This window comes from Natator depressus, chromosome 2, assembly GCF_965152275.1.
Source record: "Natator depressus isolate rNatDep1 chromosome 2, rNatDep2.hap1, whole genome shotgun sequence".
Lineage (NCBI taxonomy): Eukaryota > Metazoa > Chordata > Testudines > Cheloniidae > Natator > Natator depressus.
In genome coordinates, this window is record NC_134235.1 from 113,157,070 (window position 1) to 113,229,158 (window position 72,089).

The 72,089-nt window shown below is 40.0% G+C and overlaps 1 protein-coding gene across 3 annotated transcripts; it reads left to right on the plus strand.

Annotated features, from left to right (window-relative positions):
- The first annotated feature begins 9,224 nt into the window (after positions 1-9,224).
- Positions 9,225-49,797, plus strand: SLC35B3 (solute carrier family 35 member B3). 3 transcript variants are annotated; one of them, XM_074944900.1, is made up of 10 exons: positions 9,225-9,383; positions 20,714-20,995; positions 22,976-23,097; positions 25,483-25,637; positions 27,432-27,539; positions 33,220-33,317; positions 37,415-37,507; positions 37,911-38,022; positions 42,855-42,924; positions 43,639-49,669. In XM_074944900.1, the coding sequence occupies exons 2-10, from the start codon at positions 20,795-20,797 to the stop codon at positions 43,787-43,789; spliced, it is 1,110 nt and encodes a 369-aa protein (XP_074801001.1). In that variant the 5' UTR covers positions 9,225-9,383; positions 20,714-20,794; the 3' UTR covers positions 43,790-49,669. The 3 variants fall into 3 exon arrangements, with proteins under 3 accessions (XP_074801001.1, XP_074800999.1, XP_074801000.1); XM_074944898.1 differs by having other exon boundaries at positions 9,268-9,476; XM_074944899.1 differs by lacking the exon at positions 42,855-42,924 and having other exon boundaries at positions 9,268-9,476; positions 37,911-37,967; positions 49,559-49,797.
- The last annotated feature ends 22,292 nt before the right edge of the window (positions 49,798-72,089 follow it).

Here is a 72,089-nt window from a genome sequence, read left to right on the forward strand (position 1 = left end):
AGGGCACCACACCATTGCAAACGGTATAACTATAGCCATGTGAGATTTTTTTTTAAGGAGAAACCAGTCTACCTAACTATCGGCTTTTATACTGCTCTCGTCCCCAAGGCATCAGAGTACCTCAAGGTCCATGCTAAACAACCAGTTTCCATTAGTTACTCTGGATTTTCACTGGGGTAACAGAGGCAAATCTAGGCCATAGTCCCTGCCCAGAAGAGCTTACAAATAAACACAGCTGATTTAAAGAAAGGTCAAATTTGGAAATGAAACTGATCGATAATGTCTCTTTACACACTAGGCCATATTTTCAAAGTGATCTCAATTTGGCCTCTCTTTATACAAAGCAATTTTACTTATGCAAATTATTGTGAGTTCAAATTTTCCCACTTAGTTATTGCACGCAAATGACAAAATGTGCATGTGTAATCCCAATCTGTGAAAAAACTATGCTGTTTGTGCACAAAGATAGGTCTTTATATTTGTATGGCCTATCATTTGTGTGCACAAGTGACAGTATACAGACAATGCAGGTGTCATTTTGGAGATCCATCAAAATTTACTAACTTATCCGGGTAGGTGCTTCTCTGCATGTTTATAAATCAGTTTAAAATCAGTGTTACTGTACTTTGTAAAGTCTGAGTGCCAGAACTTTAATTTAACTTTACAGTTCTAAATGTATTAGCCTTTCCTTGAATTCAAAATGCTTTAGGATACATTTTAACCAAGATACTACATAGTCATGTAACTACCTGTACTATTGAAACTGTAATTTAGTTTCTAATACAGCCAAAGTCAGTATTATAAGGAACATATTTAAAATGTTAAAAAATAGGCTGAGAAAAATGGTTCAAGGACAGAGTAAAAAACTGTTAGAAACAGAGTAAGCATATATTATACACCACAGAAGCCTAAGAAATAGGGGGTTTGCAGCCTATTTTTATCTGAATACTACTGTGATATCTCATTAGCATGAGTTCCTAATTTAATAGACATTACTAGCAAAAATTCAGTCACCAAACATGTTTTTATATGTGCTTTACCTATTTTGTTTTCAGTTCTGCAGTACCCACTTCTAATGCGAACATTAGTGCATATAAATTTGTAGGAAAAACAGAGTGTGAATGGTACTGCATTAAACAATCTTCTATAACATCATGATCTTATTTCATAGATATTAAAAGTCGGTCCTGTGTTCCCCTGCTATGTTTTGTGGCAAACTTCTTTCTTGTGCTGTCTAACCAGTTTCTGGGCTCAATCCATCTGACACCGAATCCAACAGAAGCTGGATCAAACCAAAATTAGCATTTTTATCAACCTATATATTAACAATTGCATAAAAGCCAGTCTATTTGCATTCAGTCTAAAACTACAGTACAAATGATAAAAAGATTGCACACTTAGTATGTTGTATCCCATAAATTTCTTCTAGAGAGAACAATGTGGTAAATTAAATTGTGTTTACACTTATTAAGCCTCCCAGTCTACGTCCTTATTTATGCACATCAATTCTTAACCAACACTGTAGATTTTGAAATAACAAATATTAAGAGTTAACAAACACAATATTGAGTTTAAGGATCAGCCTAATTAGAGTGATGTTACTTTGTGCTTTATACTGAAAGACAAGAAAAAATAACAAATATTTTTCCCCGATTGGCATTACAGATATTATTGATGAACCAGTTGGAAAACTTTGTTGCTACTTTTAGCAGACCCACTTTTTTATTAGACAAGAAAAAAACCTGGATTAAATGGATAACTTTTGCAGCCACAAAGTAGATATTTATCTCCTTTAATGTTTAACAGAGACATTATTCTGTATTCTGAGCATGTCATGTTACTTATAGTCTACCAAACAATGGTATTCATTTGCCCTTTTTGAATATTTCAGATATGCCTATGGTTGACAAAACCAACAAACTAGGGCTGTCGATTAATCGCAGTTTTAATTGCACTGTTAAACAACAGAATACCAATTGAAATGTATTAAATATTTTGGATGTTTTTCTACATTTTTATATATATTCTGTGTTGTAACTGAAATCAAAGTGTATATTATTTTTATTACAAACATTTGCACTGTAAAAATGATAAACAAAAGAAATAGTGAGGAGTCCAGTGGCACCTTAAAGACTAACAGATTTATTTGGGCATAAGCTTTTGTGGGTAAAAAACCCACTTCTTCAGATGCATGGAGTGCCAGATATGCTAAACATTCGTAAACCCCATCATGCTTCAGTCACCATGCCAGAGGCCATGCTTCCATGCTGATGTCACTTGTTTAAAAAAATAATGTGTTAATTAAATTTGTGACTGAACTCCTGGGTGGGAGGGAATTGCATGTCCCCTGGTCTGTTTTACCCACATTCTGCCATATATTTCATGTTATAGCAGTCTCAGCACATGTTGTTCATTTTAAGAACATTTTCACTGTAGATTTCACAAAACGCAAAGAAGGTACCAAGTGAGATTTCTAAATATAGCTACAGCACTCGGCCCAAGGTTTAAGAATCTGAAAGTGCCTTCCAAAAATCTGAGGGACAAGGTGTGGAGCATGCTTTCAGAAGTCTTAAAAGAGCAACGCTCCGATGTAGAAACTACAGAACCTGAACCACCAAAAAAGAAAATCAACCTTCTGCTGGTGGCATCTGACTGAGATAATGAAAATGAACATGTGTTGGTCCGCACTGCTTCAGATTGTTATCGAGCAGAACCCGTCATCAGCATGGACACATGTCCCCTGGAATGTTGGTTGAAGCATGAAGGGACATACGAATCTTTAGCTCATCTGGCAGGTAAATATCTTGCAATGCTGGCTACAACAGTGCCATAAGAATGCCTGTTCTCACTTTCAGGTGACATTGCAAACAAGAAATGGGCAGCATTATCTCCTGCAAAGGTAAACAAACTTGTTTGTCTGAGCAATTGTCTTAACAAGAAGTAGGACTGAGTGGACTGTTTTATTTTTGAATGCAGTTTTTTTTAACATAATTGTACATTTGTAAATTCAACTTTCATGATAAAGACATTGCACTACAGTACTTGTATTAGGTGAATTGAAAAATACTAATTTTTTTTTAAAACAGTGCATATGTAACGCCGACAGACCCCAGTTGTCCACAGGCAGGATCGAACTGGGGACCTCTAGAGCTTAGTGCATGAGCCTCTACCACATAAACTAAAAGACAACTCCCTGTTAGTTAAGGGTGTAGAGCAGACTCACTTTATTTCTCTCTCTCAGTGGTCTCAATACCACTAGATGGGATAGAACACCACACCCCGGTGGTGTGTGGGTTACACACACACACCCTCTTGTAATCAAAAATAAATATAAAGTGAGCACTGTACACTTTGTATTCTGTGTTGTAATTGAACTCAATATATTTGAAAATGTAGAAAACATCCAAAAATATGTAAATAAATTGTATTCTATTATTTTTTTAACAGTGCAACTAATCGCAATTAATTTTTTTAATCGCTTGACAGCCCTACAACAAACCAATAATAGCTTTGCTTTGCCTTATTTGCTACCTGTTGAATAGGGTGTGTGCAGTTGATGAGTTTATACCGTTTTATAACCGAGGAATTAGAAACACACAAGCAATGAGAAATATGAGTGAATGGTTTTGAATCTCAGTACTCTGTCATTTAATCCCTTGTAAATTACATTTTAGGTATCAATTTCTCTCCTTAAATGCAAGTAATTTAGAAACATATTTCATTCAGAAACATTCACTCACACTTTTCATTGCTTGTCTGTTTCTAATCCCTCAGTTATAACATGGTATGAACCCATCAACTGCATACACCGTATTCAATGGGTAGCAAACTAACTAAAGCAAAGCAATTATTGGTTTTCTCAACCATAGGCATATACGGAATGTTCATATCAAGCCAATGATATGCACAAGTGAAGATCTGGCCCAGGCCATGTGAATTTGGCATTCTCTATCCTAACCTAATGGACAAAAATTCATATCACTAATGCCACCTTCTCCGTTGGCACCCCTGCTAGCAATTTCAGCAGGGAGACCAAGAAATGAACGTGCACAGAGACTGAGCTAACCACTTATCTCTTGAGTTGGCATTTCCAAGCCAAGAATGAGGCACACTGGTTGACAGTGTGGGAACTTGCAGAGCTTTAATACTTCCACTGCCGTTGCTGGTGCTGTACAATATCCATTTTACAGATAAAAAGAGAACTTTGCTCTCCAGAGGTGTGAATACAGTGACTTTCATAAACCCTAACTTCGTTTTAAAAAACTATAAGAGAAAATGTAATTTGCTTTCTGGCTTTATCAGTACTCTATATCTGTGTTCATATTGCAGACAGCAAAAGCATCTGTGAGATCAATAACAAACATCCTACTTGTGGTTCACACTTGGACTCCATTTAAAGAAAACATCCTCCAGCATATGCCTATTTTACCTTACAATTTCCAGTTTGGGTGAAATGTTCAGAGTAAAAAACAGCATGTTCCTAAAAGATAGACAGGGCACCAAAGGTTTGTTCTTATATGACAATGAACAATCAGCCTAATTTGTACATTTTGTCTAAAGTCTACGTTAAAAGAATGTTAAGATGGCAAAGTCAAACACTCAAAAGTTAGGAAATACCAGAATTTAGCTTGCCTGTGCATCCCTCCTCATCCCAGTCTCCCTCTTCTGCACCAGGCTCCTACTTCCAATCCGAGCCTCCTGGCCTAGCCAGTCCCAGTCTCTAGCCCCCTCAAGGCTTCTCATCCCAGTCCAGCCACTCCCAGTTTTCCCCCACAACCTGCTCCACCAGCTCCCAGTCTGCCCCCACAGGTTTCTTCTCCCAATCTGTCACCCATCCTAGGTCTGGCTCTTGTCCCCTCTCCAACTGAGTGAGAGTTTCCTCTCCCATGCTGCATGAGTGGCAAAAGCGGGAGAATTGAGAGCATAGGCTAGTCTCCCTGCTCAGCACCTGCACCTGCACACTCTGGATAAAGCATGATCAATAAAGATTAAATCTTTGGAGTCATAGTACAAAGTGTCAGACAACCTTAACTATAGGGGTCGGGAGGAGTCACTACCAGTTCCACATAAAATACACATTGATTTATTAGACTTGTTTGATTCAAAGAAAAAGCGCCTTTAAAACAACATTTTAAATATAAAAAATTAGAAAAATATTTTCCAAGCAGTACAGCAGCTAGCTACATAATTTCTAAAAACAAATTAATTTCGTACATTTTCAAATGTACACCTAATCTCTTTCTCAAATCAGTTTGCTATTGTAGATTGACAGCTCAGAGACATATTCTATGCAACACTGCAGCAACTACTAAACTAGCAAACAAAAGCCTCTATACTACTATTATAGTACTTTAATAACAGTTTAGGTTGAGTCCGGCCACACAACATCCACCCAATATCTGAAAAGCATAGAAGTAAGTAAAGGGGAAAGACATGTGCACTCTCTTCTACTTTCATGACACCTACAATGCTCTTAATAATGTACTTCAGCCCTCCATAAGACTATGTGATCCTCTGTAAAACAATTACTAATAAACACTGTTTAAACACAAATTCAGTAATAACTTTATATGGATATTTCCTATTCATGTATTTTGTAATTCCTTGCTCTCTACCATGTTACCAGCTCTCTTAAGGTTATCACAAGTCTTGTGATTTTGGGAGTTTGCTGGAATTAGCTTAACTGGGAAGCTCACCTTTCATTAAAATAAATAAATCCTCGTGCTTGCAGAGAAAAGCTTGAAAAAGTAAACCCTAAATGCTCCAACACAAGCAAACAAATAAAAAAATCCAGAATTTATTATTTTTAAATCTCATGATTTTTCAAGTCAATTTTAGTATGTTTTTTGAATGCTTAGGGTTACCAATACTGTCTTCATGAAACTTTTAGGACTCCCTCCTGTGGAGCATTAATAACCTTGGGGACAGCATTAATTAAAATGTATTTAACATGAGCAACACCCAAACTACCTTGTATTCTCCTTAACTCCCTGGTTCCTATTAATCTATGCCCAAAACAGGCTTGCTTGATGATAAGAACATTTTCCCCCCTGCATGCATCTGGAGCTAATCCTTTAAATTTGGCATAGCTCAACAACTTCAGCCTAAACTAGCTCTTGTGTAACTAGCAACATCTTTCTTTCAGCCAGTAAAAACCAAACTTGTTTGGTTTTAAGATAAAATAGCACATTGTCACAGACCTCCTGCAGAATGCCATCTTGATATGGATTATTAATATTTACTTTGTGTATTAATTTTAAAGTAATTCTATCTAATTCATATTTCCCCATGACAGTGTTTCTAGATATCGTTTTGCTTTTTTGTGACTAAGGTAATTCTTCTAAGCAGGTATTTATCAGTTGGTTTTTTTGTTTTTGTATCCTCAAATGTATGTGCTCATTTGTTTGCCTTTTGGTACCTTCATTAAGCTGCTTTTCAAAGTTTGTGCTGCTTTACTGTTTTTTGTTTCATGTAATAGCAGAGAAGTCTGATGTTCTCTGAACAGCTAGTTACATCCTGTGACTTTTGTAAAAACAACCTCATGTTGGTGATCTATTATCTGTAATAGAATCCTCTGCCCCTCTTCAATGTATTCAAATCTCAAGGGGGAAAAAAAAATCTAGTTAATCATAACAAAAGACTGCTTTAACTTTACTGAAAAGCACCTCAGCCTGTGGCAGATAGGTCATAAGTAACTTAACATTTTCCCTCATCCTACCTTCAAAACTCTGTAGGAGTCTCAGAGCTATTATTTATTTCTGGTGGCATCCACAGCATATTTACACACAGTAAGGGAAGACCCATTCTCACCATCAGGAGCTCACAATTTAAAGCCAGACAAATAGAGGAAAAGTGACACAAGATGAGTTCACTATGTTGACTAGCTGTTTTAGTGATACGTTATGTTAATGTAACATTTCAATCAGGAGATATAATCTATTCCCCATTAGCTTTAAAAAGCCACATCTGAGGCTTCTTTCCTCCTCCAGCAACACCTCTGAACTAATGAGCGTGGCTGTCTTGACTTTTTTTGCAGTGTTGTAGCCATGTTGGTCTCAGGATATGAGAGAGAAAAGGTGGATGAGGTAATATCTTTTATTGAATTAACTTCTGTTGGTGACCTGAAGAGTTCCAGGGAGCTTGAAAGCTTGTCTTTGACCAGCAGAAGATGGTCCAATAAAAGAAAACACCTCACCCACCTTTTCTTTCTAGGAAAAGTAGCTAAAATTAGGCAGGTTTTAGCTAAAGTGCTCACGAAATCTGAGCTTAAACTAGACCTTTTTTCTACCATAGGTGCAGGGTTAACAGCTGCTTATCTTGTATGCTAGAATTGAGCTGAAGATGTTACTCTGCACCTATGCTAGGGGTATATCTTTGCCAGAAAAGGGAGGTTTTACAATAGCTATAGTAAAATCCTAGTCTAGAGAAGGAAACATGGATGTAATGGTAGTTTTACAGCAGACCCTCTATTTCAGGGGTTTTCAAACTGGGAGTCTGGACCACCCGGGGGTCACGAGGTTATTGCATGAGGGTTTGCAAGCTATCAGTCTCCACCCCAAACCCCACTTTGCCTCCAGCGTTTATAATGGTGTTAAATATATAAACAAGTGTTTTTAATTTATAAGGGGGGGTCGCACTCAGAGGTTTGCTATGTGAAAGGGGTCACCAATACAAAACTTTGAGAACGACTACTTTATTTTATGAACTAATTGGGGATCACAAAATTCATAAAATGAAAATTACAGTAGGTACAGTGCAGAACTTGCAGTACAGTACCCAGCATTGCAAAATTCTCATCCTGCACAACACTGCGAAGCAATTTCTGATGCACTGAAGGAATCAGGAGGTAAAGGGCTGTCAACATGTTCCTCATCAACATCGCTTTTGTTATGGGCATAGGCTTGACCCCGCCCCATCTTGCCCTGCCCTGCCCCCATTCCAACCCCTTCCCCAAAGTCTCCACCCCAACTCCGCCCCCTCCCTGCCCCTATTTGACTCCTTCCCCAAATCCCTGCCCCGGGCCTGCCTCTTCCCCATCTCCTCCCAAGTGCGCCACGTTCCTGCTCCTCCTCCCTCACGGAGCTTGTTATGCCGCAAGACAGCTGTTTTGCAGCAGCAAGAGCTGGGAGGTAGGCGGAGGAGCGTGGACCTGGCACGCTCAGGGGAGGAGGCGGAGGTGAGGTGGGGTGGGGCGAGGAGGGGAGCTTGGCTGCTGGTGGGTGAAGAGTACCCACTAATTTTTCCCCATGGGTGCTCCAGCCTCAGAGCACCCATGGAGTCGGCGCCTATGGTTATGGGATATTCCCCCTCCTCACCTGCAGTTTGGAAGAATGGTTCATATAGTTAGTGGTTTGTAAGACTGGTGTTTTTAAACTCAATACCTAACTGGGTGCGGTAAACCCTAGACCTCCCCACCATATATATTCACCTCGACTCACTACACTAAACTGAACCTACAGGATTATACAAGGAGGTGGATCTCAGTTGAAAAACAAAACAAGTGAACCACCCCTTGCCTCCCTAGTCCAGACAAAGGGGGGGGGGGGGGCTTGCCTGCGTGTGGAGGCACAGCCAGAGCAAAGGTCTGAGGGTCCTGCACAGGTAGGGTGACCAGACGTCCCAATTTTATAGGGACAGTCCCAATATTTGGAACTTTATCTTATATAGGCGCCTATTACCCCCCACCCTTTGTCCCGATTTTTCACACTTGCTGTCTGGTCACTGTGCGGAGCAGCCAGACACGAGGCTGTGTGTCCAGGTACAGTGCTAGGGCACTCCCCCGCCATATGTGCGTGTGTGTGTGTGGGAGGGGGTCTCCTTACCTGGTGGGTGTTCCTATATGGGGTTCCCCCATTTGTGAGGTCACCTCTCTTGAGGGTTCCTATCTGGGGTTCCCCCCAGGTGTAAGGGTCTACTCTTCTAGGGGGTGTTCCCATAGAGGTCCTCTCTCTTGGATGGGGTGTCCCTAGATGGGCTAAGGGGTCTCCTGTTCTGGAGGGGTTCCTATATGGGGCCCCCTGTATGTGTGCGGTGGTCTCCTGTCGTGGGGGGTTTCCTGCACGGGGATCTCCTCTCCCGGAGGGGGGCTTCCTCTATGGGGGCTCCCCTGTGCGCGGGACTCCTCTGCGGGAGGGTTTCCCGTAAGGGGAGAGTCCCCCTGTGTGCGGGGGGAGGCTCTTCCCTGCGCCGGCCGGGGCGGGGACAATGACACGGGGCCCAGTCCCGGCAGGAGAGCGCCGAGCAGACGGATCTCATTGGCTCGATGCGCTCGGCGCGCGCACACACACCCCATCCCCCGCCATTTTCGGCGCCGAGGGGAGAGCGGCGGCAGGCAGAGGAAGACGAGAGCAGCCGCCGCGCCCCCTCCCCCGGGGCGCGAGCAGGTACTGCTCCCCCCTCCACCGGGGCGTGGGCGGGGCCAGGCTGCTTCCCGGGAGGTGGCGTAGGCCGGAGCCGCTCGCTGGGGGCCATGAGCGGTGAGCCGCGGCTGGGGAAGGGGCGCGGCCCCGCCTGGGCTGAGGGGGTCCGCTGGGCAGTTGCCCCCCCGTCCCCTCGGAGCGCCGGGCGGGACGAGCCCGTGCGCAGTGAGACGCGGCCGGCTCCGGGGCCCCAAGTGGGCGGGCGCGTCTCCCTGGGCGGGGCCCTTGGGCCTCCCCGCGGCGGGTCCCCGCAGCAGCAGCGTCCCCAGGTGACACCTCCCACCAAATTACTGAGCTTACTGCCGGGGGGGGCTGGGCTGGCCCGGGGGGGGGTCTCTCGGTCCAGGCGTTGCACCGCCTCTGTAAAGGCTTCATCTACTCGTGTGCCACAAGTACCGCCCCCCCGTCCGAGAACTAAAAGAAATTGGAGGCAATAAGTGTTTTGGGTTTCCTCGGGTCCTTTCTGGATTTGACTCCACTTTGCATATGAGTTTCAGTGTTTCCCCTGTAAAGTCGGGCCGTTTCTTCTGCGCTGTGAACATCTTTCACATAGCAACCAGGGAGGGAAAAAACACTTTGAAGAATGAGGAACCTGTGACTTAAAACATACACAGACAGGAGGGGAGTGAGGGGCAGGTATATTACTTGAAACTGCTTTTGAGGTTTTTTTCTATATTGGACTACAGCTATGTCTACACTAGAGACCTTACAGCTGTACCTATGCAGCTTGAGCACTGTAAGATCTCTCCTGTGTAGCTGCTTTATGCCAATGGAGGAGAGAGAGCTCCCCCCTTGACATACTTAATCCGCCCCCAGCGAGCAGCAGTAGCTATGTCCGTGGGGGTGGCTCACCTGCTGACAAAGCGCTGTGCACACTAGCATTTATGCTCGTGTAATTTATGTTGCTCAAGGGGGTGGTATATTCGCACACCTGAGCGTCATAAGTGGTAGTGTCGACATAGCCTAAGTATCAAGTTGACAGTGTCCTTTTAATGAGGTGGTGTTGTAGTCATGTTGGTCCCAGGATCTTTGAGAGACAAGGTGGGTGAGGTATGTCTTGTGTTGGACAAAATTCTGTTGGTGAGAAAGAGAAGCTTTTGAGCCACACGGAGCTCTTCTTGAACCTGGACGTGAAGAAGAGCTCTGAGTGGCTTAAAAGCTTTTCTTTCTCACTAACAGAATCATAAGGTCAGAAGGGACCAAAAGAGTAAACAGAAGATGGTCCAATAAGAGAGATTACTTCACCCACCTTGTGTCTCTACTGTCTCTCTAAGGCAGACACTTTCAAAAATGGTATGCTGCCCCTCCCTCTGATCCACCAAGATACAGAGAAGATGATAAATGTCTTCTGGCCCCCCTGCCTGCATAGATATAGGAAAACATCGTTTCTATATTGATTTTTATTTTCAATAGGTGCTCCAGACATGTGGTTCTCTCTAACTACAGTTGCTAATGTTAATTATGCGCTGGAGCTTAGTTTAAGGTCTCTTATTTTTAGAAGGTTTAGCTCAGCTTTGCTTCTGGCAAAAACTTTCCTGAGGATATTTTATTTTAGCAAACCATTTGTGCAAGAGGAAGCATTTCAGTCATTTTAAATAAAATTAATTTGTTTGAGCATAAGCTTTTGTGAGCTACTGCTCACTTCATCGGATGCATACTGTGGAAAATACAGAAGATGTTTTTATACACACAAACCATGAAAAAATGGGTGTTTATCACTACAAACGGTTTTCTCTCCCCCCACCCCGCTCTCCTGCTGGTAATAGCTTATCTAAAGTGATCACTCTCCTTACAATGTGTATGATAATCAAGGTGAGCTGTAGCTCACGAAAGCTTATGCTCAAATAAATTGGTTAGTCTCTAAAGTGCCACAAGTACTCCTTTTCTTTTTGCGAATACAGACTAACACGGCTGTTACTCTGAAACCTGTTAAATAAAATTAAGAGTCAAAAAATGAAATGTTAAACATGTAGTTTGGGAAAGCTTTTACTCCGGAGAGAATTCTGTGCCAAAAAAATAAAAATTCTGCAGACATTATTTTATTTTACAATAAATGTGGAGGCTCCAGCATGGCAATAGGGAACACAGGCCTCCACGGAGGTAGGAGATCACCCTCCACTCCCAGGACACGGACTTAATGGTGAGGCTGCACCAGACCCTGACACAGCCCAAGGGTTGGTCCTGCCCCTCTGTGCCGGGTGCACCAAGATAGTGAAAGAGAGGGACACAGTCTCGCATGCGTGTCTAGCCCTGATCCAGGTGTGGGGCAAGCAGGCTCAGCCTGGCAGGATCTAAGTGTGGAGGGGATGGGGGGAAAATACAGGTGTGGGAAGGGAGGGTTCTGTGTGGGACAATCTGGGTGTGAGGGGTGGGGATAGATCTATGGGGGGGGGATCTGGATGCTCAGGGGCTTGTTGCGGGTTCCAGGTGCAGCAGGAATGGGATTCTGTGAGGGGGTCCAGGTGAAGGTGGTTTGGGCTCAGTAAGGAGGCTCAGGGTGTGAGGGTCTGGGTGCAGCTGGTTGAGGCTCAGTGGGGTGGGGGTATCTGGGTGCAGGAGGCTTAGTGGTCTGGGTGCTGGCATCGGGGTCAGGATGCAGGGAGAGGGGCTTGGCAGGGGGTGAGACTTGATGGGGTGGGAGTCCGGATGCACAGGGAGTGGGCAGGGGGGAGCAGCTCCCTGTACAGTGACCCTTCCCTCCGCAGCTGAGGAGCAATGGGGGCAGAAAGTAGGGGTGGGGAACAGAGCTTTCTTCAGCAGGGAGAGGTTTCTCCTGGCCCCGACCAATCCTTGCAGGGGAAGAGGAAGTCCCATCCTTCCCAGCGCAGTTGGGAGTAGCAGCTGAGCCTAGCACAGGGTAAAAGCCAGCAGCTATGACATCCCCATCTGGGGGCTTCCCCTCGCCCTCCCCCTGCAGTGATTTACTTCTCCATCACCTGTGCTAGGCGTCCAAAACAACACGCCTGTGCTGCTGAGGAGGGGTGCATGATCGTTCTTGGGGCTTTCCTTTGCTTCCCCGTCAGAAGTCATTTTTCTGTAGAGAAGCAAAGAATTCTGCTGGGGACATGAATTCTGCATGCACGCAGTGGTGCAGATTTCCCCCAGAAGTAAGCACCTCTTAAGCTTGTAAGTGGCATTTGTAAAATTGCAGTTCTGTTGCTCATTAGTACATAAGGTGGATCAGTTACTCTGAGTATTTTGAAAAAAGAAAAGGAGTACTTGTGGCGCCTTAGAGACTAACCAATTTATTTGAGCATAAGCTTTCGTGAGCTACAGCTCACTTCATCAGATGCATACTGTGGAAAGTTTAGAAGATCTTATTATATACACACAAAGCATGAAAAAATACCTCCTCCCACCCCACTCTCCTGCTGGTAATAGCTTATCTAAAGTGATCACTCTCCTTACAATGTGTATGATAATCAAGGTGGGCCATTTCCAGCACAAATCCAGGGTTTAACAAGAACGTCGGGGGGGGGGGGGGGGGGAGTAGGAAAATACAAGGGGAAATAGGCTACCTTGCATAATGACTAAGCCACTCCCAGTCTCTATTCAAGCCTAAGTTAATTGTATCCAATCTGCAAATGAATTCCAATTCAGCAGTTTCTCGCTGGAGTCTGGATTGGAAGGTTTTTTGTTGTAAAATAGCGACTTTCATGTCTGTAATGTCTGATAATGTCACGGCTAACCTGGTGGCTGAACTTTGTGACTTTGTCCTTACCCATAACTATTTTACATTTGGGGACAATGTATACCTTCAGATCAGCGGCACTGCTATGGGTACCCGCATGGCCCCACAGTATGCCAACATTTTTATGGCTGATTTAGAACAACGCTTCCTCAGCTCTCGTCCCCTAACGCCCCAACTCTACTTGTGCTATATTGATGACATCTTCATCATCTGGACCCATGGAAAAGAAGCCCTTGAGGAATTTCACCATGATTTCAACAATTTCCATCCCACCATCAACCTCAGCCTGGTCCAGTCCACACAAGAGATCCACTTCCTGGACACTACAGTGCTAATAAACGATGGTCACATAAACACCACCCTATACCGGAAACCTACTGACCGCTATTCCTACCTACATACCTCCAGCTTTCACCCTGACCACACCACACGATCCATCGTCTACAGCCAAGCTCTGCGATACAACCGCATTAGCTCCAACCCCTCAGACAGAGACAGACACCTACAAGATCTCTATCAAGCATTCTTACAACTACAATACCCAACTGTGGAAGTGAAGAAACAGATTGATAGAGCCAGAAGAGTTCCCAGAAGTCACCTACTACAGGACAGGCCTAACAAAGAAAATAACAGAACGCCACTAGCCGTCACCTTCAGCCCCCAACTAAAACCCCTCCAACGCATTATTAAGGATCTACAACCTATCCTGAAGGATGACCCAACACTCTCACAAATCTTGGGAGACAGGCCAGTCCTTGCCTACAGACAGCCCCCCAACCTGAAGCAAATACTCACCAGCAACCACACACCACACAACAGAACCACTAACCCAGGAACCTATCCTTGCAACAAAGCCCGTTGCCAACTGTGCCCACATATCTATTCAGGGGACACCATCACAGGGCCTAATAACATCAGCCACACTATCAGAGGCTCGTTCACCTGCACATCCACCAATGTGATATATGCCATCATGTGCCAGCAATGCCCCTCTGCCATGTACATTGGTCAAACTGGACAGTCTCTACGTAAAAGAGTAAATGGACACAAATCAGATGTCAAGAATTATAACATTCATAAACCAGTCGGAGAACGCTTCAATCTCTCTGGTCATGCGATTACAGACATGAAAGTCGCTATTTTACAACAAAAAAAACTTCAAATCCAGACTCCAGCGAGAAACTGCTGAATTGGAATTCATTTGCAAATTGGATACAATTAACTTAGGCTTGAATAGAGACTGGGGTGGCTTAGTCATTACACAAGGTAGCCTGTTTCCCCTTGTTTTTTCCTACCCTCCCCCCCCCCCCCCCAGATGTTCTTGTTAAACCCTGGATTTGTGCTGGAAATGGCCCACCTTGATTATCATACACAATGGAAGGAGAGTGATCACTTTAGATAAGCTATTACCAGCAGGAGAGTGGGGTGGGAGGAGGTATTTTTTCATGCTTTGTGTGTATATAATAAGATCTTCTAAACTTTCCACAGTATGCATCTGATGAAGTGAGCTACAGCTCACGAAAGCTTATGCTCAAATAAATTGGTTAGTCTCTAAGGTGCCACAAGTACTCCTTTTCTTTTTGCGAATACAGACTAACACGGCTGTTACTCTGAAACCTTTGAGTATTTTGAGTAGATGATGAAGAATGACACCTCTGATATTTTGCTTAGAAAAACAGTTGCTGTGCATGTTTTTAGAGAAATATGTTTCAGAAGAGTCCTGTTGTCTATAATAATAGTATTTGGTGGAGAATTTGTTTCAAATATTTACTGTTTCTCATCTTAGTGTTAGGCACTGTAGAATATTCCTTTATGATAACATGTTCTCAAGCAAATAATTTAACACAGAAAAGGGAATTTTACACAATCTTCTTTTAAATACTGTATGTGAGTGGAACAAACGCTTTTTCACTGTAACTCTGGTATCCTTCATGAAAGTTTGTTCTTTTAAAGTAGTATTTAATCTTTAAATCCAAAACTCAGTAACAGAATACATATTGCCTTAAATTATTAGAAAATAAAATATTTTAAAAACAGCTCCTCTTCTATTTCCTTTTTGTGACCTAATTTCAGGGTTCTGTTTCTCTGCTAGTGCAATTGCTGTTAATATCTAAAGCAGTTGTAAGGGATGTAGTTTCTGTATTGTTAGAAACATCATAGCTAGCATGAGATTTGCAGAAAGTAGTCTTTCTTATGGTCCCCTGCACCTCTGAAATTCTTCTAAGGCAAAATCATGCTTGTTCTGGTACTCTTTAACATCGTGCAGCACATGCCTGAATAGCAGCAGTAAGTGTGATATAGTCATAACTCTGTTTGGATTGGGCCAGACAGGAAGCTTTCTGTACAAAAGTAGACATTTATGCAGTCCACTACTGTTTGCTGAGAGACTTAAGGAAAAGAGACAAATTGAAAATTGGACTCCTTGAACTAGTCTAGTATCCTGGCTCTGTCTGGACATATCACATCCTCTGTGGTCCAGTTTGGGCAGGGAAATGAAACTAGGTGGGATTAGTTTGGCAGCTGCTGCTCTTGCTGGGAAAGAGCAATGTACACGTATGGAATCTATAGAAATGTAGGACTGGAAGAGATCTCAATAGGTCATCTAGTCCAGTTCATACACTGAGGTAGGACTAATTATTATCTAAACCATCCCTAACAGGTGTTTGTCTAACCTGTTCATAAAGACCTCAAGTGACAGAGGTTCCACAACCTCTAGGTCAGCAGTTGTCAAACGTCATTGCACTGCGACTCCCTTCTGACAACAAAAATTACTATACAACCCCAGGAGGCGAGACCGATGCCTCAGCCCTCCTGAGCACTGCCACCCTGGGTGGAGGGGGCTAAAGCTCAAGCCTCACCACCCTATGCAGGGGCTGGGGGGATAAAGCCGAAGCTCAGGTCTTCAGCCCAAGCAGGGGGCCTGTAACCTGAGCCCCACCGCCCAGGGCTGAAGCCCTTGGCTTGGCTTCAGCCCCAGGTGGTAGGGCTCGGGCTTTGGCCCCAGGCCCCAGCAAATCTAACGCCAGCCCTGGCGACCCCATTAAAACAGGGTCGTGACCCGCTTTGGGGTCCCAACCCACAGTTTGAGAACCCCTGCTCTATGTAATTTGTTCCAATGCTTCACTACCCTTACAGTTAAGAAGTTTTTCCTAATGTCTAACCTAAATCTCCCTTTTTTCAATTTAAGCCCATTACTTCTTTTCCTGTCCTCCATGGATAAGAATAATTGTTACCCTCCTGTTTATAATAACCTTGTACATACTTGAAGACTGTTACCTCCCACCTCAGTATTCTTGTTCCCAAACCAAAACCCAATTTTTCAATATTTTCTTGTAGGTCACGTTTTCTTGACTTTGAATCATTCTTATTGCTCCCCTCTGGACTTCCTCCAATTCATCCACATCTTTCCTGAAGAGTGGTGCCCAGAACTGGACCCAATACTCCAGTTGAGGCCTTATCAATGCTGAGTAGAGTGGAAGAATTACTGCTTATGTCTTCCTTACAGAATTCCTGCTAATGCATCCCAGAATGTTGTTTACCTTTTTTTTTTTTTTTTTAAGCGCAATGGTATTACATTGGTGACTCATTCAGTTTGTGATCCACTTTAATCCCCAAGATCCTTTTCTGCAGTGCTCCTTCCTAGGCAATCATTTCCCATTTTGTAAATGAGTATTCCTTCTTAAGTGTAGTATTTTGCATTTGTCCTTATTGAATTTCATCCGATATATTTCAGACCATTTCTCCAGTTTGTCAAGATCATTTTGAATTCTAATCCTGTCCTCTGAAGTGCTTGCATCCCCTCCCCACTTGGTATCATCTGCAGATTTTATACATGTACTCTCTGCCATAATCCAAATCACTTGTGAAGATATTGCATAGAACCAGACAGAGGACTGATCCCTGCAGGACCCCACTCAATATGCCCTTCCAGCTTGACTGAACCATTAATAACTACTCTGAATAGTTTTCCGAGCATTTGTGTACCCACCTGATAGTAGATTAATCTAGGCTATATTTCCCTAGTTTGTTTATAAGGTCATATGAGACAGTATCATAAGCCATACTAAAGTTGAGATATCTCACATTGTTACCCGCACAATCTAGGGCACCCACTCCTACCCTTCCGTGGGCTCAGGGCATAACCCTCTTCAGGTTGGCCGGACCTTTTCCCAGCTAAAAGAGCCTTTACACAGTAAATGCTTACGTTGACTTTATTAGCAGTTGATCAACAGAACACACACACACCAAGCATACAATGGTCACCACTCCTGATAAAGCAGGCGATCTCTTCCTGCTGGTCAGTCGGAATCGGATAGTCTGTGGCTCCAACTTTTGCACAGAATGGTTGTGCAGGGTATTGAGTTTTGGCAGCTTTGATCTTGGGCTGTGTCCTGGAATTAGGTTCCAAAGAATTTCTTCTTGGAGCCCAGTTTATATAGTCAAACTTTGGTTAAGGTATAGATAAACAGGACCTATCATTTAAACTAAAATATTACGAAATAATGTTCTTCGCTAGTCTTAATACACTACCTTTTACATACTAGAGTCAATTTAAATTTTGCTAAATCAGTTATGCAACAAACAAAGGACAGAACCAATTAAAGGTCAAACAAAAGGGAAGTATAGATTTCCCAACTGAAACTGCTGATAAGAGGTTCTGCCAGACAGTGTTATCTTGCAAAGTTTTCCTTTAAACATTGTAATGTCTTTCTGTTTATCTGGTCACTGTTTCTGCTATACTTCCCTAGGGCTAGAACTCTTTCTTAACAACCTGATATTACATTGTTTTGGTGTCATTTAGAGGGAACATGACTCCTTACTTTTAGCTAATGGCCGCTGCTCCTTACTGCAGAAAGGCCTTAGACTACAACATCTACCACTTCCCCCTTATCCACAAGGCTTGTTATACTGTACTGGTGTCATGGGGGAGGGAGTGGGAAGCAAGAGAGATTGACAAAAAGAGGCCAACAAAGACAGTGGCAGTGAATATTAGTTTATAAATGCCTTCACACTAAATTGCTGTCTGGGCATGAAGTTTAGACTGAGTACTACTATATGGCACACTATTCCTCTTCTGGTGAAGGTAGTACCTCTCATAACTCTTTAATTATTGGTCTGTGGAGTTAAATGAGCAGCATTGACTGACTCCTGGAGGGAGTCTCATTCAGTTTCCTTTAGCAGGATAAATGATTGCCATAAAGGAGCACTGGGAAGATGGGTTTTGGTGGATACTCTGGTGAGAAAAAATACCGTTGGGCTGGAATAACCAAAACACCAGTCTAGATCAATAAAAATTTAATTACTGACCCTGGGCTGAACTAGCTGTTGACCTGCACTTAAAAAGTGCAGCAATTGACTAGGAGCAGCAATTGGCCAGTGGAGTTAGCTTGAGACTGAAAAATGCAAAATTAGCCTCAAACATCAGTTATCACATACTTCACTGAAGTGAGGAAATGGATGATTTGCCTGCCCACTCCCGTACTCTGCTAAATTCCTTCTCTTTGGCTGTACTCATCCAGTTATGCCTCATCCTACAATTGGAGATGAATGCATGTGACTGATAGTGGTTATAAAACTTTGGGACCACCATATTCTTGTCATGTGACCATATTTGAGACCTTGGTTGTTCCTGGACAGTCACTAAGGTTTTTTTTCCTAGTCTGCACACCCTTTTTCCTGAACATTAACAGGTAATCTCAAGCAAAAGTGAGAGTTGGAAGCAAAGGGTAGAGGGGAAGATTCTTTCCAGTTTCACAGTTAGGCTCTGCATATAGAAATGGATGTATTGAGTGTGGTGCACCTTGCCATGCAAATAAAGTAGACCAGCCATAATCATAGTACCTCTGCACCAGTACTTTCAGTGTGATCGCAGTAATGGGATCATCCCATGACAGCATATTCTGTTTTCATGCCTGTGAACATTGGTATAAGAGGGCTGGGTTTGGCCCTGTGCTGACTGCTTAACCATAGCACTGTGACACTGATGTGACAGATCTGTGCAGCATTGCTTTCTGTAGGCAGTAGAACAGGGGTGGGCAAACTACAGCCCATGGGCCGGATCCGGCCTGTCAGGGCTTTGGATCCAGCCCACGGGGATTGCCACCCCTGTGGAGTCGCAGGCCCCGCGCCGCTGCTAGAAGCAGCTGGCACCACATCCCTGCAGCCCCTGGGGGATGCGGGGGCAGAGGGCTCCACGTGCTGCACTTGCCTGCAGGCACCACCCCCCGCAGCTCCCATTGGCTGGGAACTGCGGCCAATGGGAGCTTCAGGGGAGGAACCCGCAAGCAAGGGCAGCATAGGGAACCCTCTGCCCTGTCCTCCCCCGGCGCTGCAGGGCCGCTTCCGGGAGCAGCGGAGCGCAGGGTCAGGGCAGGCAGGGAGCCTGTCTTAGCCCCGCTGCATGCCGCTGCCACCCCGGAGCCACTCCAGGTAAGCGGCGCCAGGCTGGAGCCCACACCCCGAACCCCTCCTGCACCGAACCCCCTGCCCTGAGCCCCCTGCCACACCCCACATCCTCCCACACCCCAACCCCCTGCCCTGAGACCCCTTGTACACCCTGAGCCCCTTCCTGCACACTGCACCCCCCTCCCACACCCCGCCTCCTGTCCCAGCCCTACATTCATGGCCCTGCATGCAATTTCCCCACCCACATGCGGCCCTTGGGCTGAAAAGTTTGTCCACCCCTGCAGTAGAAGGATTGATCCCCACTTTAAGCAAACTATTTTTGAAGGATTTTAAAGGGTATTTAACTTTTTATATGTTTCAGAAAAGTAAAATATACTAATAAAAAGTCAGGCTTAATATTTGTCCAGATCAGATTTTCCATCTCTGTGTATGTCTGAACTATGGAGGCTATACTAACATAGCCCCATAGTGGAGACACAACCTACAGGGTCAAAACGGGTTTTTTGTCAGTGCTGAAACACCACGTCCCCAAACGACAGTAGCTAGGTCAAGGGAAGCATTCTTCCGTCAACGTAATCCCCAGTGTAGGCACAGCTGTGTCAGCATAGCTACATTGGTCAGGGGTGTGCCAACAGCATTTGTAAGTGTAGACCAAGCCTCTGTATAAAGTACTCATGCACTAATGCTTAGCACTAGTGCCATAATGTTATCATTGATTCTCCCTCTTGCATTAGATCTGTTATGCAGGCAGTAATATCATAGGGGGGACACATGTACTGCACTATTGTGATTTTTAGGAATTCCCATTAAGTTTTGAAATTGAGTTGTAAAATGTTTCCATGTGCAATTTTTTGTCTGAAGCAATTTCATTAAGTTTCATATTTGTATACTGTTTTAATTTTGGGTTTCAGAGTAGCAGCCGTGTTAGTCTGTATTCGCAAAAAGAAAAGGAGTACTTGTGGCACCTTCGAGACTAACCCATTTATTTGAGGATAAGCTTTCGTGAGCTACAGCTCGCTTCGTCGGATGCATTCAGTGGAAATTGAATGCATCCAATGAAGTGAGCTGTAGCTTACGAAAGCTTATGCTCAAATAAATGTGTTAGCCTCTAAGGTGCTACAAGTACTCCTTTTCTTTTTGTTTTAATTTTGGAATTCCATACTCAAGTGGCCTCTCTCACTTTTTTGATTTCTTTCAGCTTCCAAACAAAGGACACAAAAAGAGAGAGGAAGAAAAAGGAGAAGATTCCATTGACACTGAATGCAGCGAACTAGGAAACATGGATCTGAAATTCAACTCCTCAAGGAAATATGTTTCGATCAGCGTACCTTCCAAATCGCAAGCCATGTCACCTCATATCAAATCAGTAGATGACATAATCGTTCTTGGCATGAATCTAAGCAAATTTAACAAACCCACTCAGTTTTTTATTTGTGTTTCTGGAGTTTTTATGTTTTATCTAATCTATGGATATTTACAGGTAAATTCTGTATTTATGTTTTATGCTAGTACCTCTGTTTCTTTTGTTGAACAATATTCAGCAATGTGTAGCTTGATTGGTCTAAAAATCTGTCCTAATCTATACTTTTTTAAAAAACTACATTAAAAGAACATTAAGATCAAAGTCTAACACTGAAGTTAGGGAAAAAATAGTACATGACCATATAATTAAAAACTATAATCATAATGCATCTACAGAAGAGGACCTAATTAAGAATGCTTGTACTACCTTAATTATTTTCTTTCCTTATCTTTTGAGTGCATGACTTTGCATCTTTAATTTTCTTAACATTTGTATGTGATTTTTCTAAGTTTTTACAAAAACAAACTGAAAAAACAAAAGTTACATTGTATGGGACCATAATGACCCCATGGGTCATCATCAGGGTTGAAATCTTTAGGTCTACAGTATGGACTTCTGCCACTTCAGCTAACTATTAGTAGGCTGTTATCCTTTCCGCACATTCACTAGAGGGGGATGAGATGCATGGTGTGCTAGTGGGCTTCACAGCCGTTTTCTAAACGGCAGAGGAATTTTAGGACTCCTGTATCCTGGGTTTTGTTCCCGCTTCTGTAGGTGAATGTTCTCTAGTGGTTACATACCTTTCTGCTCCTGTCTTCCATCTGCCAACCTGACTCCTGGGAGGAGGGGTTTTGTTTGTTTTTTAAATCTCCTTCCTCTGAAGCATCAGGAACGGCTACAGCTGGAGATAGGACATTGGGCAAGCTGAGACTGGGCTCTGAGGTGACACCAACCATTCTCTCTCAAGTGCTTGCCTGACTGGTTCTTGTTCCTATGCTCAGGGTCTAACTGGTTTGCATATGTGGGGTTGGGAAGGAATTTTTCCCCAGGTCAGATTGGCAGTGACTTTAGGGGTCCCTTGCTGTCCCTTGCAGTATGGGGGTTTGGGTTACTTGCCAGGATTATCTCCTATATCTTACTTAATTTCCCTGCCATTATGGGGGTCTCAAGCACTTGTGCTCCTTTGTCCCTCCTGTTTTCTGCCTGTGGCACATAGTAGTCTAGTCTTTTATAGGCTATAATAGTTTGGTCTCATTTCAGTTGTTGGATTTGGTGTGCGGGTGCTGGGGATGGTGTAGATGGCCTGTGATATACTCTAGGTCAGACTGATGATCTAGTGGTTCCTCCTGGCTTTAAACTCTGACTGCATATTTTTAATTCCTGCTCCAAAGTGTGAAGGTGCTAGAGCTTCTCACCAAAATAATAGTAGAATTTTTTTTTTAAAAAAACATTGGCAACACATTTTTCCCAACCTTATTCTCATAGATGATGGGAAAACTTCTGCTAAAACTTAAACGGTCTGAAGAAACACCTGACATGGAAAGTTGCAGCCCAAATAGTTAAATTTGGCAAAGTTATTAGTAATTGAAAACAGGGTCTTATAATGGAAGGTATCAGTCTTGCTGCCAGCTCTGGCTAAAATGGATACATCTGCATAATTCTTTAGACAGTGTGTATGTTTTTCCATAACAAATGACTCTCTTGTTTTAAATGCCTGTAGATTCCTAAGAAATTAGAATTACCAGTAAATTTGTCTTTTAAATAAGTTAATGTTAACAATTTGTACTTAATCTTTTATGGGTCATTTGAGAGTGCTGTCTAGAAACAGTCAAATACTGAGTAAAATGAATTGAAAACCAAGTTAAAAGCAGACACAAAGCCCTCTCTAATTTGAGATGAATGTTTATGGGCCAAATGCCAATCACTGATGAATCACTTTAATTCAGAGGAATTACACCAGCAATAAATGTGGCCTTCTTTTTTCAGTCTTTAAATGCTGCCTCTCCAATACTTCTAAGTTATGTATACTGCGTGTACTCTCTACTTATTGCTTTGCAACTTAAAAGCATGAGAATTGCATTTTCACATTGAGAAAATAGGTCTGCTAATTAAGTTTTGATTTAACAGTGGGTATGTGTGTGTTTTTTGTTTTTATAGGAACTGATATTTTCAGTGGAGGGCTTTAAGCCCTTTGGTTGGTACCTTACTTTAGTGCAATTTGGGTTTTATTCCATTTTTGGACTAATAGAACTGCAGCTTATTCAGGATAAAAGGAGACGGTATGTATTTTTAAGTGATATCTTTTTACACATTTAACTTAGCATGAGGCAATCAGTTTGATAAATCTGACTTCCATAATTTGTGTATGAATATTGCTGTTATTTCACAGATAATTGAGTAGATTTGTATGGATAGTGATAAGATAAAATGTAGTATGATTTGATAAGTGGATTTGCAATTGAAGATATACATCACTGTTTGTTCCTGTTTATTATGCCTGACTTCTGTTGTAATAGTGAAATGGAACACTAGCACCAGTGGTTGACTTAAAAAAATTATATATATATATATACACACACACACACGTTGAAAAGTTTTAGGTATTCTTGATGCTGTGTTAGGTACCTTTTAAATTGACACTCCCATGTTAATGACTATCAGGATATGATGCTACATATTTGAGTGTCCAGGTTAATATACTATGTTATTGTGCTACATACATTTATTTCAGAGGTTGCAGAACAAGTACACTAGTATTATATTGTATGCACTGTACTATGTAAGCGGAAGGCTAGTGTTTCAGGTTTAGGCCTTGATGCTGCAAAAAAGTATGGACATGCACATGCTTAATTTAAAGAACTATAAGTATTCCTATTGAAGTCAGTGGGAGAACACACAGTGCTTAAAGCTAAGCAGATGCATAAGTTTCTATGGGATCAGGACCTTGGGAACTTTGAAGTTGGTTGGAGATGCAGCTGTTTAGGCCAGTCCCTTTCACTTAGCTTACCTTTTTTTTAATTGTACTTTTCAGTTTCATTTCATTTTTTTCAGATGTGCATTACACACATTTTCAATAATTTATTAAATATAATTTATGGAAGTATTGATAGTGACTCCATAGTTAGTTATGTTCAGATTTGCACTTAAAGCAGGACTGAAATCTGTTTCACACTTTTCTGGCTGAACTGAGTATCCAAATTTGGCACAATAACTCTTTATTAGGACAATTGCATTTTCTTTATAGTTGTTCAGGAAAATATTTACTAACTTTTTTTTTTTAAAGAGAACATTTAAAAATAAATCCTCTTCCAAATTTTTCTCTTTTTTCCCCTTCACAATTCTTTGGGTTCTGTAGTATACAACCAGAGTCTCCATATATTTCTCACTTGCACACGCGCACACACACACACACACACACACTCTCTCTCTCTCACATCTCAGAACAGTCCATTTTTTGACTTAAAATTAAACAGGAGTTATTTTCCTCCCCAATTCTTCCCACCAATAGTGATCCTCAGCTGAGATCCAATATATTAAATTTGTGTTCATGGTACACTTTTCAGTTAAACATGCATTATATTTTACATGCTGACATTCTAAATTATAGAAAATCTATTTCTAAAATGAAGTCAGATTTATCAGGTTACACAGAACTGTTAATTTGTTAAGCTTATTTTTAAAGAGACAATATCTTTGACAAAAAAGTAACCACCTGTAAAAACTGATGAAATATTCTTATAACTATGGTACAGAATGTATTGTGAATAAGGCAAGGGTTCCAGCAAGACTACTCTTTATTCACTGCTCCCCATAGCTGCATACAAAAAATTCAGTAAAGTTAGCTGCATGTGTTTGTGCAGCATGGCCTTTGGTGCTCACTTCAAACTTAGTGCTATAATGGTTTAAAATGTACATGTGCAAAGTGTAATTGTCAGCAGGTGATAACGCGCCACATCAAAAGCAGTATTCACCACGATACTCAAAGGCACTTCTCAGTTAGGGTATTTCAAGGCCAAATCTCAACTTTGTCTTCATCCATTTCTCCAGAGTTATAAAAAGGCACCAGAATTACTTTGTAAACAGAGGATGTGTTTTTTCCCCCCATTTTCTGCACATACAGAAATGGGAAAGCGTTTAGTTTAAACTTCACAAAGAAATTCATAGTCAGAGATTTCAAAAAGTTACAAACAACTAAAAATGGAGGTGGCTGCAAGAAGAACTGTTATACAGTCATGAGGGAAAGGTGGTTAAGAACAAACAGATTCAGGAGATATGGTATTGTTCCCAGCTTCCGGTGTGTTTTTATAAGTCACTTAACTCCTTTGTGACTATTTCCTTTCTGTGAAATAGGGATAATTCCTGGTGGGTAATGTTGAGTTAAGTCCTTTAACAGTTGTGATATACTTTGTAATCCTTAAATAGAAGGCACTATAGAAGACTAAAGCATTATTCATTAGACCCAGTTGAAAATGGAAAATTTCACTGAAATTAACAATTACTATAAAAACTGTTGGAGATGAAATTTTAGTGAAAGTTTGACCCATTTTTCAACCAGTTCTATTATTAGTGTACCCTTTCTTCTAGCTTCTCCCAGTATGAAAGTCTCACCTATTAAAAATACAATATGCTCATAATACCAAGATTCATACATTTATATTTTGCAGAATCCCAGGGAAAACCTACATGATAATAGCCTTTCTAACTGTAGGGACTATGGGTTTATCAAATACCTCCCTAGGATATCTGAATTATCCTACTCAAGTCATCTTTAAGTGCTGTAAACTGATTCCCGTTATGATAGGAGGAGTCTTTATACAAGGTATGCACTGTTCTTATTAAATGTTCTTATTAGAAGATAACCACATAAGGGCCAAATCCTGCATTCCATTGACTTAATGGAAGTTTTGGGTAGAGCTGGGCAGGAAACAGTTTTCCTGTTCTGGGGCGGGGCAGGGCAGAAACTGCCCATAAAATGTAGCTTGTATCAAAATTGTTTTTTTCAGTATTGACCTTTTTAAACAAAATATTTTACTATAAATTAACTTAAGTTTCTAAACAATGTAATTTTGAACCCCAAAAAACCAGAACTTCGTGTTGAAAATGCCTAAATAGGATATTTTGACAAATTTAAAAAATCATTTGAAATGGGAAATTTGTCAAAAGAGAACTTTTCCCACAGAAAGTTTCGGTTTCAACAAATCAACAATTTTGACCTCCCAAAAAATGAAATTCCCAACCAGCTCTGGTTTGGGTTGCTCAGAGAATACAGGATTAACCTCTAAAATTGTATTTAATGCTGTGATATACCAGAAGAGGTTCTGGATGGTGAATCTGACTGAAGCTCATAACTGAGCATGTAAATAAAATACATAGCATATTTCAATATTTTGATAATCCTTATAGTATATATTATGAAAAATTCTCACTTGTATCTGTAGATTTGTTGCTACTCAAAGTCAGTAAGGGTACATCTGTACAGCAAGCGCCAGTGAGCCTGAGTCAAACAGATTCGGGCTCACACTATGGCACTAAAAGAGCTGTGTAGATGTTGTGGCTCAGGCTCTGAAGCCTTGGGAGAACGGGGGAGAGTTTCTGCATGGCTATTTTTAATGCTGTTATGCGAACCCAAATCTGTCGACCCAGGCCCTGACATTTGCTGGCATTCACGGTGTAAACGTACCCTAAGATTCTCCACATGGCAAAGGACTACAGAACTGAGCCCAGAAAGTAGTATTCCTATTACTGTAGTTCTGTCTTGTAGTTACAGTGGAATATTACACTTTTCAGTATTGAGACTGAAGCAATAATAAACCAGTTTAAAGAAGAAAATCAAATATGCAAATTTATACTAAAAAGTAAATGTGTGTGCGCAACGAACAACTCAGGTCTGTCTCACAATTAAATCCTCTTGTCATTTAAATTTGGAGCTTTCAGGTCTCTGTAGGTAATATTTGTATAATGCCTTTGGATTATATAGTGCTAGGTTCTTGAAAGCTGAGAACATAGTTTAAAATGTACGTGTTAAACAGTTATTTTCTGGCCACTTATATGGTGCACACAGCCCCTTGGGAAGGGATGGAATATGTTATTCAAATCATATTCTCAGGACCCCCCAAAATACAGCTGGCTGCATTGCTGAGTTCTAGAGCAACAGTTCCCAAACTGGTCTGCTGAGCCTTTGCTGGTGTTCTACAGATAGCTGGCTGACCAAATGGTACTGGCTCTCCTTGTTTCCTCTGTGATGTTACATTAAAGATAACTAAAACACAACTGTAAATCTACTTTTCCATGTAAATAATTGCTGTAGTTGCCAGAGAGATGTGTAATCACTTTAGGGGAGGAGACGTGTCCTGTACCATTGTGAATGGTAACAGCTATTGCTCACAAGATTTCTCTATGGAGATGTACTATGAAAAAGTTTGAGAACTGCTGTTGTGGAGAGTTGCAGCCAGGCCTTCTTCTCAAATATTGGGAGGGAGAACATTAGGTCCATATGTTTTGGTGGCGTACTGAATGGGAGTTTTTTTCCTTTGTCTGCCATTCCCTCCTTAATAAAGGGGAGTTAAAATTAAGACTATTACATGGCCCTTTTTTTGTTTGTATTTTTGTATAGGAAAACGTTATAATATTGCAGACGTGTCTGCTGCAATGTGTATGAGTCTTGGCCTAATATGGTTTACTTTAGCTGACAGCACAATCGCACCAAATTTCAACTTGACAGGTAAAGCAGCATTCATTTTACTTTATGGTTTAATCATTCTTATGTTGCCTAGAATGAGCATTGCATAAAAGCGGGAGCCTTTGGTGGTACTGCCTTGGAATGTCATAGTAAAAAGGTAGATTTTGTTATATCATTTTACCAGCAGCACTACAGCTATAATAAAAGAGACACTATCATTCTAAGCTTTAGTTCTCAAGCACTTAAAACTTCCCCAGATATTACCCTTGGAGCTGAAATATCTCTGGTGGATCTCAGTCCAGAAGTAAATATATCTTGAGATGTTTCATAAAATTCCATTTGAAATACTTTAAGTAGAATAAAAAGTGGGTTTTTTTAACTTTTTCAGACTTATGTCTTGCAGCTGGTAACTAACTTTTTTTCTTTACCTCATATTTGCTATAGAATTAGTTCTCAGTGAGAACTAGTGTTCTTGACGTACAATTTCTTCATGTAAGTTAGAAATAGCAGAAATTTTAACTGATGTGATACTTCATAAATTCCTATCTAAAATTAAAAAGGAAAAAGATCACTATGCATTCATTTTTGTATAAATTAGCAAAATCAAAAGGAACTTTCACTGGCCCACCAAAAAGCACAGCAGATCTAACCTTGGGACTAATTTCAAGTTTCTGCCTCTTTCCCCAGAGGTACTAGAACTGTCCAAAAAAGCCATTTTTTTTAAATAAAGACAAATTTGCTTATTTCCATTACGTTCTTACTCAGAAATGGCTTAACCATTTTTGCACTGACACTCAAACTGGAAAAATGTCACCTGAAAGTTGAATAAAGTTATAAGTGACTGAAAAAGGCTCTTTAAATGGAAACAGTCAACTTTAATTCAGTGCTACATCTACAATATCTTGAATATATATATTTGAATAAGCAGTCATCTCAGTTTGCATTTGGTGTATTACAGGGCTTCAGACTTTGAAATCAGCATTAGCAAACTCCAACAGAAAGGTAGGGCCTCTTCAGATTCCATCTTAAAGTGGAATGGACTATAGACTTTGATATCCATCACCATTCAAATCCTTTGAGGCCAGCAAGTCTGTCAGCCTCTCTGTTACTCTACATGCTGCTACTTTAAAACTGTATATGCTTTCTAGAGAGTACACCTCTGGAAAGCATACCTCACAGTGGAACTGCACATATGTTCTTAGGATTATGTAAACACACTGCTTCATATTTTACTAATTTACCAGTGACATTAAAACAATTTTAGTGCAAGATTGTTTGGTGTTACACATACTTAATGCCCACATCGTGCAATTTCAAGTTGTTTCATGCAGTAACCATGAATTATGTGCTATATAATAAGGCACTGGAGTTAATGTAATAGTAACATGTATGTACAATGTAGAAATTTAGAGCTGTCCATATTGAAGCTGTTTTTATTTCAGGAGATTCAGATGAGACATAGTAATTGTTTGTCAATTCATTGTGGGACCTTCATTCATACTAGCATTGGTTGATCCTAAAACAAAATGAGCCCTTTTTTAGGGAAGAAACCTTTCCTTTTGAGAAATGTTATCCATCTAGTGTTGAGTGGTGCTCAAATAGTAATGATGTCTAAACTCAGATGTTTATTTAGTTTTGTCATTGTTTTGCTATGTTGGCTTTATAATGCTTGTCACTTTAGTGGTATTAAAACTGGAAAAAATGACTTGCTACCTATCTAAATTATAGGATCTACTGTATACATGTACATAGTGGAACAAGAGACTAGATGTGTAGTTGAACAAAGAGACATGTATTTGGAGTACAACATGTGGGTATGTTCTTTTTGGCACCCACCAAATAAGTATATCCCAGGAAAAACACATCTAGGCATATGTTCTTACTGAGGTTTTTAATGGTTAAAAGCTATTTTTAAATGATGTTCTTTAAAATCAGATTTTAAAATGTCAGATTTTTATTTTTAAATTTGTGTGAAAATATCTTTCTACAAACTGAAGGACTGAGGACCATGTTGGTCCTAACACCTTCAGTAATTTGATGCAAGTACATCTTCTGTATGTAGTCTGAGTATTATCTATATAGGACAACAAACAGCACTGCTTTTTTTCCTTTTTAAGGCATTTAGGACCCATTTCAACCAAAGATCTATCTTGACACATACGATACAAAAGGATAAAGAAAGACAGGTTTGAAGGGTTAGGGCACAGGACTGGGGCTCAAAAGAGTCTTCTTTCAGAAGACTGGGTCAGAGTTCTTTCCTGCTCTGTTTACCTGCTGTGTAAGTTGAGCAAGTTACCTCTCTGCACCTTCCTCCCAATTCAGACTAGATTCTATGACCTGGACAGATACAGGATGCGGCTTCTGCAGTTTAGAAGCTGGATATTTTATTTTATTTTAGCTGAATGATGGCGGTAGGAGGCAGCTTAGTATATTTCCTAAAAAGTGGGCTTACTTCTGACATTACACCAGTATAAATCAAGAGTAACTCCACTGAAGCCAGTGGAATTAACCTAAGAATTTTCTCACTATGTAATTTGATGTACCTTGTCCTTTAATAATTTTATGTAATTTTTTTCTCTGCAAAGGGACAGCAAACTGAAGAAAAGCGTAGTAAAGGTGCCTCTATGAAACAGAATATATATTGACATTTGAAGTGTATGCAGATCAGAGTGAAAAGAAAAGTGAACTATAGACTTAAGCTTCTTGAGGCTTTCAAAACAATGTTAACTTTTTACTCTACCGTGTAACTTTAAAATGACAAATTCCTAAGAATTCATTGTCTTATCACATCACCAAGTTGCTAGTCACTAAATAATGTCACATTTCCTCCTTTATAGTGGTTTATAATAATGCATTTGTTAGAAGCATTTACACACAAACTAGTATGATTTTGATCTGGAGCTTTTCTTTTTACATTCATGATTTAATCAAAATTCTTTAAACGTGCACATTGTCAAGGGCAAATCTATTTACATGTCACAGTTTTGCCTAAGGAAGCAAAACTATGCTGAGAGGTTAAACGGAACAAGTAATCTTTGCTGTCTGATACAAATGTTACAAACATAAAACCTGAGTGGATTTAAAGCATCAGCTGGATGAACAATTTTGCCCGTCTTGTGCCATCAGAATTTTGTAAATTAGATTTAAGGCTCTTTAATAGCAGTGGAGTCCAGGATAAACATTGCTGTACAAAAGCAGCAAATAGACTTAATGAAACATACCTCACACAGTGTTCCATTCGTGTACTAAAGATGTTAGCAAAGGAAACAGACGTTTACTTTTCCCATTGCAGTCTTGTACCAAGGAAGGAAATATATTTTAAAAGTAGAATTCATATTTAGGGCTCAGTAATGGCTTTGGCATTGTCTGACTGAGTAGCGCTTGGAAGTATCATGCCTTTTAAAGGCCTAATATCTAGATTGACTGGCTGGGAGGATGCATGGAAGTGGCACATCATGATACGTCTGTGCAACAGAAACTCTTCCTCCTCTGGCCACTCTACTGGCAGTATTATCTATCCACTCTCCAGTGATGGGAACCTTATCATGGTTGGTCCCTGCATGGAAGGAATATGGGATACAAATTTCCTGCACACGCATCCCCTCAAGCCTACATCTGCAATGGGAGACACAGTTTAGCCCAGAGCTTAATTAATGGTGTTTGGCTGAGTAACTTTAGCGTGTTCTGCTAATCACCTGCAGTGTGGACTTTTAAAATACATTATAAAGCATTTGAATTGGAAGGTAATTTTGTTAGTTATTCATTAACTTTAAATAACCCATTTTGGAAGCCAGTGTGTTTTTTCTTAAATGCAAGGTGTGTGGTTTAGAAACTTTGTGTGGACTAAAACTTTGCACTTTAACATAGCAAATAATTTTTTTTAAAATGGTGTGTGCAAAATCCCGCCTGGCCCCCCGAATCTGTGAAGTACAAAGGAAATGGTCCATTTGATTCAGATTATGTTTGCCCTGCTAGGTCTTAAGCCTTTGGACCAGGTTCAGATCTTACCGTTTACCATCATTGATTTCAGTGGAGTTATTGCTGATTTATATTGATGTAAAGTGAAATCAAAATCAGGCCCTTTGTGTTGTTTTGGGGTGTTTTTTTTTTAAGAAAACTTTTCAGATTCTGTCAGTAGTATGGATTGGATTTTTGTGCCTTTAAATAAAACTATCAAATTATGAGATTAAACTGGCTTATGTGCATTATCTTATTTTATACTGGTACACCCATATTGGCATTGTAATGGATTCAAGCTACAGATTGATACAGTATGTGAAAAAGTATAGTTTAAAAGTCATATAATGGGTGTGATGTAAAAATGTAGGAAATACGACTAACTCAAAACTTCCTTGACCAGCTACTATGTGCTCCTCTCACTAAGGGAGAAAAGAGTGCTTTTTATTTAAAAAAACAAAAAAAAAAATACACACACACTCACCCCCACAAGTTATAAACACACTAAGGAAGCCATAGGGCCTGTTTTTCCATCAATGCATTTCACTTAGGCATCAGGTGTTTCTTCAGGCTTATTACTCCTGTTCTGGCTTCTGCTGCAAATTATAAAGTTGTTTTTTGGCATATACAATGCCATTGTTGTAACAGTGCCCCTAGGTACGTGATTGAATAAATTATAGATTCTTCCCCCTCTGCTTGCTTCCTGGTGGTTAGAAAATGGCATAGGCCCAAAATTGTAGCATGGAGGCAACTTTATAACTAAATTTAAGGAAATTAGGGACTTAAAAAGTTCTCCAATTCAAACAGTCCCAAGGATCAATCATTTCTCTTTCTGATAGGAAAAGTTTATTCCTTCCTTAAAGTATTTGTACTAGTCCAACAAAATCTCTACTAGTGAAATATGAAATCTTAAGTAATGTCATGCTGATTAACCTACTTATTTCCTGTTTTTGCTCTCACCATTCAATTATGGTGGTCATGGTATAAGAAACAAAATAGAAAATGGACATTACTTACTTTTGACATCTTGTGTGCTGCTAATTAATGTTATACTTTTATCAAAGCTGGGATTCCAACATGTTTTCCTACAGTATCCAGCGTTAATCCTAACTCTTGGAATGGCAGAGATATTGGTTGGTAAAATAGTGAAAGAATCAAAGTTTGGAAATTAGTTGACTTGTGATGGATAAAGAGTTACTAATTTTTGTTATTGTTAAGCTAATAACATTACCTGCCATGCAGTGAGTTTGTTGTGGCCAAGTAGTGCAGCATATACATAAAGGTGTACATTCATCTTGTACCTGAACAGCACCTAGGCAAATAAAGTAAGTTCAGAAAACTGAAAACCTTTCACTGTGAATCCTCTTGCTTTTGTTTTGTCGTTTTGTCAATATTTCTGTGTTTTTCCTTTTTTGTTTTTGTTAAATATACTGCTTTTGCTTTTTATTTTCTTTCCAACAGGACATACCTATTTTATATAAATAATATTCAGCATTAATTTGATCTTAAAGTTTAATCATTATTACTTATTTGTAGTGCATGAGAGCCCGGATGCCTGTATCAGGATTTGGTGCCCTATGGTGCTGATCTGTGTAAAATAAGACAATTCCTGCCTTCTAGAACTTAAAGGTCTAAACCAGTATAAGCACAGTGAAAATTGTTTGAGTTAGCATCTTACACTACACCTATCGCTACAGGGCGAGTGTAGAATGGCATTTGTCTTATTAATTAATACTGTTTTTCCCCCTTTTTCTTTTCTTTGCAGGTGTGGTCCTTATATCCCTTGCTCTCTGTGCAGATGCTGTTATAGGAAACGTGCAGGAAAAAGCTATGAAGTTGCACAATGGTTCCAATTCAGAAATGGTAAATACCTGACTCTTTAATCTAGTGTTCTGTCACACAGTGGCTCTCAACTTTCCCAGACTACGTACCCCTTTCAGGAGTCTGATTTGTCTTGTTTATCCCCCAAGTGTCACCTCACTTAAAAAGTGCTTCTTTACAAAATGTGAGAAAAATACAAAGGTATCTCAGGACACTATTACTGAAAAATTGCTTACTTTCTCATTTTACCATATAATTATAATATAAATCAATTAGAATATAAATATTGCACTTACTTTTCAGTGTATAGTATATAGAGCAGTATAAACTAGTCGTATGAAATTTTAGTTTGTACTGACTTTAGTGCTTTTTATGTAGCCTGTTGTAAAACTAGGCAGATATCTAGATGAGTTGATGTACCCCCTGGAAGACCTCTGCGTACCCTCAGAGGTACACTTACCCCTGGTTCAGAATCACTGACAGACTATACCAATACATATGGAGTTGGAATTCTCTCATGTTTTTAAGAGATATTCTACATAAGTCAAGATATACCGATCATGTAATGGCAAACCAAAACTTAATCTATTTATCATACATATAAAAAGAAAGTGCTTGTGCTGCTCTACTCATTTTTTACCGTCAAAAGGTACACATTTGTGTACATTATTAAATGAAACAAGTTTTGAAGTTGCAATAATCTGTCTATACAAATATTATACAAAAATAGGATGTTCATGCATCCTTCCTGTATAACTGAAATCAATGGAGGGTGTTCCATATAATTAATGTACTCCAGGTTTAATAAAAATATAATATGTTCCCTTAGTTTGAATTATTTTGTATTTTGTCCTTTGATTTCAATGTTCTTAAAAATCCCACTCAGCACCTAAATACTTTTAAAAATCTGGTGCCATTAGCAACCATCCGTATTATAGTGCTGTAGATGTAACTAAGAAAAACAACTGTGGGACTAGTAGCATAACAGTGAAATCTGAAATTGTATTGGCAAATTACATTTATAGGGGAGAGCAAGTAGACAGGGGATATCAAACCCTAAAAAACAGTGGTTAGTGAGTTGACACTACTGCATAATTGCCGCAGAAATAGAGTTAGTTTTCTAAAGAGCAGTGACAAAAATCTTCAGATTGACTTGACAAATGTTATTCAGTCCCAAAAGATACAAAATGTGATGCATAAAGCTTAGAATAAAAGAACCAGCAGATGTGGCTGAAAAGTTTAAAATGATTGGAGAACTCCTCTGAACTTTGATAAAATTTACATTATAGATAGGATATCAATAGAGGCACATCCATTAAAACTTTACCTCATCAGAGTTTAGTAATCTATCCTCAGTACAGAACAGAGGCACTATGACTAACCCCATTAGAAATTACTTTAGAAAATAATCAGAGCTTGAAAATTAAGTGCCTTTATAATAATGAGCAATATGGGATTTTGAAATTCTTCTGAAGCCCAGAAGCTCTTCATCACTTTCTGAAGCAGTAATCAGCTCTTTTTAAAATCCTTGTCCTCCTAAGTGCCAACAAGATTTGAGGAAAGAATGATTCTCAATACAAAACATTGGTAAAGATTAAACAATTTTGGTAATTTTACCATTATATACACTTACTGTCTTGTTGGTACATAGGAAGACCATAGCAGAAAAGGAAAAATAAAACCACCAGGGATATGAACAAGTTCTACCAAGTAAAAACCTGCAGCTAATCAAAACAACAAATGTCTAGTACTAATGAAGTGAAAGTGTGAAGTAACTTCAATGCCCGTGAGCTCAAAAAAAGAGTTTATGTTCGTTGGCAATAAATACACATTAATAGCCAACCCCTTAATCTGTTAGGCAAAATGAAAATGTTAAATATGGTTCTGAGAACTCTGGGCTTTCTTCCCTTAGTGGAATTAATACAATTTTCATAGTAGACAACAAGGCCAGAGTAAGTGGACACATTTTTTGGAGTTAACCTAATTAAAAAATATTGCTATTGCTGGATTTTATTCAAACTGATAATTAAAATTTTGTGACTTTGGCATTGTAATTATCAGTTTACTTCAATAGCATATTTCAGTACATATTTTATAACGCAAAACATTTTTTCTTCAATTACATTTGCTTTTTCAAATTGTATTCAGTGAAGATAATGATGCCTATAGTTAAGATTCCCTAATACTTTGTCATAGGAACAGTGGCAGAAGGGTCTAATTACTAGAGAACACTCCCCTACAAAGCCTGGAATAGAACCTATTATTCCATATAGTCTCCACATTGCTTTGCTGTCTAACAAATAGCTGTGAAACCCACTGGCAAAATATATGTCTATAGATGCCTGTAGTGGCAATTCCACATACAAAATAACAGCCTTCTACTTACACCAGTTACTCCATTAGCTACAGTGGTAGAGGATTGTGCTGATGTCTTACTGGGGGGGAATGGTCAATATGGTTGTACATGATGATGAAATTTGTTTTTCTAATTTAAGTTTTTAAAGAATTCAGGAAGAGGCATCCATAAAGATGTTAAAAGAACATTAAGGTTGCAAAGTCAAGCACTCAAAAATTAGGAAATGCAAGAATTAAGTTTACCTGACCCCTTTGTACATATGCATTATAATAAAATCTTTTTGATTGCATATTGTTTTTTTCACAGGACATCTGCCTTGTTCTGTGCACACACTGGACAATGCTTTGGGAATTGTTCGAGATTGTGTAATGTATGAATTTGTTGTCTGTAGGACCTTTGCCTCATTTGTTGACGAAGTTGGTAAGTGTTTAGTGAGTGAGGCAGGGGATTATTGTGGGAAGAGAAGGGACTGTCTCATGGTCAAAACAGATTAATGCTGCCCTGGAGAATTGGATTCTGTCCCTGCTTCTGTCACCTGGTGGGCGGGGGCACGGTAGGACAGTGAGCGAGCAGGCTCCAGGTTGAGAAGATGGGTGCTAACAGTTCCTACCTACTCCTCAGCCCCTCCAGTTCCTGCTGTTGCCTCTGCCCTCACACACGTACATGAGTTTATTGAAATATTTCCATTGTGGAGATACTAACCTCCCACTCCCGCCGCCAGTTCTACCAAATGGTTCCTAAGCTGGGCAGGTTGCTTAAATCAAACTATTCACAATGGCCGCTAATTGTGTGTTACATGTTTTCTCAATGCCCAGCAGGAGACATGTAGGGCCAGATCTGAAGGAGTGCTTGAGCGCTCACAACAAACAGAAGTAGGAGCTATGCTATAAATGCATAAAATATTAAGTACTCTAAAAATCAAGACCTTGATGTCTGAAATCTATCTCACAAAATTAGTGGACACTTCTGATAATTTTGGTCTTAGTCTCTGTGTCTCATTTCCTGATCTGGACAATTGGGGGAAAATGCCATCTCACCTCCCAGGGGTGTTGTGAAGATAAATCATGTATGGCAGTAAATAACCGAGATACTATGAGAGTATAGTAGAAAAGCCCATGAGGAAATTAATTCTGTATTCAGTGCAGTGTTCGGATGATGTGCAGTAAATACACAGGGCTACACACCAAATGATGAAGATAAAATGAAATGTTAAATAGCTAGCCATTTAGTGATACGCTGTCTATCCTTCTCACTAAATGAGGCAGGGGTTCTGTGGAAAAAATATGTGGTCATGTAAATTAAAGACTGTCATGATGCACATGCTCAAGCGGACTGAATTAAGGTTGCACAGGCAACCTTAATTCAGGCATTTCAAAATTTATGAATGCTTGGCTTTGTTAACAATGTAGTTTTGTCTGTGTATTTACTTGGAGTTTTGTAAATTAAAAATAGTTAAAACAACTGCATGTATTTATAATTGTTTGACGTTTTACTTAAACAACAAAATCCTGAATTCGAAGGAACTGCTCTCTCTTTTAGGTCTGGCCTGAGGATATTAGTAACTGACTTCCTGCATATGAAAGATTTTATTTTCTGTGGGGTGATGGTAAAATGGAAGATCATGATCCTATTACCCACTCTCACTTTTCATATAGTTACTTGAATACTACTGTTTGAGGATGTTATGTGCTACATTTAAAATTGAGTATATTAACCCAGCATTTAATTTTCTACTTTAATTGTTTAGTAGAACTAGCTAATATTTTTATTTTAACTGTTCCAGGTTCTGTATTCCTATTCAATAGGTTTTGTGTACATTTTATTGGGATTGACATGCAGTAGTGGATTAAGCCCTGCAGTAACATTTTGTTCAAAGGTAAACACAGATTAAATATTTTTATTTTAAAAATAGATTAAATAGTTCTGTGTACTGAGGACTCCTCACGGTAAAGATTATTGTTAATATAGTGTGACAAGTCTTGCTGTTCTCTTAACATAATTTTCTGATCTGGAGTACAGGTAAACTTGTCCAACTTACAAATTAATCCTTTTTTTAGTCCTTGATCAATAGAGTAGGTGAATTAAAAAAAGTCCCATAGCAGAGTTCATAATTTTATTTTTCCATTATTTAATGAAAAAATAAGAACCTTTGCATGAATGCATTGTTGAACATCTTATTATTGCTCACGCAATTGATTAAAGTCTATAGTTTTATTTCATTTTGCAACACCTCAGGGTTTGTTTTGCATTTTCCTAACAGGTTTTTTTTGTTTTTGCAGCATCCAGTTCAGACCTATGGTTATGCATTCTTTTTTTCCCTGACTGGATATTTTGGCATATCCTTTGTTCTAGCGTTGATTAAAATCTTCGGTGCCCTTCTAGCTGTAACAGGTATGAACAAATTACATATTTAGTATTTTAATATAAAAAGAATCTACTCCAATTCTCACAAGCTTTGTCCTAAATGGGAAAATAGTTCTTCCTTTCTCTTGCTTCTACTCTCTGAGCTGATTTACCTGAGTTCATGTAGCATGACTTCTCTATTGCAGTATATTTGGAAACCAAGGTTCTTTCTAACCCAGTGCCTTCACCTAGAAGGGCTTTGTGCACAAATATATGAACACCAGGAGCCCTGCTAGATACATAAACAATACATTTGACAGATCTGTGGAATCAGAAATACACACCAAAATATAAGCAAAAAGGTAAGACTTATTTGGGACAGGGAGGAAAAAGTGTTAAAATAAAATGGGGCACAGATGTGCAAAAGGCAGTATCATGCTTCCCAAACAAAATCACAGCCTCAGAAATTCCAGGAAGCGTTTCTACATATATTCTCAATAGATTAATGTAGTGCACTCTGTTTAAGGCCTTGAACCTTCAGACATTTATAGTTAGATGCTGTTAAGGCAATAGTAAATGTACATTGCAGGTTTGGTGCAAAAACAAATCAAGAGCAGCAAATTGTCTTTTCAACCCCTGCACTCTTGCTTGTTCATTTGACTAGGATAACAAAATATGTTGAATTGTACATGTCAGGACTTAGAGATACAGGGCATCTTATATTAGTTTTGATTTGTAGCTTTTTTTTTGGTAATATATATAAATACAAAATAAGTGCCGGTCCTGTGCGCTAGGAATCCTTGACAGCCATTAAAAATACCATCTATAAATATAAGTCCAACAGTCCATCTCCTTCATTCAGAAGTTTAAACAACCACCAGTCAAGTAGAAGCAAAAGTCAGAATACTCTTCCCTCCCCACAACACCAACTCAACTTTCAACCTTCACCAGTTCCATTTTATTACATCCACCACAAAAGCCTTTGTAAACAGATGGGCTTTGTAGCATGCCCTGCTGGTCAACAGATAAAAGCTATTTTAAAGCAAGGGAGTGTGTGAATTCCAAAGCTGAATACCCTGCCACCAGCTCTCTCTTCCAAACCAAGGAAGTTGCTATTTGATTTCTTAATAGCAGATGGAAACCTTACTGTATATCTGGAATGCAACCTGTTCTGGGAGGTATCAGACAACACCTTCTATCAAAGATGCAGATAAACTCTTTGTTTAATCTTCCAGATGCTTTGCCCAACCTTGCAGTGTTACTCCAATCTTGTTCCAGATAGAAAATGGAGCATATATAAGGACTACCAGATGCTTAGTATGGCACATGACTGCATTAGGTACTTCAGAAGACAGTTATACTATGCTGTGTCATCAATATACTGAAAGTACTTAAGTAATTATTAATGCTTTTAAGAGCAACATATATGCAAAGAACAAGAGAGGTGACAAGATGGAATCCTGTGGGACTCAAGAAGAGAGTGTTCTAAGGAAAGAAGATACCCAATACCATTCTCTGGGAATGCTCCACAAGAAAGGAAAAAAGCCACCCTAGGGTCCCCTTGTGCTGTCTGGGTACAAAGGCAAATCTTATGACCTGTAGCATCAACAGTATCACTGGTCTCGGAATCAGTACTATTGATAGTATCATCTACAGATGGCATGGACACTTGACTTCCACTCATTGGCAGGAGAGGATATGTCAGCACCACCCATGCAGTCTGTATCCATATGCAGGTCAGTACCCAGATTGACAAGTATCAAGGCGATCTGTGGCAATGAGACATCCATGACCTAGATAGAAATTCCAGTCTCCAAACCACTGATTCCATCCCAAGTAGTATATCAAGAATATGCCCAGCTACATATGCTGAGTAGTCAATCATCTGGGATAGTTGTGTGGTGAGCATGAAAATCTTGAGCCAACTCAGAAGATTTGCCATCTACATAAATGTTGAAGTTACTAAGCCCTTAGTGCCACAGCAGCAAGGAACCTTACTTGCTTATGCATGAACTTCGCAGTGCAGCAGGGTGATGTGCACCCTAAAAATAGTTGTCTTCACTCAGTCTTGGAACCGACATACGGAATGTGCTAGCAATGAATTTTTTTCCTCCCCTTGCTCGGAGAAGAGGAACTGCAGTTTAAAATAATGAAAAATGATCAGTGCTAAACAGATCCTACATGAAACACTGGACACCAGTACTTTTTCCAACAGGGAAGTATTAATTTAGTCCAGTGATTTTCAACCTGTGGTCCACAGAGTATGTCTAAAGATTTCCAAAGGGGTCCTCACCTCCATTTGAAATTTTTTTAGGTATCGGCAAATGTAAAAAAGATTGAAAACCACTGATTTGGTCTATTAATGTTTTGTCTGCCTAACATACTTAATGGAGGATGATTCCACTGTCAGGAGTAATATGTTTACTTATCAATAATTTGTTTAAGCTTTAAATAGTTTCTAAAATCAAATGTATTACCAGAATGGAGAGTATGACAAACCATGATTTAGGGGTTATCTGTACTAATTTACTGTGGCTTACGTCTGTGTTCACTCAGCCTTCCTCATTGAGCTGGTCATAATATTTTAGCACAGTGTTACTTTAATGTAGTATAACTCGCTATAGCAAAATTACATCTCTAAGTGAACATTATCATCCTGTACGATCGTGACCTTACAAGTCAGCAATCATAGAAGCTGCTTGCATATCAAAGTTGTCTCTGGTTTTGAATGGGAAGGGGGAGAAAGGACCTTATTAGGATGTCTCGAAATGACTTTATCAAGTTGTCTCCAACACAAAGTCAGGAGAGATTTGGGTTTTTTTCCTCTCTCTATGCCTATTTCCAAAATCCTTGTAAAATTAACGCTCCTTGTCATAATCAGCTATGACACACAGTCATACCCAGAGCTGTTTAAAACAATGGAATTGTTAGACTTTGAGAGCGTAAAATTTCATTTGGATATATTTCACAAGACTAAATTGTGTGCCTGATCCCCCTGTAGTTTATATAGATGTAATAGCTGTGTGTCAAAAACAGTTACGTCAGGCTATTTCTACCTCAAGTTACCCCTTTTTATAACGACAAACATCAGTCACGAGGGATTGGGGAGTGGGGGGGAGCAGGAGGATGCCAGGGAACTTACTTCCCTTCCCTCTGCCCCCAAAGCTGGTTTGTGTAAGGTAATGTTCTTTTTCATTTACTGTAGTGGAAGGGAGAATATGGACAGTTTTAACTTAAAATATTAATCAAGTTCGCCACTCTCATAGTTTGAGTTTTGCTTTTTTAACCAAGTTCACTATATGCATTGATTTCAAATGAGCATGGATGAGAGAAGTTGTTTCATGCCTTAAAACAGTTTTTAAAAAGTGTGTTTTACTGTGTTAAAGAATGCTGGAATAGCAAAACCTTCCCAGGAATTCTTGTGCCTCACCTTGACAGTCTTGGCACTCTATTCGTTTCTACTTTGCTTGTAGCAATGGGGAAAAAAGTTTACCATGCCTTGGAAGAGCATCCCATTCATTACTGCCCCCTGACTACCCTATCTTTCCCCTTATTGGGCAAGAAGGGGAAAAGAGTTCAATGAAAATTGTATTTCTATTAGCAGAATGAGAAATTATCAGACTTAATTGGAAAAAAAGAGAAAGCACTTAATTTAGAAGGAAGTGGTTATATAAATATTTTAATTAATAACTGATTTGGTGAAAGAACAGAAATAATAGTACTTAAAAAAACTCATGTAATTTAACCATTTTTTAATTATTCATCTAAACTTTTCTAATTAAAACTCAATTTTCTTTTTTATTCCCTTCATTTTTCATGTAATTGAAAATTATTTGATGTGCATAAACTTCTTAAAATGTAAAGATAATTACCAAAAAAAAGTTGAGATCAGGTGAAGATAAAGCAAAGGTACAAGAGAATACTTCTGTCCATGTTAAACCTAGTTTTAAGAGAACACTTGTGGAAAAGTTTAAGATTCACCTGACCATCTATGAGTGTTGTTGTTGAGCAGTTTCATATTTGACTACTATATAAACAGTTATGAAGTCAGAACATGGCCATGTAGACTAGATAATTCATATGATATTTCAATGCAATTTATGGAAGTTGTGTTTAATTTTGGTGTAACCCAGCAGGTTATAGTTTTACCTAAATCTGTTAATAGGATTATGTCCTCAGAAACTACAGTTCAGATCATCTTTAGTGACAAGATCACAGGTAGGCAAAGATTAGTGAAATAGTACAATGTGGCCTTCTGAAATCCATTGTCATGTTCAGTGTCCTCACCAGAGTTATTTCTCTGTACTGAGGCCTGCTGTTATGTAAATAGTTTCAAAACAGTTAAGATGCAAATACCTATCCCCTTCAAAATAAAACTAAAAGCAAGGATCTATGCCGGTAGATTCTGACCAAAAGAAAGATTGCAATAGTAAGTATTACAGTATATCCAAGTCTTAACATTTTTAAACTTAGTTTTGTTTTAAAAAATGTACACAATCTAGTTCACAATTTCCAACTGGTAGCGGTTTCAAAGATGGTTTATCACATTCCTGTGATCTGGTGAGTAAAGTGAGCATTGGGATAAATGAGTCTGGTTACTTTGGGAGTCTCTGTAGTAGGAATATCTTTACTGGTTTTTCTATATTGATGCAAACCTCACTTTGGATGTGCTGCACCAGTTTCAAACCAGGAGAAGACACACCCCCTATTTGACACTGGTAGAGTCATCTACCAGTTTGCACCAATGAAGCTCACCAATATAAATATCCCTGCTATAGCTAGGCCCTTAATTACCTAGTTTATTAATACCTCCTAACAACAGCTTTAGTTGGATTATAACTAGATCTAAAGTATAGTTAACTATTATTTTTCTTCTGCAGTAACAACAGGAAGAAAGGCAATGACCATTGTGCTTTCTTTTTTGTTCTTTGCAAAGCCATTCACATTCCAGTAAGTATCAAATTGTCCTTTTATGGCTTGTGTATTTCATAAAATCAGGTTCTTGATCACTGAAATTGAACAACATTACCAGTTAACCATCAAAATGTTTGAGTAGGATTTTCTTCAACTTTCAAACATTTGTAATAGAAATGGGTTGTAAATATTGGCTAGTTTGTTGATTATGTCAGAGAGAATAATTTCATTTTTCCCCAAAAACATAAGACAAATCCATTGTACATATTGGGGGTGGGTGGAAGGTGATGGGTTTTTGAGGGGTTGGGGGTTCTTTTTGGTAGTTTAAGAAAATCTTATGTAAAAAGGTGCTGAAGTCAGGCAATCCAAGATAATGATGGAGAAAAGAGCCCTATGTAGGAGCAGTAGTCATAAAATATAGCTCCTATAAACATGGGAATGTATTGCGGATTGAAGGTATTTTATTCATATAGGTAAGAACCATTACAATTAATTATAGCTTAGTATATGCGGACAGGTTATGTCAAGTAAATTCCCTTCTCCAGCCTACTTACCTAAGAGGAAGGAGAGGATAATAAAAATTAAAGATTTAAGCTAACACCTTGACTGGGTCCTACCACTTGCCTTTTAGATAGTCAACTTCTTGAGGCAGAGACTTTATTTGTAATGTGCCAATGATGTGCCTCACATTCTACAAGACAAAAATAAACTGTTAATACTATGATTATTTTCCTCTTTTTCACCCTTCAGGTACGTGTGGTCAGGTTTATTAGTTGTCCTGGGTATATTTCTGAATGTTTACAGTAAGAATATGGATAAAATCAAGCTGCCTTCACTACGAGGTCTTTGCAACAAAACTGTGGAAGACAGACAGACAAGGACGTTGTCACAAACTGTGTAGACAATGGTTTCATGCCATGTCTTGAATCTGACTTATTTTATTGGAACAGTCTTCAACTGGTTCACTTTCCAAAGGGAACATTATTAAAACCAAAGGAGCTGAAGGCTGAAATGAACAGTTTTATGTGAGCCTTCTCTTCAGAGCACTTGAATTCATCATAGGTGTTAGATACCATTGTCAGAAGGCATTATCAAGCCAATGAAGGAAAGCAACTCCTGGCAGACTGCTGAAATACTATGTTCCAAATGGGGGACAGTAGCACATTAATTTGGGCATTTTTATCATATCAGATCTGGCTGATTTGAGATTAGTGGTTCTTTGTTTTTATTGTTGGGCTGGGATTATTTAAAAGTAAAAGTAATACTGTATTAACACTTAATGGAAGCTAATCAGCAACGGATTGACCAAATTGAAATTTTAAAGTTGGAAGAGGTAGAATACGGTATGTCATGATTTTTCATTTTAAATAAAAATTCAGTTTAAGTTCTTGATGAGATTCTCAACATTGTACATTTGTTAATATAATTGGCATTTCTATTGAAATCAAAGTCTGATTAATGGTTTAAATTTGAGATTGAAAGAATTGTGATTTTTTTCCATTCCCCCCCTTCAGCTTTTAAAAATTATTAAAGAGTGCACATAGACATTACTGTTAATCCCAGTATAGAAAAAAGAGTACCAAGATCTGTCTGCTTGCAGTACTTTCTCACCATCAGAGGAGTTGTCTGCTGTTACTGTACTGGTATAAAACAGTGAGTGAAAATTCTCTAACAGCACACAGGTTAATATATTAAACATCATTTCTCTTCACTGTCCTCAAATTAAAGCTTTAAACTCCAAACATAAGTAGATGACAGTGAGATTTCTCTTCCAGTGGACAGAGTGCACACACAGGGTCATATTGATCAGGAAGTGTGGGCAAATGAGAGACACAGGGATGAATTCAAGGGGCAAGCAACAAACTTAACTACCAACACCCCTCCCCATTTTATCTGCCCATACTCTCTCTCATAGCAGGTATTTAATTGGGTGCAGTGTGGAGTTAAAAAATCCCACCATAAAACCAATAATTCAGCTCAGTTTCTGAATCCTCTCACCCCTCTCCCAGGAGCTGGCCATCCCCTTGCTGTCTGGAAAGTCTTTTCAGCAGTTAAGCATGCTCTTGCTCAGCACTGACTACTCTCAATTTGTGATGGGAAAACATATTGGATGAAAAAAAAATAAAAGTGGGCAGAGATTGCCATTTCATGATGTACTAATGCTTACATCACAAACCCAAAAGATTGTGGAATAGTTCAATCATTGTTGTACATTAGTTCTCACCATGGAACTAGAAAACACAGTCCACCAGGGAAGTACAAGTTACTTTCCCGACTGTGCTTCTCATCGGCGCTCCAGCTCATCCCTCCTGTTATTGCCACTGTCCGGTGATAAGTTCTAGATAGGTGTCCCTTGACCATCTGATGGCATCCGACATCATGAGTTGCCCCGTCAGCTGAGCGTAGTGTTGACCAATTCCAGTTTCCCAACACTGACTCCTTACTGGGGTCCCATGCGCTCAGGGCTCCGATGATCAGCATGTGAGTTTGAACCTCATAGCCCCTAGCTCCCAAGGTGTTGGCCAGTGGAGCCTATATTTCCAGCTTTCAAGATTGGGCGTCGCAGAAGGCAGTAGTCCTGTTTTCAGAGGGAACTCTGACATCCACCATGATCTTCTTCCAGTCCTCATTGGTGATGATGATGTCCAGTCACAGTTGTCTGTCCATTCCAGGGATGGCGACGTTCACAGCGACTTTCCCTACAGGTGGCGGGATGACTGACCAGGCAATCTTGGCTGGCATTGTGGCACAGCTGCCAGGCTCTGGAATGGGGCTTGCAGCTACACCGGACATGGGGTAGTGTCTCGTTGGCATAGCTGCACTTCCTGCATTGCTTGTTCCAATTCCCTTGGCGGAAGTCCATTCAGCGGAATGCAGTTGAACCAGACCCTGTGGATGAACCACCAATCAGCAAATCGGGTGAAGCTGCCCCCAGGGAGAAAAAGTGGTTGCTCGTGTCCCACTTGCATGTCACCTCAAAAGGCCTTCCTGTGGTCTGGCTTCCATTTCAGATTTTCTGTGTACTGCCAGTGGAGGGAATCTTTCAAGGTCCTCCCCAGCATGGTTCTAGCTCTTGGAGTGATCATTGTGCGCTCCATGTTCTTCATCTGTGCCAGTGGCACCAGGATTCTCAGCTCGTGGTGTTCCTCACACCACATCCAGGGGCAGCCGATACGCTTCTCCAGTAGCATTGCGGGCATGAATCCAGAACGAAGCAAGAAGTCTTTTTCCCCCCCTTTCAAATTTGCCTTCCAGGGAGCCACTCAGGATAGCAACATCTTGCTTGGAGAGGGTCCTTCAATTCACTTCTTGATGGCATCCTGCATAGCACTTTCCACGATGTTCCTAACCGTGGCGTCTGGGCACGTCAGAAGGCATGAGTGATCATTGCAATGTCACACAACACCCGTATGAGGGACGTTGGCACCACCCTGCCTGTGCAAGATGTACACCAGTTCATTTCTGGTCCTCTGAGGAAGAAATATCCACATCTTCACTAGCTGTCTGTGTTGTCTGCTTTGTTAAGAGGTAGCTTCGCCATGGCAGATTCCTTTAAGACGAATGAAATATGGGGGATCAGGAAGGTGTTCAAGGTATTGATCTTCTGCCATGGTGCCAGCAGGGAGGAGTCCATCCTTGCTACATCTCATAGGATCTCTGCAATGGTATCCTTAGGTGTCTGCTGGATGCGGAAACCCATGGGCATGCTGAGATGTTGGTATGCTTGCCCATCCTTGAGGAAGATCATGGGTTCACCCTAGATCTGAAACTGTGTTGTCTAGACCAAGTCCCTTCCACTGCCATCAATATTCAGAAATGCACACTTCCTGGCATTGAAGCAGAGTGTCATCCAGTTGGCAGCCTGGCCCGTGACATCGCGCATTTGTTGGAGACTCTCAGGGTTGTCTGCAATCAGGATCAGATTGTCTGCATAGGCCAGGATATTCACTCAATGAAACCACCTAGACCGCAGGAGATGGCTCTAATGAGCGGCTCCATGGCTAAGTTGAAAACGATGGGGCTGAGGGGACAGCCTTGCTTCACTCCACTATAGATAGGAATTTCAGGTGTCTCTACTTCCATGGAGCGAATGGTGGTGGTGCAGCCATCATAAAGTTCCCAAACCGGTTGGCGAAAATTTTCAGGGCATCCCGAACTCTCGCAGTGTGGCAAGTGTGCGCTGATGGGGCATCGATCCGAAAGCATTAGCCAGGTTGAGCCATGCTGTGGCACATTGCTCCCATGCCCTCCTGGCCATGTGAATGGCAGTTTGAAGGACAAAATTGTGTTCATAACAGCCTTCGCTTGAGATGAAGCCTTTCTGGATGGAGCTGATGGCTCCTTCGTTCACTGACCAGTCTGTGATCCTAGCCGCGAGGCAGCTGGCATACAGTTTGTACATGGTGGAACAGAGAGAGATGAGTCTGCAGTTGCTGGGGTTGTCTTGCTCACCTTTCTTGTAGATGAGCTCCATCATAAACTTCTTCCAGGAGCTGGAAGTACAGCAGAACGGTTTGCATTTGTTGAAAGTGGCATTTAATACCGGGCAACCGGGGTCTCATTTTTTCAGGAAGTAATAGTGAATGCCATCTTTTCCTGGGTGTGTGTTTTTGGTCTTTGTAAGTCTGGTCATTACTTCCCGTGATGTAAAGTCTTGTTCCAGGTCCCCTGCGTAGTCAACCTGGGGTAGAGGATGAAGGCACCCTGGATGCTGCACTTCATTCTGAGCTACAGGCTCAAACACACCCTTGAAGTAAGAGAATAGTCTCTCGGACGGGATTGCACAGCAGGATGAGGACCCATCTCAAGTTTCTCTCTCATGGCCTTAGGGCAGTTTGACCGGTAGAGCTTCTGGATCCTGCTGCTTGATCGTAGCAGCAACTGATGTTCCTTCTCCTGGCTTCTCTGATGATGATGTTATGGCCCAACACAGGAGTTCTGTGAGCAGTCGGTGTGTTCTCTTGAGTTCCCTTTCTCATAGATACAATTTCTGCAGACAGGTCTTTAGTGAGTCCGTCTACAAGGAGGTCTAAGTCAAAGGAGGCTGTCCGTGCCAACTCCTCCATCCAAGTGGCTTGCCATGGTGCGGCAGCTCTTGCTGAAGGCTGTTGCTCCTCTGGCTGCTCAATCTCTGCAGGCTCATACTGGAAAATTGCTGTGGAATTAGCCTGTTGCCTCATTTCCTCCCGGTGTTGAGAGCTCCTTTTGACCAATCTTGAGGCAGGATCTCTGGTATGATGACAGTGTCTTCCCTTACAGGTTTTAGGGCAGCACTGGTCTTTTTAGGAAGGATGGTTTTGGAGGCACCAGTACTGGCCCTTTTAGGGATGTGGTCTTGCGTGGGAGTTTCTGGAACTATGCTGGTCCTTCTGTGGATGAGTTCTGTCTGGGTTTTGTTTTTTTTTTGTTGTTGTTGTTGTTTTTGATACAGTGAGAGACCTTCTAGGGGCAAGGTGCCATTGGGTGATCTTGGAGGCCATGCTGGTCCACCTAGGTTGAGGTCCCATTGTAACTCTTCACAGTCAGCTTTAGACTTAGCTACCTTGAGTAATTTTATATAATCTGCAACCTTTGCCCTGTGTTCATCCCCTTTCTCAGATCATTTATGAATATGTTGAAGAGCATAGGTCCCAGTACAGATCCTTGAGGGACTCCGCTATTTACCTCTTTCCATTATGAAAACTGACTGGTTTATTCCTACACTTACCTTTTAACCAGTTACTGATCCATGAAAGGACCTCCCCTCTTATCCCATGACTGCTTGGGTTTAATAAGAGCCTTTGGTGTGCAACCTTGTCAAAGGCTTTCTGAAAGTCTAAGTACACCACATTAACTGGATCAACCTTGTCCACGTGCTTGTAAACACTCTCAAAGAATTCAAGTGTATCACGTTGCTAATTCTCAATTTTATTGAGAGTCTCACAATATTTGATAAAAAGAACAGGAGTACTTGTGGCACCTGAGAGACTAACAAATTTATTTGAGTATAAGCTTTTAAGAGCTACAGCCCACTTCATCAGATGCATAGAATGGAACATATAGTAAGAAGATTTCTCTTAAACTCCCAGCTACTGGACTCACAACATTAACTGGTTGTGCCATACATAAGGGGCTGGATGAAAGAAGGTATGGAGGTGACTGTGTGAGGGCTTATCTACATAATCACTTAGTTTGTGGCAAGCTGGGATGTAAATCTTCCAGGCACTAAGTGTCCGTGTGGACCCTGCTGCTGCACACTAATGGTTCCTTAGTGTGCTTTGATCTACCCCTCTTTGATTTACAGCCCAGCTTGCCACAAACTAAGTGATTATGTAGACAAGCCCTGAGGGGCTGACAAACAAGTGAATGAGACTCAAACAGTGGCAGAGAGGAGAGAGGAGAAGGCAACATGAAAATTGACAAGGGATAAGCAGGGTGGGACAGAGAGGAGCCTGAAGATGGTGACAATCACTATTCCATCAAATTTAAGATTAAGAGCCAATCAGATAATTTGAAATAAGTTCAGATGTATTTTTTTCACCAATCACAGCTCTTGTTCCTTAAGCAGCTATTTCCCAATGGGGGCAAGTCACATGCCAAGTTTGCAAGGGAGGGGGGAAGTTTCCAGGTATTTAATTTTTTACCGATTCTGAAAAAAAAAAGTTTTCAGTCTTCCTTAATTCAAGAACAGGTGAATGGATTCCTCTCAGATTTGATGAAAATGTTTAACCTTTGGCTGGAGACCAAGAATGGAAGAGGTGAGTCCCAAAGGAATTTCTCAGGAATTTCTGAGCAAGTGAAACCAGGGTATTGAATTTTAACTGCAATGTTCTCTGCCTCACTATAATCTGGTGGTTAGTGTTACTGATTTACTGGATTCTGTATCTGTGCCTCAATTTTTCCATCTGTAAAATGTGAATAAAGAAATTTTAACAAAGGTCAGTAGAGTCTTCAAATGAAAATTACTATATAAGTATTAACTGTATCCTTGCTACATCCATACATTTTAAATCAGTCACAATCACAATTTCTGACTGAAATTAAAAGATACAGATTGCAGTGACTAATGTTCTTATCAGCATTTTGTCTGAAATTTCACCATTTGGTAATGGTTTGTAGTGTTAATGGAATTAAACTGAATAACTTTCTTTATTTCATACAAGATTGAGCTAGTGGACTGCACATTAGAAAATGTATAGTTTTTTAAATAATTGCTTGCTTTAGATTATAGATGTTCTGGAATTTGCAATACGTTCTCAAACTAATCTTGTTGTGGGTTTAGAGTTGCTAGATCAAGTTAAAGGGTTGGGTTTTTGTGGGGCAGGGACTGGTATTTTCATAGGTGTGAATTTTAATACTCACTAATCCCCTGTATATAACTGAGTTATGCAAGGGCAAACTTCACAAAAGTGAGAAAAACCTATAATTTGCCACCAGTCGTGGTCTGTTTCAATTTCATGGCTTGTAGTCAGAGTGTTACTTATACTATGGTGTAGTGACATTAAGAGAATATTCACTTCAGTGAATTACTATTTTATAATGAGCTTTATAATGCAAGTGGATAAGAGAAATTTACACACCTTCAAGTGTTCTTTATTTAAGGCTTATTTTTTGGAACATTCCCTCCTATATGCATGCTATTCAGAAAATGGCATTTTATATCAGGTCAGTAAAGCTGATTATTTGCATTACATTAGCACCTACCAGCCTCCGTCAAGGTCCAGAACCCCATTGGGCTCAGCACTGTACAAACAGAACAAAGAGATGGCCCTTATCTGAAAAAGGGGTCAATCTAAGCATTAAATGAGTGAAACTATTTCCCACCTTCTCCCCACAGAACTTCCTTCCCTGTAGAGGTCTGAGATGTGTGGACTAATCCTAAAAAACATCTAGATAAAATGCGATTAAAGTGAATTCTAAACCTCAGGTGGCCTGCGTTCTGCAATCAGATCTGATAGGATTGCGCACAGCCCAGGCACACAGGTCCACTCAGACACCACTGCAGGACTGGGGCCCAATTCTCTGAAAAGAGATTACATCTGCTATGGCTTTCCCATGTGAGGTTGCATTATTGCATTTCCTGGGCACCTTCGTATGCCAAAGGTATTAAAGTAACTGATAACCATTAACTCGTTTCTTTAGTCATCTTCCTATATCAGTTCTGCCAAGGTATTATTCTAACATTTGTTTTTGTGTGTGTGTGTGTGTATATATAAACCTATAAAAGTTAACTTTCAAAATATCACACATTCAGCATTTTGTGACACCATCATTGCATTTTGTGACACCATCACCATCATTGCATCACCATCATAGATTTAGTCTAGGTAACATAGTAGGTGGTGACAGTCAGTGGCTAGTTTTAATGTAAAATTTAGGGATACACACTTCTCTCTCTGATTGTTGCATCATCTCCCATCACTTCAGTCATGCCATGTCCTCCTCTTAAATCACACTGCCATTGGGCTGCAAGTTTTAACTATTACTACTTGTCTTTTAGACCCTACATAATCACACAACCCCTGCCTCTAACTTTGACTTGGTGTCCTTTCACATTTTCTAGTCTGTCAGTGACAACAGCTTTGATGTCCCTTTCATTCACTTCTCACAAGTGTTTCAGTGCTCTCTTTCATAGAATCATAGGACTGGAAGGGACCTTGAGACTATTATTTATCACCTTATTATCTTCTAGATGTTTGCAACTTAATTATTTGCTCCATTATCTTTCTGGATACAGAAGTTAAGGTGACTGGTCTAATTCCCTGGGTTGTCCTTATTTCTCTTTTTATAGAGTGGCACTATATTTGCCCCTTTTCCAATCTTCTAGAATCTCTCCTGCCTTCCATGACTTTTCAAAGATAATTGCTAATGGCTCAGATATCTCCTCAGTCAGCTTGAGAATTCTAGGATGCATTTCATCAGGCCATGGTGACTTGAAGACATCTAATTTGTGTAAATAAAGTAATTTCATGTTTTCCTTCATGCTTGAAATACCCTCCCCAAACCTGTTCACCAATCCATGTCCTTAGTCGCATTCAGTCTTTCCATAAAATCTCACTTCTGCCATTTTGCCTGAGACAGAAAGATAGTAATACCCATAGAGATGAGTGCCTGCCTCACTGATCGGTGTTGTTCGTTTCCTTCTTCCTTTGCTCCCATGCACAAACCACGCTGTGTGTTTGACCATTCCTTGTTTAGACATGGCATTTTTTTTCTTGGCCATGACCATGTTTATATTTGTACAGCCTGGGGAGCTGGAAAAATAAAGCCAAACTTTACTAGTTGGGGCAGAAATTAAATGAAGTGGTTCTTATAGTGTAGGTAATTGCTCAGTTTGTTAGATGAAAGACTTTGACTCATTTTCCTAATACTATATCTTAATTTTAATATTTATATAGTTCCTTCTACTTGACTACCCAAGTGGTTTACCATCATTTTTAGTCTCTCAGTATCATGGTGAGGCAGAAATAAACCTTTGTTTTACTGCTGAGAAGGCAGAGAGGTTGTGACTTGCCCAAAGTTGCCTGTTCTATGGTGAACTGGGACTAGAACTAATACATGACTCCCCATTCCTATGACAACTTAAAGATTGGCCTTGGAGAGATTTGGACATCATTAGCTCAATCCTATTGTATCTAGATATTAAAATGTATCTAGATATTAAAGGGATTTCTAAATTACATGCAACTTTTGAGTTCAACATGGAATAATGGCCTTAATTTTTAGTTTCTATGTTTGTCACAAGCTTTTTTTTCCCCTCATACACATACACACAGGTTTTATTTCTTTTAACACTATGGAAACAAAAAGAAGAGGGTGGGGATACTGGCTGTCACAGGAGAAAGCACAGAACTTTTTGGTCCCTAAATAACCTAGCAAATCTGACCCTTAGAGCCTCATAGGATGCTTTCAGGACTAAGCCCTATTTTTGTACAGCACATGGATGGTACATAAGTTATATTAAAGCTAAAGATGCAGATAGGGACTAGCAGGATTTTCAAAAGCACATAAGCATGTTAGGCTCTTCTGAAAAAAAATCCTCACGATGCAGCTTTAGGTGCTAATTACCTTTGAAAATCTAGCCTTAACGCTCCTGATTGGGTCCACAGAGGATGCCAGTTCTTGCTGCAAGAAATATACAATCCAAAAATATATCAAAGGGCACTGTTTTCCTCCTACCACCTCCTAGTAAGACACCAAATCTGGATCATTTTTACATGGAAATTTTTTCATATTTTGAAAATGGGAAGTTATAGTTGAGGAATTCTCTGGGTGCCTTAATACACAATTCAAAATTAGCTCTTGGATAGACAGAAATTCTGCTCAGTCACATCTGTATAACCCCATTGTGCAGGTGTAATCAAGGGCAAAATCTGGATATAAGGGTTCGTGCTTGTTCGTGGGAGGAAGTGTAACTTTGCTGTTGTGCTGCATCACCATTCATGATAAAGATCCTCACCTTTGAGAGCTAAATACCTAGGGAATAGGTGATTTCAAAGGCAGCTAATCCCTGTTATGAATCATACCCAGTCCTCCTCCTGTCCCACAATCCACACCCTTAATAAATGAGTGAGTCCTAGCTATACCAGCTCAATAATCAAACTCCATTTTTCCTGGGATTAAAACAACCTCAAATTAACAAATCAGACATGCCTGCTTGTGGTGAGAATAGCTATTACTTAGTACTTTTGGCTCTCCAGGCATATGGGTAAAGCAGAGCTGGATTAACGAAGTCTGAGATAGTTAATCTTGCACTGCAGAAACAATCCTAACATCAGCTATTTCTTTGCAGATTTTTTAATAACTTGGAAAATGTACTCTGCACAAATGTTGTTTCTAAATAGCAGTGCTATTAGTAAATAGAGAAAACATTAGCTCTTTATACCTATGGGTTAAAATTATACACATCTGCCACTCGGTTTTGTATCAGAAAGATACAGCAGAACATCTCGTACCAGAGTCCTTTTTTGCTGCATATGTTGCAAAGAATGTAGTTTCTCCATAAGTAATAGGACAGCTAAATTACAGTTGTAAAGGCACTTCTCCAAATCCCTTTTTAAAAAAAAAAATCCATCAGGCTTGTAAGCTTGACTGAAAAGTTTATTTAACATTCATATATAGAGGTACCTAGAGCTTTGGTGGGAGAATGAAGATTCCAGGCCAATGGTGTCAAATTCCCAGCCCAGGGCTGGATCCAGCCCACTTGATGTATTTTTGTGGTTCTGCTGCTGACATCAGTGGGAGCTCCACTATGGACAGAGGCCCACAGTTACAAATGGAATTTGGCCCTGAATGAGTTGGACCCTTCTGTTCTAGGCACGCAGACTTCCCTGGGGAAAGCTGTGATGGTGCATACAAATAATCCTTGACTATATTTAGGGGAAGGAGAGGAAGAAGTAACAGAAGAACCATGAAGTATTACAAAAATAAGAGGATTAGGGTCACATTTATACAGCTATAGCTAGTAGAGCTATAGCTAGTTCAGTACAATCCCCTTTCCAAGCTAAGGGCAGCAAGTGGTGGATTCTTGACCTCTTTCAGCTTATCCTCACTGCAAGAGGATACAACGTTATGCCTTTGGCATGCACACATTGGAAGGATGAGTCAGCATTTCATCACTGATGCTTTGAGTATGTGGGGGAAATAAGGAAGAGTTTTTGCCCTTTTGCATGAAGCAGCAGGAAGTGGGTCAGTTTCTTCAGCCTTCCCACTCCGATTCAACTGAAATCTCACGTCTTCCAATGCTCAGTTCATTTTGGCAATGCTTTAAAGCCACACTTTAAAAATCTAATCACTGCCACTTTCATTCACAATTTTTTTTAAACTAATTGGGATTTGTGCAGACCAGGATTCTTAGTAAATCTGTAGTTATTAGCCTTTTATCCTCTTCTTGGTGTATTGTTGAGATGCACTTACAAAGTGTTCTCTGCTTATCTTCCTCCATTTTCTCCCTTCTATTAATCTCTCACTTCAGCTGAATTGGTGACCTGTTATTTCCTCAGCCTTCTGTAATAAATAATGGCAGATGTCTAAAGCCTCATCACAACAGCAAATAGGGTGGCATATAACACATCTGCTCAAAATTGCCACAGCAGGGAGGGCTGGCAGTCCATCCATTACCTAAGTTATTTGAGGCAAAAAGCTTTATTTTTGTCTTCTGATATGATGAGGCTGCAACTAAAAAGAGATTTTGGATCCTAAATCAGTTGCACATTAGACGATGCTGTGGTCAGCACTGCAAATACCTTTACAATCTGGACCAGAGAGACTACTTGTCAGTAGACAGGCCATTCATCTAGTTTTAATCCAGAGACTCCTGCTTGTCTAAGACTTGTCCCCCTTTCAGTACTGAGACAAAAACAGGTGTGGTTTTGTCTGATATCAGATGGAGAAATGCCATTTTGAAGATCATCCCATACCCTGCCGGCATGACCTCGTGCACCAATCCCAGTATTCTGGGAATGCATGAGTAGCCACCCCACTTGTCAGGTAAAGAACTAATTAGGGTAACTAACTAGCTGGACACCACCTGGACTATTAATAGAATTATTCCCAGAACATTCATGTGAGATAGGGAAGTATTATACCATTATACAGATAGAAAACTAAAGCATTGAGATTAAGTGACTTGGCCAAGATGCTTCAGGAAGTCTAAGGCAAAGCAAGGAATTGAATCCATCTCTCTTGAGTACTAGTCCAGTCTAAAAACTACAAAAGTATCTTTCCACAAGGGGTAAGGAGCTATTTGTATAAGGGTGGTAGAATCTAGCTCCTGTGCTAACATGGGCAAGTTCTCACTGGTTCTTTTCAAGCTATTAATACTGAACTATCAAAAGACCAATATCCTGACAAGTTGCATCTCTCATTAACCAGTATTCTAGAAATAAGATACGCCCTTGCTTAGTCAGAGCAATGTGCAACTTTTTATATACATTACCCTAATGATGGATCAATACAATTCATCTCGCTGACCAGTTCTAGCAAATGTGATTCCATTATGGTTCACATGTTAAACCTATCCACATTTTTCCATCTCTAGATTAATAGGAATCAATTGTGTGTAGACATAATGCCCTTGCTGATGCTTTCTTTGTAATATGTGGAATAACTAGAGTTGAGCAAGTACTTGATAAATTATTTTAACTGAATTTTGCCTGTTTGCCCACGGAGTACTGGTATCCAAAGGCAAATTATGGTTTACTAGAATTTCTTATTCAGAAGTATTTTAATTACACCTCTTACAGATTGTTTTTAAACTATGGATTGATTACTAATAGTTCTGAACAGTTGATGCTGTTGTGATTGGTTCAGCTAAGTCAACTGGTATTGTTTCCCAATTCAATGTCATTTTTTAAATTCTGTTTCAGAGAACACTTGTGTCTACAGCTTTGATACCCTGTAGTAAGCATGGTACATAGGTGCTGGAACTAGGGGTGCTTTGAAGTGGTTTCTATCATATCCAGGGTTTACAGTTTGGTTCAATGGCTCTCAGCACCTCCACTATAAAAATTGTTCCAGCACCCTGAGGTGCTAGGAATACAGTACTCATGTCAAGTTCCTCCCCCCACCCCCCGAACTCTAGGGTACAGATGTGGGGACCTGCATGAAAAACCCCCTAGCTTATTTTTACCAGCTTAGGTTAAAACTTCTCCAAGGTACAAACTATTTTACCTTTTGCCCTTGGACTTTATTGCTGCCACCACCAAGTGTCTAACAAATATATAACGGGGAAAGAGCCCTCTTGGAAACGTCTTTTCCCCCAAAATCCCCTCAAACCCTACACCCCCTTTCCTGGGGAAGGCTTGATAAAAATCCTCACCACTTTGCATAGGTGAACACAGACCCAAACCCTTGGATCTTAACAATGAAAAAACAATCAGGTTCTTAAAAGAAGAATTTTAATTGAAGAAAAAGTAAAAGAATCACCTCTGTAAAATCAGGATGGTAAATACCTTACAGGGTAATCAGATTCAAAACAGAGAATCCCTCCAGGCAAAACCTTAAGTTACAAAAAGACACAAAAACAGGAATATACATTCCATTCAGCACAGCTTATTTTATCAGCCATTTAAACAAAACAGAATCTAACTCATATCTAGCTAGATTACTTACTAAATTCTAAGACTCCGTTCCTTTTCTGTTCCTGGCAAAAGCATCACAGACAGAGAGAACCTTTGTTTCTCCCCCCTCCAGCTTTGAAAGTATCTTGTCTCCTCGTTGGTCATTTTGGTCAGGTGCCAGTGAGGTTATCCTAGCTTCTTAACCCTTTACAGGTGAAGGTTTTTCCTCTGCCCAGGAGGGATTTTAAAGGTGTTTACCCTTACTTTTATATTTATGACAACTCAGATAAAGGATTTGATAATATTAGAGCTGGTTGGAAAATGGGTTTCCCCCCCCATGGAAAATTTCAACTTCTCTTCAAAACACTGAAACCTGAAAAATGGTCATCTAAAAGCAAAAAAAAATTGAAAAAAATTCGTTTTCTGACAAAATACTGACATTTCTTAAAAGCACAAGCACTTTCCTCAAAAATTTTAGTTTAGTCAAAACCTGCTTTATGTAAAAAAAGTATTTATGGGAAATTTTCAAATGGCCCTATATAACATGTAATCATGTCTTTCTGCAGAGGACAGGCAGTCAGCCAGCTTTGGTTTGTCTTGGTATATGCTACTCTGATTAGCAATGGGGAGGGACCACAGCATGGGAACCAGTCAACCCCTATTAAGGGAGGGAACTGAAGTCAGTGTGGGGAGTGGAACTTCTCCCTCATCCTACTCACAGATTTCACCCATGACCATTAAATTCCATTCAATCAGATGTTTCCATACACTTCTAGCATGTACATACAAATGTAGCTTGCAGATTTGCAAGGAGCTCAGTGATGGCAAATCTTTGCAGATTTAATCAGAAATAGCATGCTTCACAAACTAACATAAAACCCATTGACACAAGTAAGTAGCATGCAATGCAAGTCTTAGAATTCCAATCTTCAGTGCAATGAAATGAACAGACTTCTATTTTCCTTTCAACGTAAGGGGGAATTAAAAGTTACACCACCCAACCCCCTATCTTTATGATTTCCTGTTGAAAGGAAAGAGCTGGTATTATTATGCAGCCCAGGAAGAACATCTGTCCTAAAGAAAAGTAAAATAATTAAAATACTTCTCTTAATAGATGAAGTACAGGAGTCCTGTTACCAGCTCATATGTTTAATATGCAGAAAATCATTTTTTATGCAGCAGAACTAACAATCACTTTTAAAGAGAAACATTTTGGATACAAATTGAGGCCCATGGAAATTATTGAAAAACAAAAATGGTACAGGTTATTATGGAGGCACTGGTCGCTTCTCCATAAGTAAGGTTGAATTCTATTTTGAATTTAAAGCAGGGATTCTGCATCTTTGCTTTGTATGAAAAAGACAGTGTATCCTCCCCAGTTTTACAGCACTTTCTGAATACAATTTGATTTTTTTTGAGAATTTATAAAGAACCCCGTTAGTTTATTTCTTTAGAGGTTCCATGGCTTCATACCAGCGTGGGTTTCAGTATTTGATAGACAACCCACGGCACTGCCACCTCTAGTTCAGTGCAGCACTGCCAGGGGAACTGAGTCAGGAGCACTGGGGAAGCCCTTAAAAGAACAAAGACATTGAGATTTCGGGACTGGGCTCACTTTACATAGCACCAGACTAGCACAGCCCACTGTACCAGTAAGTCAACTGCAAATTAAAGAGTCAAATTCAGCCTGTTTTGCCTGATTTGCATTGCTCTTGCAATGCAAAACAGGTGTAACCCCAATTTAACTGGCTGCTGTGCACGGTCTTGCCCTTGCTACTGGCGGTCTTCTGAATTTGTCCTGAAAAGTTAGAATTTTTTTTAAATGACTTAAGATTGATAGAGTAGATCTTCAAATAGTTAGAAATATTACACGATAGCATTCTCTTTGGGTTTCTTGTTGAGTGTTTATGAAACGTTTAATAATTTAATATACCTAAGGAAATTGCCAGGCAAAAAACTAGTTAAAATGGAAGTAAGGTTGAGATTACGCTTGATATTTTGTAATTTAGGAGTTACAGAATGTTACAGGGATATTGTAGGTATCCCAAAACAAAGCACTACAAACTCCAGTAACCTTAACTCTGCCCTCTAGTGAATGAGGGAGGAACGGAAAATATGAAAAAAAATCTGTCCTTAAAAAAATCAGTTTCATCTAATCTGGGACCTAAATACTAAAATGCTTTAATCATATTTGTGTAGTTATAGTTCTCTTTTCAAGACAGATTCACCAGTATAGCAAATGAACACATCGCTTCAGGGCAGAGGTAAGGTTGTTTGAGTGCCTTAACTACATGTTTTACTTTAATTTCATTCAAATGCAAACATTCTGCATTTCCTAGGTTTATAATGCTTGGTATTGGGATAATATATACCCTTAATTTTAAGTTGCATGGAAATCCTTTAACAGCAACAACTGCAATACTTATTACCGAAGTGCCAAGCAGCCCCCATGTGGTAGTCCCTATACAACCCCAGTAAAAGCCAGAAATGCTTATAATGTAAATAAACAGACACAAATGAAGGGTGGAAGAGAAGGAAATATTATCCCTATTTTACAGACGAGGCATAGAGCTAAAACGTTGCCCAAGGTCGCACAGGAAATCTGTGGCAGAGCTGGGAATTGGGTCCTGAACTCCCCAGACCCAGTCTGGCACCTTAACATGACTGCCCTTCCTCTTCTTCTTTACTCTTACATTGTGGTGTCATTTAGTTCGCTCTTTTATGCTATAGTTTTAGGACACAGTACTGCATGCTTTATTCCCATCAGCAGAAAGAGGGATGTGAGAATTTCATTAGCTTGATAACCACTCTGGGTCTAGGTGATTTAAAATGAAAAATGTAATTTAAAAATACCTTCCAGGGCTGCCCTGGTGGCCCAGAAATAGTGCTCTGAATGGCCATGCCAGAGACCCCAATTCATTTCACAGCCTTTCAATCCCCCAGCTGCCACGTGTACTGAGTGGAGTCCCATGTGCTCTTCCGCAGCAGGCAGAAGGTGGCTGTGACAAGAACTGAGCAATTACTTTTTAAAGAAAAATGCATGGATAAATTCTGGCTTGGTTAGTGACTACTCCAGCGGTCATGACCTCTAGGCTGAGAATCCATGCCCTCGTGAATGAGTTATGGGTTAGAATGGTCATGGAAACAATGGATTTTATATTTTATAGAAAGCAAGTTTCAGAGTTCTAATCCTGTATATTCAAAGTAATGCTGATTCTACAAGTTCCACTCATCCAGTCAGGGAACAAAAATGTATCATATGACCTGTGCATCCACTCAAAACATCTAGACCACTTAATACTTGCACCTAACCACTTGCAAATGAGCTTCAGACCATGAATTCTTCAGATATTTAGCAAATAATTTTGAGTAAATACATTTAAGAAAATTATGTTGCATTTGTTTACAATTCACAAACAGAAAAAGAGGTGAAATAGATCAAAAAAAAGTTACTAATTATTTGCCTAGCTCTAGCTGTGATGTGGGGCCTTGAGGGAGGGAATAATTTATTTTAATGTGGGATTATGCAAATTCATGTTACAACTTCTCATTTCGAGAGAATCTCAACACTAATATGTGCCTATAACTGTGAATCTTCTTTAATAGCTGCCTGTCTTCCTTGTGCTGCATAAAACATAACCAAGTTCCCTTTTTAAATCCATATTTTGAAAAACAAAGTACGTGGCCTCAGACTTCATTGTCATTAAAAAGGCTTGTAAACATAACACGAATACAGACATTTGCTTCAAACTGTAAATTATGTTTGATTATGTAAGGGGAGAGTTTCAAAACAAAGGACTGTTTAGGCCCCCAATTCGCATTGGCTTTCAGTGGGAGAACTGTGCACCTAATCTCCCCTCATGCCTTTGAAAATCCCCCAGTAAAATACAACTGGTCTAATGGGCCATGATAAATGGCAATAGAAACATGGGGTTAGTTACAGTGTGTTAGTCAGTAGGAAAAAATGGAGGCACAGAGGCAAAAATAATTACTTACATTTTTATTCTGATACAGCTAAGAGGTCCCAAATATGATTGGGGCCCCGTTGTGCTGGGTGCTGTACACATGATGGAAAGGTGTTCACTGCCCTAAACAGTTTATGTCAGGGGTAGTGAATAGACAGATCACGGGCCAAATCCAGACCACCAGATGCTTTTGAACAGACCATGAAATCTTTTTATTTGATCATCATCATTGCAGTATGAAAAATATTTCTCTGGGAGTCTGGACCTTGACTATACCTTGACCAAGATTTTTGGACCTTGACAAAAAGTAACCAACTACCCCTGGCTTATGGTCTAAGTAACAAACAGACTTAAAATACACCTAGTCTCTCTTACCCAGCTGGTCGAAAAATTTGTAATGAAACGTTTTTCCATCAGAAAATGCCAATTCATCAAAACCAAAATAGTTTGCGGTTTTGACAGATTTCCATCTTTTTTTCAAATTGGGAGAACAAAATTTGAAATTTTCAAAACATCCCATTTCAACATTTTTAAAAGCTTTGAATTTGTAGTTTAAAAAAAGGGTCAGAACTGAAATGAAACCTTTCGAAATCTTAACATTTTGATTGACCCAATATGATTTTTTCCCCCACATGGTCAATTCATGGAGATTTTCATCCCAAAATTTGATATCAGAACATGTTTCAATCTCAAAAATTCTAGCAGGACAGGAAAACATTTCCTGCCCTGCTTTATCTTACTTCTCTCTTTCTAATACAATATTGCTGGATTAATAATTCATAATGAAAATAATCAAGGTCTTTTAGTTAGAACATAAGATCTGTAGGGTAGGGTAGGGACCATTTCTTTGTTACAGTGCCAGTAAAATGGGGCCGTAGCCACTAGGTGCAATACAAATAGCAAATATTTCTCACACACACACCCTTTTCATCTGTAGACCTCAAAGTGCTTTACAAAAGAATGTAAGTGTTTGTACACATTTTACAAGTGGGGAAACCGAGGCACGGAAAAATGAAATGAACCTACCCAAAATCCCACAGCGGATCATTGGTAAAATTTGGAATAAGACACAGAACTGCTGGTCCAATGCCTTAAGGAAGCATCAGTCCCATCTCAATAAATGTGCATGATCTCTATCTTTCCCCCAGTCATATTGCATTTTTAAAGGGTCATTTTTAGTGGCAGATTAGCAGCATGAGAAAGGTTAGGAGGGAAACGTTTGATGGTCTCATTTTTGTGGATCCTTCATTAGTGCTGAATTTTATTTAAAAAAATAACTTTACCAAGCGCGACAAAAATACAGCATCTAGTTTGCTGAGATAACATGCCACTCAGGACCAGTTTTTAAACGTACACCTACCTTCCTTTTCCCTCTTCCAGGCTGTTATGAACACCCTGCTCCATGGTGTTTTTTGCACAGATAAGTGATCATGCAGTACACTAACTTCTGGCAAAGTGCAAGACAGATCCTCAGCTGGTATAAATTGTTATTGAGCTGTGACAATTTACACCAGCTGAAGGTCTATCCAAGTTTTGCCATCAACTTCACTGGGAGCAGGAGCAGACCCTTTATTTCAGGTTATAATCTAGCCCTTCATTGTTAAAGTACAGAGCAGCAGAAAACTTCCCAGCATTCCTTTGCCCTATTCTATGTCAATTTAGAGGCAGCACTTGTGTGTTTGTGCCATAAACATTCATCACCTATTCGGTTCAGTTGCCTTGTCGGCCACACACACACACAAATACACACACTCGCACAGAGCGGCAAAAAAATTAGCTCCATACACTTCATTCATGTCAGAACTCAACAACTTTAACAGAGCAAATATTCTGCAGTCACTCATGAAAAGAAATCTTTAATAATAAATATCTAACAATTAATGGGCTGGTAGCTGCTGTTGTCTTCAGGGCATAATATCTAATTTCCTTGCAATGTTTCATATCCTTACTTTTCACGCTGCAACAGTCTATCATTAAAACCAAATGCAGGTTTCTATCACTTTTATTTATTTTTCAAATCAACTTATAAATCAGTGCCAGGCCTTGTTACAGATGAGTTCCAATAAATTATTGGCTGTGGACAAATTCTGAATGTTAAACATTCTCTGTTTCCTCCCTCTCTCTTCCACTTACTGTGCTCTTATGCAGCCCCCTGGGCCTACTGCCACAGTACTGGCAGGATTTTTCCTGTGAAGTAGAAAAGAACCTTGCTACTTAATTACATGTTATTTTAATAATGTAAATAGGTATTTATATTTCAGAAAAATACATAAAGGAGCAGTTTTACACTAGATGCAACAATATTTACCTTTCTGAACTTTACTGATATTCCTTCTTGCTAACAGTGATCCATTTTTAACTCCCAACTGTTTCTTTATAAGGTATCTTAATTCTGTTACCAAAATGTCCTGTCACCTCCTGACAAGCATCTCACAAGCGTTGTCATGGGCTAATGACAATTTTTACTCAACTGATTCATCACTTTTAAATTGGATTGTTGCACTTCATGATTTACTGCTCTTAGTGACCAGTGGTTGCCCATTGAAGTTTATTCACAGTTTTGCCACTAGGTTGAAGAATGTACAGTAAACAATCTCTCTTTATCCTAATGGGAAACTGATCTTCATTGGGAAAATGGGCTTTAAAAATATCCTGGATTGCAACAGCCTAAAGCAGTCACATGACAAAGCAGTAATTACCATGATCACTCAATCTGGAGCTTCTATTCAAGCATGTGACCTTATCATGATCACAAACAATACAGATCAAGGTACGAAACACATTTGAGGGTGACACTAAGTACCCCTGTATTCACACCCTACACACTATTGTAATAGTCTTTGTACAAAATAGGCCTTGTGAGGTATCATTTGAAAACTAATAACTCACGGATCATTAATATTCTTGCATGATATATGGATGCAAATGTGTATTAAGAGTTATGAATACATGCTGGAATTATGGCTGTAATGCATGTGTAAACCAAGTATATTGGGGAGTTGTTAAACACGTCTATCGTAAACAAAGGAACGTGTGTTTACCTCAATTCACATATAAGCAGTAAACAGACCCATCAAGCTAACAAAGGGTGGAGGCAAACCTCACACTAACAAGTTGGGAAGAAGATAGTCTGGCATCTACACCCAGCAGGAAAGAGATGCCTGGTCTGGGTTTTTCCTTTTCAGAAGAATCCATTTCAAGGGTTTACTGGTCTATAAAGATGGCCCGGGGGGGACAGGCCTGAACCTCAAGTGACAACTGAATCACCTGGTTTGTGTACAATATGACTGTATTATAAGAATGTCTAGAGTGAGGTCTTTTCTGAAAGCTAACGACACACTGGTGATTAAGTTAATTGTGAAATGTTAACACTATGTAAGACATTATGGATACTCATTGATACTAGGTTGTACAGTCCATTCACAGCCATCTACCTGTCTCCTATGTAAATTAAGCATGGTGACATCAGAAACAATGGAAGCCCTAGATACACAGAAATCATATAGGGGGATGGGAAGCCCACAGGAGGGAACAACAGTAAGAGGTCACTCCTACCTCTTGAAATGAAGTCATTGAACTTTGGGATTCAGAAGCAAGAACAGAAAGCCATTTTGTGCATTCATCACTAGACACACAAGAGACCAGAGTTCTTGCAAGCTGAGAAAGATACACCCTTTAATCAAGAGGGACTTAAAGTCTCTGGAACTGAATATAGGTGAGAAACCTGCTGAGGCGAAGATCTTTCACTTAAGATGACCAGGGAAGCCAGCACCTTGTACTTTTGTGGAAGATCCTGACTGAGGCAAAGCTAGCCATGGCTGGGAAGAAGAATGACTGGTGAAAGAAGCCATCTTGAACAAAACCTGTATTTTACTAGATTAAGCTTGAGACTTTTAGGAGTGTATTTTGGTTTGTTTTATTTGTAACTCCTATCATCATTCCTTATATTTGAACTCTCTTAATCCTATGTGTATTTTGTTAATGAATTCATAAATGAATTCCGTGCTGTGCTTAAAGGGAAGGGTGTATTTATCCCCAGTTAAGTTAATAAGATGTGATATGTTTTGGGGTCTTTATAGGAACAAACTAACTGTATTATTTCTGTGAGCTGTCCAGGAGAGAGGCAGACATTACGGAGCACACAGTTTGGGGGGAATTTGGGACTGGGAGTGCATTGGGGTCACCTTGCTGGTTGTAACCCAGGCTGGTGGAAGCCAGAGTGAGTGCAGACAGGCTGCTGGCAGGTCAGAGCTGCTGAACCAGGGCTCTCTAGCACACGGACACTCCAGGTGTGACCTGCATGCTGGTAGGCTGGTTGTGAGTTACAATGGCAAAGCATTGTAAGACACACAAGGTTACAAAGCAGATGGTGACAACTGCTCACTGGGTCTAAATTGCGCCACCCCCACCCCCAAACACTGATATGGCTGAGACAACATGAACTGAAAAACCAGAGATGTTGACTTAAAATCCATTTTATAATGCTCAGCTCCCTCTTTCCCTCTACTTTTTTCACACTTCCTTTCTCCATCATACCTCCTGGCTGTTCTAAACTTATTTCTGTTCCTTCTGCTGTACAAATCTGCATTAATTCTCCTGCCAGACATGTTATGTGTTCCAGGCTGTAGCATTTGGAAAACTTTGTTATATTTTACTTTTAAAGATGCATATGAGATCTAACCTGTTGACTCAAGCATAAAAGGAGCAGAGGAAAATAAGCCAATTTGTTTGTTTCTTTAAAAAAAAAAAAGACACTGGTTATTTCAACAGGTGATATTTCTGGGCACTCCATCATAAAAAAGTGGCAGTATCCTCATGGTTAAATAAGTGTGCTTATAAGAATATCTACCCTACTTGTTAGTTGGCAGACAACCCCAAATTCAAAGGTTATCAAAGTCTACAACTGAGAAATATTGGATTTTTATTTGAAATGTTACATCTCAGCATAGTATGATGACAGCTGATGTAGAAGAATACATAAGGCTCAGTCAGGAGACATTTCAGAAAAATACCGCCCACCTTTCTTTGACTGTACCGTATGGAATCATTTCTATGATAAGACTTTCTATGTTGGACAAAAAAGGCAGAAAAAAAACTATGGAGTGATTCAGCTGAAAAGTCAAATTAACCTCAGGAAGGAAACTGGAAAAACTTCAAGGCGAAGTTGCAAACAGGACAAAATTATTTATTTAGAGAAGGGCTCTAAATGACTACACTAACAAGTATAGAGTATGTAGCAGTTGTATATGCTGTTTTATGCTCTTTCAGTTTCAATCAAACTTGCTCATCTGTTTATCATATACTGCCCACTACTGGCACTCACTCTAAGGGCAGGTCTACACTATGGGGTTACATTGACCTAAGTTACGCAACTCCAGCTACGTGAATAACGAAGCTGAGTCGACGTACCTTAGGTTGACTTACAGTGTCTACACTGCACTGGGTCGACGGGAGAAACTCTCCCACCTGCTTACCTTATGCTTCTCGTTCCAGTGGAGTACTGGAGTCAACAGAAGACCAATCGGCGGTCGATTTAGCGGGTCTTCGCTAGACCCGCTAAATCGACCCCTGGTGGCTCGATTGCCGCAGCATCAATCGACGGTAAGTGGAAACAAGCCTTAAGAAAATACAGTCCAGATAAAGTCAGTGATCAAAAGAACACCGTGAATTTGAACAAACATTGAAACCCTGAGAGGGCACCAGCACCTTCCTGAGAGGCCTGTCAATGAGAAAATGTTATGTACTCTAGAAGGTGATAGCTCTTCTATTTGACCTCCAATAGATCCTAATGTGACAACATTAGCATAGAATGATTTGACTACTAAAGTCACTCCTTTTGTAACTCCAGTCTCTGCCCCTTCCTCAATGCTATGTCTATCATCCACCATATTCTGGCAAGATAGGCTCCCACCCACCTTCCCACAAATTCCTCCTCAAACACACTGTCCTGAAGCTAGTTAGTCTTAATCCACCACCTTGAGCAGTACTAATATTCAAATCAGATGCATAGTTAATTTTTTATATGTTGTTTCTCATGTCTCAGATTATAACCTCCTCTAGGCAGGTATCTTGCTTACTCCATGTTCTGTGTAGCTCTGCGTAGTTCAGTAGTGCACAACATATACACAAATAAGCATAGATGGACCACAGGGTCTCCCTATCTCAAGATATAACTGTTTCTAGAGCACAGGTATAGATAATTCACAGTATCACTCACTAATCCACTCATATAGATGACGGACAAAAGGGTTTAAAGTTACCAATGACTACGTAACCAGACAGTAAAAAAAAGCTGCTGGATAAACTTCCCTGTGCTGTTCTGACCTAATAAATTTAATTGAGCCCATTTACACTGTTAATGTGATATGAAAAGCTGTCAAGAATATGGAGTGAGCTGGGAGAGCACAGCTCACAGTTTTTCTTTGGATGCGTATTTTAACTGTGGTCCCAAAGATGAAAGGCAATTGCTTTTTCATAACCCTGCCTAGATGAACTACAAATAGAAAGGGAGAAAAACCTTTTTCCATTCTTTCCAGCAGAGACTTTTTGGATTTATTTCCCTCAAGTGCATGGCTTCTTTAATAGAACTGATAAGAGGGCATAATTGAAGTTTTATACATTTAAATTCTGCAATGGGTACAGTAAGAATGTTTGTTCTACCTGCTATGCACTAAACCCTTAAGAGGAGTCAGCTGGCACAGGAACCAAGTAGCAGGGCATTAGGGAACATGGGAAATACATGCAAAGGATCATCAGAGGGATGCTGGCACTCATTCTAGGCAGCAGTCCCAATGTTTTCTGCCACCCTCCTACTAAAACACCTCCTCAACATTAGGCAGATGATTGCCTACTACAGTGTGGATTTTAGGGGCAAGTTCTCCTCATTGCAACTGTGCAATACGCCCTTGATTTCAATGGAGCCACACCAATTTACATCAGCAGAAGATAGGGCCCACTATGGAAAGGGGAGAAAATGTCACAGATAAATATGTTGCCAGCCAGCTATGGTCCGCAGCTACTAGCATGTTTAAGCTCCCTTCTGTAGGCACAGGCCTTTTCTTTTCAGAAGTACAATCCTTGCATGTGCTCCTGTGAAAACTCCTGACCTATTTATATTGCCCCATAGCCTTGGTGTGAAGAGGTCTCAGACTGGTAAGTGACAAAAAGCCTGTAACACCCAACAGTCCAACTTTTCTTCTGCTCTGACAAAAGATCAACATTTTCAAAGTGGATGTTTAGAGTTAGGTGCTCAATCCATATTTAGGCACATAAATACAAGTGGCCTGATTTCTAGTTCCATGTGCTCAGTATCTTTGAAAATAAGGCCACTTAAATTGATATTTATGCATTCACATTTAAATCAGATTTTTAAAATTGTGCCCTATATGAACATTTAATCAATCAATTCTTTTCCCAATCGTCAGTACTGTCTATGTATCTTTGTGTTGCATGTGTAGCTATGTTTTCTAGTAGTAGTTCAGGAAGATGAGAGAATCAGGACTCCTGGGTTCCTTCCCCAGCTCTCCCACTGACTCAAAGTGAGGTTTAGGGCAAATCACTCTACCACAGTTTCCGCCATCAGGCATCTAGACACTACGTCCTACAAGACCTTAGACAGATAGGGGCTAACACTGACTTCACAGGAGTGCAGTGAGGCACAATTAATTTGCAGAGTGCTTTGAGTTGCTTGAATGGAATGCATGGTAGAAGTATATATTGTTATTATTTCAAATGAAACCCTTTCATTGTTCTAATGAACATGGCCTGTGTCTGGCGAAGACCGCTTTCAAATCTTTCTAGATGAGAGTTCTATTAAAATGCAGACAAATAGGTCACACTATTCTTGGAGCATAACTCTTTAGCATGTTAATGACAAATTCACAGTTGTGGCCCCTACGTGCTCTAGAGAAATACAGGGTTTGGTCAGCACTTAAAAAAAATGCAATAATAAAATGTGTCACTCAGGTAAGATTAAGATTGTTACAAGAGATAAGATCAAGGAGTTGGCTTACACAAATTCACCCTTCAGGGTACCAAATATGGGTGCACTATAATCTGGCCATTAGTATAGTTGTGACACTAAGCATGCCTGTATTCACACCCTGCATACTTTGTACAAAGATTATTACAATAAATATGCCTTGTGATGTTTCATTTGAAAAAATATAACTCACTGATCATTAATATTCTTGTGTGATATATGTACACAAGTGGTATTAAGAGTTATGTATATATTATGGAATTAGATCATTGTGAAATATATGTATTGACACCATTTAAGGAATTATGGATACTCAGATATTAGGCTGTACTGTCTGTCCCGACAGGAGGAAATGTTATAATAGTATTTGTATGGAACACATTTCACATACAGACACAGGGCTACATTTAAAAAAGTTCAGGACCAAATTTCCTAGTGCTCAGTGCCCATTTAGGCACCAAAATAAAGCCAGGCTTCCAAAAGTTCCCAACACCCAGCAGCTCCCTTTATAGTACCAATGGGCAGATTTTCAAAAGAGCTCAACACTCCATGTGCTGATCACATCTAAACATTTGGAGGCAGATCCTCAGCTGCTGTGGGTTGAAGTAGTTTTGCAATAGAACTATGACAATGTACACCCGCTGAGGATCTGCCCTCGGTCCCTAAAAAGTAGCTGAGCAGTTTTGAAAATCTGACCACAAGAGTGGGGGCTGGGTCCTGCTGAAAATTCTGGCCCCAGGGACAGACATCATATCAAAGCCAGGAGTCTGTTGTATACAGGAGAAGAGAAAAATTACATTCCTGACTCTATTCAAAATAGCACAATTAGAGGGAAGTTGTGCTTACGGATCCCAGTGAAGTCAGTAGGAAACCTCTCCTTAACTTCAGTGGGCTTTGGGTCAGACCCTAAGTTAGAAAATCGTATTTCAAACGAAGGTAGTTTGAGTGCAGAATTTTTAATATTCCTATGAATTAGTCCCTAAAAAAAATACTTCCTTTATTTCCCTGTCATTTGTGTTTTAGACCTTACTCTTCAAAACACTCCCAGTGATTTGCTCTGCTATCCATGCTTTCTTACAGTCCCCTTGATCAAAAAGGCGGTGAATGTGCCGATTACCTGATATTAAAGGGGGACCTTAGAGAAGTTTCTCCTTCAATTTAATTTATTTACACTTAGTTATAAAAAGTAAATATTTAAAATATGTCTATTAACTAGCAAGTCTTTCAGAACTTCACGCCACTTAGATGAAGACAGCACTTGGGTCAGCCTACTATAGAAGCAAAAGATGGCATGAAAGTATCACATTTTAGCATGCTATTTTAGCATTAACATATAGGTATTTAAGGCTCCAGTCTCACTTACTTTACTCTTACAACCCTTTATTGCCGTACAATACAATGTGTATTGGCTACACAATGTTCTAACAGAATATCCAAACTGTGTAACCACACCACACTGCAGGCCATGTATTTAATAGGTCAGTCAGGGAACCCTATTAAGAGAACACTTTGCCAAAGCATTTAACACTATATTAGGTTTCAGAATAGCAGCCATGTTAGTATGTATCCGCAAAAAGAAAAGGAGGACGTGTGGCACCTTAGAGACTAAATAAATTTGTTAGTCTCTAAGGTGCCACAAGTCCTTTTCTTTTAACACTACATTAGTTATTAAAATAAAAGGCATGCAGGGAAGTCAAATTATTGGGGTGAGACTCTTGCTAGGCATTAGTTGGTATCAATAGGTTGGTTCCAGTGCTCTGAACTGATGAGTACCTCCTATGAGGCACTCAGCTCTCTGCCTTTTTTATTACAGTGAGTCAGTTCTTCGTGCCCCAAAACATGGGCAGAGACAGATGCAAATGAGTTCAATACTATGCTGATGCTTTATCATTTCCTTCTGCTTCAGGCTGTGTCTATATTAGAGAACTGAAGTGTTAGTAAGTGAATGGGTGGGACAGCACCTGTGTAAGCACCAGTAGGGCAGCCGTTCCCACACTAACAAGTCCTGCTTGGGTTGTAGTTTAGCCCCACATTAAACAGTTGTGCTGGGCAGCACCATTACACTCCCTCTGATTATCGGCACTGCTCCCAACAGCTCTCTGGAGGAATGGCTTCTAGGAGATTCTGAAAGGCCTTCGAGGAGAACCAGGGTAAGCCTAAGAAGAGGAGCTCAAACTCCGGCGATCCACTCTGGAAATTCCCCAGTTTGCCCAGGTACCAGTGCAATTTCCAAGGCCACTGCTGAAAACGGACGCCAGGAGGAATGCTCAGCTCTCATTCCTTGCTTGGCAAGAAAGGTTTCTGCTGGAGCTTTTGAAAATCCATAGCAAGGTTTCTGAGGTAGCTGCAGCCAGGCAGTGGCATGTGCTGTGACAGTAGCAGAGTTCAGCGGGGACGACAGGTTGCACGTTTAGTATCTGAGAGCTAAGGTGAGCATAACATGAGAACACAGCGGGACTTCCAGCAATGTAGGCACCGCGGGTTACACGATGCGAGGCTTTTGTACCTGATGCTGCTATTATGAGGGGCTGTCAACCTACCTCCCAAATTAGAAATTTTCTGTGCACACATTCAAAGTGATGGAGGGAATGGGAAATGGAACCGTGAACTGTTGCCATTCTTTAATTAATTAGGAGTCATTTGGTGCTGCGGGGTGTTCAATAAGATCTTTATTAGGGTGGAGTATCTTGTTTCGATGGGGCTAGAATTATTATGGCATCAACTGCTAAAGTGCTCCTTTGTGTGTTTTGTAATGCAGAGATTATACATTTGATGATCTCATGCGTCTCTTTCTCCCAGTTAATTATTGATTTGGATTAGTCATAGTGAAGTAGTTTACAGTGTGAATTGTTGTTTTAATCATATTAAAGAACAGTATAACTGATGTGCTAGTTATACAGATACAGTTTTCAAGATTCAGCTTTACTATACACAAACAGGCAGACCTTCTGCAGTTGCAAACCAACAGAACTATTGCTCCACAGGTCCAGAAAGTGCATCTCCTTGGGATTCTGATTTCCTCTTGCAAAGGAATGAGACACCTGAAGAACGTAAATGAGGCCCAGCCTGCTTGACCCTTGAGCACTGGCGTTCAGAAAGTAAACCAGAAAGACCACCTAAGTAGCGAGCGGTGCATTGTGAGAGGACTGTTTGCACTGTTAGGATCACTACGCAAGTGATTTGTCCATGTGGACTGTGCGCCAGTAGGTAGTGGAG

Bases quoted from the DNA above. Each gene is read 5' to 3' on its own strand.
- SLC35B3 (XM_074944900.1), top strand. From the start codon at position 20,795: ATGGATCTGAAATTCAACTCCTCAAGGAAATATGTTTCGATCAGCGTA. The intron at 27,540-33,219 runs GTAAAGCAGCAT...TTTTCTTTGCAG, and splicing joins ACCAAATTTCAACTTGACAG to GTGTGGTCCTTATATCCCTT. The intron at 38,023-42,854 runs GTATGAACAAAT...TTTCTTCTGCAG, and splicing joins TGCCCTTCTAGCTGTAACAG to TAACAACAGGAAGAAAGGCA.